This window comes from Corvus kubaryi, unplaced genomic scaffold, assembly GCF_017639235.1.
Source record: "Corvus kubaryi isolate FWS band 111438036 unplaced genomic scaffold, C.kubaryi_AGA036_p1.0 78, whole genome shotgun sequence".
Lineage (NCBI taxonomy): Eukaryota > Metazoa > Chordata > Aves > Passeriformes > Corvidae > Corvus > Corvus kubaryi.
The window spans coordinates 5,157,742-5,227,782 of record NW_024582065.1 but is presented as its reverse complement, the minus strand read 5'-3'; the positions used below and the strand labels follow the sequence as shown (position 1 = coordinate 5,227,782).

The following is a 70,041-nucleotide window of genomic DNA, read 5'->3' as shown; positions in this document are numbered from 1 at the left end:
ACCCACACATACCCACTCTTCCCTCTGAAACAGATTTTCATGCATGTGGTTTGCCCAGTCTAAGCAGTCTACGAATTTTTGTAGAAAGCTTTTTGTCAAGAGTCCCAAGGAGCTCACTTCAAAACAAACTAGAATAATTTTTTGTTGGTTTCTTTTCACTTAAAGTTCCCAGTGAATTGAATAAAGTGGGAAACTTGCAATTTAAAATGCAGAAAGATATTTTAGGATTGAAGTATTTTAGTAAACAAGATGTTCCTTTGGTCAACAAGTGCAAGACAGAAAAAGCTTTAAAAATGCAACCTAGGACAGAAAGGAAGTGTTTTGTATGCTTAGTAACAGCTCTACAAGACCCTCAGAGCTTCAAGACACTCACATAACAAGCAAGCAAACACTGAATTTACAGGGGAAGAGAAGAGGGCTCTTAAGAATATACCTTGTGGGTGGTTGACAAATGTTGTTACCCAGAAATTCGGGATTTTGGCGATCAATTCTGACCTCTTCTGGAAGAATGGTTGGCGGAGTTTGTTGTATTTCTGTTCTACTTTCAAAATTTCCTCACTGGCTTGTTCATTCAGTCTGTAATAGAAAGAGCCATGTTAACCACAGGGAGAAAACTGGGATCTAAGGACACATCAGAGCAGTTCACTAAAAGCTGAAAGGGTTTGATAAGACCAGTCTGCCATATTCTGCAGATGAAGTATCCCAAAAACCCCAGAAACTCAACACTGTAACAACTTATAAGAAAACACTCTGCCAGAAGCAATCTCACTGGTCTGAATGGAACCTTCTAAACACCTTGAAGATTTTTCAGGGATGGACCTTTATTTACGCAAAGCAAAGCAGTATTTAACCTCTTGAACATTTTGTCTGCATAAGACCTGCAGATGGGTAACACAGCCCTACCACCTGCTCCCTCTAACTTCTGGGCAGGCAACAAAGCTACAGCAAAGCAATTCTGCACCCTGTGCAAGTAAAATCTGAAGCCTTAAAATTGAATTGTTGTTGTAAAAGGCAAAGCTCTGATACTACAACAGCGTCACACGGTCACAGCCCCAACAGTCACCTGCAGTCCTTGTAGGACAGTGGGCATGGAAAGAACATGCAGGCAGGGACTGACACAGAACCCACAGCCCCAAGAGCTTTGGCATACAAAATTAACATCTCAGAGACATTTTCTGTGTATTATTGCACAAGCACATGAATATTATAATAAAAGTGTATAATAAAAGCTGACTTTTCAGCCAAGTGTTTGGTTCTACTTGCTAACAGGGAAATACTTTAGCCAAATAGCTTACACATTAACTTGAGAAGCCAGTGGAAAATACATTTCTATTATCAAAAATACCACAATTAATTAAAAATTTTTAACTCAAGTTCTACCTCTTTAATTATACACAATTAAGCAAGAAACCAGGACACTTCTTTGTTATTTTAATGCCTCTAATCAAGTCAGAACACAGGTATATCTTGGTGGAGTTCAAAGACAGTAAGTACTACTGCGTGCTCACTTTACTAAACACTTTCACTTTTGTCAGTTACATTTCAATTTCTGCTAAAATATTTTAAAAGTTAGATAGTGTTTACCTGTCTATTTCATTCTGTACTTCATCAATGTGTTCAATTGCTTCCTGTTGCTCTTTTTCTGAAAAACAAATGAGAACGCATCAATATCCCTTCATTCACAAGCCCGACAAATCACCTGGAGCTTCTCTTTAAAGCTACTGATCTACTGTAGAAGTTCTCCGGTATTTCTATTAAATGTCACAAGACTTACAAGGCCTCAAAGCTCCAGCTTTACAGGGTGTGCTGCAGTTGAAGTGCACCAAAGTTCGACAAAACAGCCCTTAAAGTGAGTTCACCCCTAGAAACCACAGCTCACATCCCGCTACACAGTTTTATAAGCCAACTTAAATCGTAAGTCAGTAACAATTTAATTAAAAAGCTGGAAGCCACACTTGCTACGACCAACACATTTGAAGGAACGTAAAGTAATTTACAGAGCACTGGAACATCAATAAAAATAGCCTATCTGGGCACATGCCACCTTCCAAAAACCGAAAAGACCGTTCGAAGGGACGATTACAGATGAACGAGACGCGAAAGCCGCCGTTTGGGAGATATTTTCTAATGGGCACTTCCCCGGACCAAGTTTGGCCGAGGCCTGGGTTACGGAGCGCTGTTTACCCACCACGCGGGAGATGAATGAGCGGCAGCGGGAAGCGGCTGGAGCGGAGCAGCGCCCGGTGCGCGTTCCGCACGGTCCGTCCCGCGCTGGGAGACAGCTCTACCTCTCCTCTCCTCTCGCGGGCGCGGGGGACGCACGTGGGGAAGGCGCTGCGGCCGGGGCCAACTCCGACCTTTAAAAGCCGAGATCACACGTGGGGCCGGCGCGGGCGGCCCTAGCACCGCGTGTCTCCGCCGCTCCATCCCCGCGCGGCCCGGCAGCACCACGCGGCCGCGGCCGGCGCGGGAGGCGGCGGCGCATCATGGCGGCGGCGGCGGAGCACAATGAGGCTCCGCGGATGCTGCTCCGGGAGGGGCGGCGGGGGGGTCCCGCTGTTCCGCCGAGCCGCAGCGCCCCCCGCCCGGCCCCGCGGGGAGGAAAGCCGGGCCGGCAGCGCAGACAAAAGGGCGCTAACATGGCCTCCTCCCGCCGCCGCCGGGCCTGCACATCCGCCCGGCCGGGCCCGCGCTCCGCCCGCCCCCGGCGCGGCCGCGGCCCGTGCGGCGGGGGAAAATGGCGGTCGGCGCGAGGCGGAGGCCGCGCCGGCTGCCGCCATTCCCGTCCCGCCCCCGGCGCGGCCTCACCTGAGGTCTCGTCGGCCCCATCGTGGTTGGAGTTCAGCTCCTTCTTACTGACTTTGGCCGCCGGCGCCGACATGTTGGTGGCTGCGGAGCGCGGAGGGCGGGAGGGAGGGGGGGCTGCAACGGGGCTGCGCGGGGGGGGGGGGGGCGGGCCGGGCACTGACTCCTCCTGCTGCTGCTGCTGCTGCCGCCGTCACTCAGGTCCCTCCGCCGCCGGGGCGCTCCCGCCTCCTCCGCGCGGTCCTGCCGGATACGGGGCGGCAGCGGCACCTCTCACTCCCCTCACGCTCTCTCACCCAGAGCCGCCACCGCCGCCTCCTCCTCTGCTGCTGGCGAGGGGCGGGCACGCGGCGCGCATGCGCGGCCCCCCCCCCCCGGCCGGGCCACGGCGGCCCCATCGCGCGTGCGCACCGAGCCCCCCGCCCCGGGCGCGCTGTGCCGCGGGCCGTGCGATGCGCAGGCGCACTGCGCTCCGCACACACTCACACGCCGGGGAGACCCCGCGTGCGCAGCCGCAGAGAGGCCGCGCCCCACGACCGCCCCAAGCCGGGCGCTCATTGGTCAGAGAGCGCCAGGGGGGGCGTGGCCGCGGCGCGGAGACACAGAGGACGGCGCGCGCGGGACGGCGGGGGCGCGCGCGGGGTGTGTGTGTGTTTGTGTGCGTTGGAGCAGGGGGCCGCGCATGCGCACCGTGCACGTGCCCGCGCGCTCTGGCTATGGCGGCCGGCGCGAGGCTCCCTGAGTTCCCCCCCATCATCCGCCCCATCCCCTCACGGCCCATGGAGGCACCGATCCCTCGATGCGGGCGGCGACAGGGCCCATCCCCTCCCCTGACCAGGGGAGATCGAGGGGCAGGAATGGATTTCGGGACCATCCATCCCCAAACGGTCCTCAGAAGGCTGCGGTCCCGCTGCCTGAGGCGTTCCTCCGGGACTAGCCTCAGAGCTTCCCGTGCTGGGGGTGAGGTCGCGTTTCCAGCCTGCCGTGCTCTGGGGATGTGGCATCCACGTCTCCCTGCACTGCCTACCTTACCTGGGACGTGGCACAAAGCAATCATGGAATCATCAAGGTTGAAAGAGACTTTTAAGAACATCACGTCCAATGTCCACCTGGTACTGCCACTGTAACCCCCAAACCATTAAAGCGCATCACCCAGTGCCAGATCCAGACACCTCTTGAACACCTCCAGGGATGGTGATTCCTCCTATTCCAATGCATGGCCACCCTAGCAGGGGAAAATCTATTTCAAATATCTTATCAGAATCTCCCGTCTGAGCTTAAGGCCATTTCCTCTTGTCCCCTCACAGCAGGCAAGGCAGAAGAGACCGGCCCCCACCTCACTGCAACCTCCTCTCAGGTGGTTGTGGAGAGCAATGAGGTGCCCCCTGAGCCTCGTCGAGGCTAAACAAACCCATATAAATAACTTGGGACATTCTGTGTTGAGGGCACAGAGCCCTGTCAGTCACATCCAGCTTGGCTACTAGGGAGCTCGACTCCAGAAGGTCACAGAGCTGCCTGCCAGCACACCTGCCACTGCACCGAGAGCAGGCAGACTTTAAATAACCCTTTTTGTCCCTTTCCTGTCCACCTGTCGTGGAAGAGCTCAGTGCAGCTCCACAGCTACAGCTCACCCACGTTTGCTCTTAAAGGAATAACCGAGTCACTCACTCTTTTCTATCACAAGCAGCAGCATATCATTCACAGATAAGTGTTAGGATACAGATCAGGCTAAGAAACAAGTACAGCTTTGATGAAGTAGGAATTTGCTGCCTGTATTTGCTTCCCAGTCATACCACATAAGCATATTCTTCCTGCTCATTTCCTGTTTTGCCTCTTCAAGTTGCCCTTCTACTGGACCTAATCCATGAGGCCTGGATTAGTTCCTGCCTCCTCAGAAGTCTTGACTATACTTTTCCGAATACTGCTCCCACCTGTTGCTTCCAAATCCCAATTGTTTTTTCTTTTGTATTCCCAGCTGTCACCTCCCATCAGCTATGTCCTCGCTTCCACTGCCACCCACAACGGCTGCCGCATATGCAGGGTTTGTACTGGGCTTCCCTGTACAAACAGCAGCAGAGAGGAGCTGCCATCCATCCCTTACTTCTCTGGTTTCACATACAGCAATTGTAACTGCCGGGCATAAAAGGTAAGCAAAGCATCACAACTTTATAAATGTGAGATTATTAAATCCTTCCCAAGGTGGGGGGGCGGAATGCCTCATGGCCTTCCTGAAGCCCATCACAGCAAGATAATTCTTCTCATATTCTGTTTGCATCTCCCAAGATTGATTAATATGGATATCTTCCAATTCTGACAAGGTAAACTCGTGTGTAGTTTGGTTTTCTTCCTTCTGTTTCGTTTGGGTCTCTTGACTATGCAGTTGTATCTGCTTGGGATTTTTTCCTCTTTTTTCACCTGTAATTTACTATATTGTCTTTCTCTAGATTAGTCTTTGAAGGTCTATAATTTGAAATATAGATAGCAAGTTTGAAAGCCAGTTCCAAGCAGGAACAAGTAGCACCTGTCAGTTCCCTACTAGAACCCCTTGTTTAGTCTATAAATTACCAGGTATTCCTGAAGTACATGATCATAGTGATACACTGATATATCTAAAACCAAGTAATCATTAATTTTAACTTCTGTACTGTTAAAAACACATTTCCACAATCTGTTTTTACTACCCTAAAACTAGCTATTGTCAACAAAAAAAGCACATATTGATTATATATAAATATTTAAAATAGTATAGATACATACATTAAAAGAATGATTTTAATATCCCTGAGACAGTAACAAAAGAACCCCCAAAAACTTAGAGGGTTTATTGATAAATATTCGGTTACCTCCCTTCACATCTTTCTAATGTTTTCATGACCTGTAACTAACCTCTAAGGTAGTTTTAGTCCTTGAATAACTGTTGAGGGTTTAAATGTCCAGTTATAACTGTACATTTTCCTCAAGAATTGACTAAACAGACTTGTTTTAAATTGACTAAACGTCTTTGTAAAGGAAATCTCATATTTGGTCCTTGAAGTTAAAGTTCAGATCTCCAGTATTTCTTTCCTTGGTTAGATACATTACTACAAGACAGAGACATAACTGGTAATCATACTTACTTTCTGGAATGTCAAGTCAGCTGTAAATTTTAAATTCAAACCCCCAATTTGGCAAATGAAATCAGAAAATGTGCTAAATCCTCTCCAATACAATGATGTGTGAAAAAAGAAGAGCACATCTTGCCCTAAGTATTTCTGCAAGGCAAAAATGGGCATATATACGATCATGCAAGTTAATGTAATTAATAGCAACTCATGGTTTCACAGCCTTCCATCCCAAAGAATCAGAAATTATTGTAGAGAAATACAAAACAAGGATCATTTTACCATTGCTGAAATGCAACCAGCTGCTTAACAATTGTACATCTATGCTGGGAGCCTGGTTTTACACAGAGAACTTGCAGGTTTGGGCTCTGTATTAAGAACAAAGATTCCCCCTTGGAGTGCAAGACAAATTTTTAGAGTATATGAAAGCTTTCAAGTTACTGAGTACACCAGTGAGTTGAAGGCACATTTTAAGAACACACAAGCTTGTACTTGATAGCAAAGCCTGACTGGCACATCAGGGCTTGCTGGGAGCAACAGGCAGAGACACGGGGCTGGTTTGCTGTGTGTGATCAGTCTGACAGCCCCCAGGAACTGCTGAGCTTCCCAAGCACTACACACACAGTTTAGCACATACATTAACCAGTCAAATACCAGCTCCAAGTGTTTATTCATCTCCACTAGTCACAGAGCTTCCCAGTCAAGAACTCATGTTAGTACTGAAAGGTGAGATAATGACAGAAGAATCTTCCACATGTCCTCACAGTTGTTGCAGTTGAAACCTTTGGATGGAAATATTTCGGGGCTGATAATTGCCTTGAAGCAGGACAGCAATTCAGTAACACAGACAACAGGCAGTGACTGACAATATGTCATTGAATAAATCCAGTAATCCTATTTGTATTAGTTTTTACTTTTATTGTTTATTAAATTTCTGTTAGACATAGCTGCTAAACCTTTTATTTTTTTATACACCAACATCTTTAACTTACCAGAGCACCTGCTTCTAATCCATGAAGAGATGTATAGTCACATAACACCTGTGCTTGTTGCCAGATACTAGAGGCAAAGAGGCAGTCAAAATACTCTTTAAAATATTAAATTAAAAGTCAATGAAACCTTAGACACTTCTGATCATGAGGCATAAGGTTTTCAGACATGGTGAGGACTAGATAAAACTATACTTTGCGCTTCTGCAAGGAGATATAGAAGATCCTCTCCATCTTCTCCACTCATAGGGAAATTAGAAGGGAGACTACATTTCTACGGAGTCAATTTATAAATGTTTGCTTTCCAGGATTTTAACTCTGGCCAATTCTTAAAACTCTTATTTATCATCTCCTCAACTGGAAAACTCTTGCTGAATCCTAGGCAAAGTTGAATATCACTTCTAGATTTGGCCCCTTAGGAATAGCACTAGAGGCAAAAATTTTACACTCTGTGTATTTCATCCGTGGTCTTGTTACCAGCTGGCAGTGGTTTTTGTGGGAATCATTAAAAACTTCCCTTGTTATCTAGAGCACTATTGATATTTGAACTCTCAGGGGGAGTAACCTCTGTCTCTATCCAAAAAGTATCAGATAAAAATAAACACACACGACATTGCTCAGCAAAGAATGAGTACATTAATTACAATTCATTAGTTTGAAGTTGGCATTACTCAAACATTTACGGTATGTATTGAATTCCGTGTAGGAGTATGGTGACAGGAAAGGTGAGACAAAAGACAGGAAAACATGTAGGAATCTGTCATATACAGTTTTTGCTATAATAATACATTGTGCACATTATTCTTTTCATCTGAGAATGTCAAAGCTCATTAAAAAAATCTGGTTAAATGTAAAAAGCTCTGTGAGGAAAGTAATTCTTTTACTGGTAGGTGAACTGAATGCCAGAATTATTCAGAGTTATTGCTCATTAGAGCCAGAGATGGAACTCAGGAATAGAACTGGTCTCCAACTTCAGCTACATAAAATGCTGCACGAGTTGCTAACAATGATCTGTGAATGGAATTTGGTTAATTGTGTCAGTGTGTAGGAACAGTTATTATTTTTTGATATTACAATAGCGCTGAGAGTCCTGCAACTGTAATCCCTGTGTATGAGGTTTTACCTGCACACACAGGAAAGAGTGGCTCTGGCTTGGAAGAATGTAAAGTCTTTCAAGACATAGTTTGACAAACTAGTTTTTGGTAAAAGTTCCTACTTATGCATTCCCCACCACGCATTCCTCCCCTCTTCCCCTTTACACTGTTCCTGCATTGTGCCAGTGATTTTTTTTTTTTGTGTGTGTGTGTGTGTGTAGCCCCATGTTAAATTGAATCTGAATCTGATTTCAATTAGAAATAGTCCCCACAACTCCTTTTTTTAAACTCAGACTAGTACTCTGATCTGGTTCCCTGGTACAGATGCAGGAACAATGTTACAAAAAAGAGAGACCCATGAAGGCAGGAATGAAAGAGTGAGGAATAGATTGCACAAGTTTCACTTAGCAGGGGTGTTTGTCAGACTGTGCCCTTAACTGAGCCCAACCACGACAAGGTTCTAATTGCAACTGGTGTGAAAAAACAACAATTTGTTTTTGTAAGTTTTTTTAAGTTAACGCAAACAAGTGGAATATATCAGTAAACAAAAGAGCAGCTCTGCTACCTCAGGTGATACTGTAAAAACTTTCAGAGGAGACTTTGAGGTCATTGACAAAACATCTTCCTTTCCCCTTTGGAGTCAAAACGAATGTCTCTCAGAAAGACACAAAGGAAATAACCTTTAGACTCCATGTTTGTTTTTGCAGTGGTATGACTGGAAAATAATTTCATCTGGCTTTGTAAAGGGGGGGGTGGGGTGGTATAAAACAAAGTAGAGACCATTTCCCTCCCACCACAGCTGTACATCTATTATCTGACTCACCACTTCTGGGACTCCTTCTGGCAGCTCTGGTTTTATTGCACTGAAAATTCAAGTCTGTGAAAATATTCCCTATTTTCAGATTACTTTGTTCACTGCTTTGTTCAGGTCAGTATTCCTTCCTTTAGGGGTCTGGAACTCAACATTCAGCAAGGGCTGGATGTTGCTGTTCTTAAGCCTTGTAAGAAGGACCAGCTCAGTGGAAGGAAGGGGGGAGGGAAAGGAAGGGGGAGGGGAGTCCATATCTGAAGAGAGACTCCAGACTAGAGAAATGTTACTGACATCCATTCAGTTTTCAGCAGGGTCTCCTTCAAGGGCTTTTACTGAGCTCCAAAGGGCCTTGCAATTCACAGCGCCATTTACATGCAACGTTTCTCTCTGGGAGCTAAGGTATAACTGTACTCCTGGATAATAATCACAAAGAACACCACCAGACTCCCATTGAAATGTCAACCAGGCACTACTGTTGTAGAGAGTAACAAAGAGATGGTAATATAATTAATTATGAAGCCTCAGTACCCTCATTAACACATCTTTAGTGCCTAGATCTTTGAAAATCAGCTGTATAAAGTGACTGTCAGAGTTAATTCCTTATAAATTGCCTCCTGTCACATCCCAGCACTGCAGCAAGTTCTCTCAGGCCTTGATGCTAAGAAATCTGGGCTTTTTTTAAAGTTCTGATGCAGTTTTATTGGTGTTATTAAAGGTGTAAGCTGTTGCATAACCAGTTTGTGAGGCTAGAGTGGAGAAAAATAAAAATGCCTTTAGTCAGCCCAGCTTACACAGTTGGTGGCATAAATAGGAAAAGTTTCAGTCAATTAAATGGAAAACTAAGGACAAAAGAAAAAACGGGAATGAAAGGTGTCACATAATTTGGCATTAAAATGTTTCCGGACCTTTTTTTAAATTTGAGGATTGCAGCCAGCTTATAGCTCTCCCTCCTACTGCTGCCTTTACGACAGCATTCCAGCTCCAGGCCTCATTCCAGAGCATCCTCCTTCCCCTCCACTCCCGCTCACAAATATATATTTCAATAGGCTTAGGCTACATGGAGTTCCAAAACCAGCATGAAAGTGCTGCAATTGTCTTTTGCACTTCTCCAGAGAGAGCCACATTCATGCTGCTTAAGCCCTGTTTTCCCTCTTCTTTTTTTTTCAAGTCGGACTGGGATCAGTACTTGTGTTGGGAACCCTACATATATACTGAAGAAAGAAGGTACAGAAATGGGCTGTATGGGTGGTTCATTCTGTTATTTCTCAGTACCAGACTGTCACTGTGCTACAAGATAAAGGGAGGCGATAAAAAGAAAGTGATCATTACAAATCACTTGGCATTTTCTGTGAGAAGTTAAAACACTCACACTGACATATCCAATTTGTCTATACAAGATACTCTGCTTCCCTTCATCTTCCATTTGCTTTTGAGAAGGTGATAATCTTTCTGCAGTGCATAATTTTGTAAAGTTTTCTCTGTGTGCTTGTAGAATACGTTCCAGGATTCTTTGTAATCCCTATTATACTTGGGATAAAAAAAAAATCAAATGAGATATTTTTATTTGCCGTTTAAGAAGTGTCTTTCACAGTAAGTGCTTTTGCTAGTCTAACCAACCTGTCAGTATGCAAACTCTCTAAATGGAGGTAAAATTTATATCCGTAAAAGGAGTCCTTGCAAATCTGTCTTTCCTGCTGCATTAGCTAACGTGGTAGAAACGTTATTTTGTTTTCCACTCTTAAATTACATACTCATACCCCAGTAAAACTAAGATGTATTTATTGAGCATTCAGTGTTCATAGAAATAATGTTTAAGAAATAAAAGTGGCATGCTTGAAATTAAATAAATACAGAGATTTCTGAAGAGCAACCCAGAACTACCATGCAAATTCTGCTTGCTTGTTTTACACAAGCACAAATCTGATGGTACCAAGTGGAATGTAACAACTTATTTCTGAATGTCCTTTTTTGAAACCACACTTTTACAAAGGAGAGCCTGTTTAGAAGATTAATATCTGTCCTCACTGCTTTCTGAGATAGCCACTGGCTTTAGACATAGCAGTTAAAATTCCAACAACTGTTTGAGATACTACAGACACAGTATGAGATGATGAAGTGATGTACAGAACAGATAACTAATTTTTAGCCATGCATGGTTACTGAATATGGGATTAATTTAAGGGATCTCTGTTTTCTTTCATGCTGTCAGCACTGCAAAGGGTCAGGTACCTGTGAGAAGTGGCACAGCAGATTGTACCTTTATTTCTGAGGTGAGATGCTGGACGTGCTGCTACGAACTCAGCAGGAACTAGAGGCTGCTGAGACCAAAAGGAGAGAGACACTGCCAATCACATTGTTGACAGCAGCAATCGCTGCCCAAGGCAGAGACTCCCAGCTGCCACCAAGTTCAGAGCACCATGGCAGCCAGGATTCAGGATACTGAGCCTTTCACAGATGCCTCTTTGGACAATCCACGGCACTCGGCCCTGTGCCAGCTCTGCTTGCCATTCCAACCCTGCCAGCAGTGCCTTTGTGCCCCTGTGGCGGTAACTTGCTGCCACCTGCCACAGAGCTTCCCCCTGCTCCTTCCTGGTCTGGTTACACTTGACTAAAGTCTTTGTCTTATTATTAATCATAAAGGAAGGAATAGGGGATAAACAATACCTGTACAGGGCAAGAAACCACACCCATATTTATAAGGAACCCCCGACTAATTCTGCAAAGCACAGCAGATCACGATTTTAATGGAGATGGATCCTTTTGATGATGTATCATGTGTTTTGGTGTAACAGGACTTCAGAAGTGAGCTGACTTTTTATGCTGAGATGGAAAAATAGGTTTTCAAAGCAAAAAGGGCACGGTATTTGCAGGGGCATTTGGGAGGGGGAACAGGGAAAAGGAGGTAACAAAGTAGAGAAAATGCATGAGCCTGTTACAGATGGCACTGGAAAAGAAATAGCTGGGGGATTCACACAGCTTGAGGTAACACACAGAGTCCACACGAGGACCTGAACCCTCATCAAGCTACTGAGCACCTGGTGGGTACATGGGCATGGGTTCAACACTGACAGTTGTAGGGACCTCACTTCCCTCAAGGTGTGGTGAATTTTAAAATCATGAATTTCGAACAAAAAAGAAACATGGGAGTAACTGGTCAGATATTGTCTATACCCAAATAACAAGCACAAAATGTCAGCATAAAGCCAGTTCAAACTCCAGATTACATCCTTTGGTTAATACAAAGGCAATAGTTCAGTACCCAGACCTCAGCCAGACCACATCTGTCACCTTGGGCTGTTCAGCAGTGCACAGGTAGGAAGGGAACAATTAGGAAACAGAATTAGGTCTTGCTGGTTATACAAGCTGGAGAAACAAGTAGGTTCTGGAGTGACAATTCTTTGAAACAAACCCTTGCTGTTGGTTAAAGAGTTTTGTTGGTTGGCTGTGGTTTGCTTTGAATAAACGAGAATATGTAAAAAGTTCTGTTCCTCTGAACAGTCATCAATCACCAAAGGCAATGTCTTCGATCCCCTGTCAAGCCACTCCCTGCCAGACTAAGTCCAAGATTCCTTCTCATGGCCGGATTGATCTGTGCATGTTATTTTGTTCATCTTTACGTGCTTCTGTTTGGGGTGGAAGGAGCGGAGGGGAAGGTGTAAAAGGAGAAGGCTCAGTTATGTCTTTCCATTTTCGGGTACAGTCTGCTGTTTCGCCTTAACAGAACTGAATAGTTGCATTTATCACAAATCGAGGGCAGCGACTGCACCCACTAGTGGGGAAATTTTTACTGAGATGCAGCTCAGAGTATTTCTCTTGCTCAGGTCACAGCGATCACACGCTAGCGTGCAGCTTCTTGTTACGGCTCAGTCTTTTTCCTGATGCTTTCCCCCTCGCTTTTATTTTTTGTTTTCTCTTTACCTCAACCCTCTCTTGTTGTTTTCTGATGCTGATTTGCTCCATTATGTGAAAGTTAAAACTTCATACACTTTGTCTCATGAAACAGAGAGGAAGAAGCACAGATGAGCACTGTAAAAGCAGCCACTTTAGAGAGACTGGGTAGCCTCAGGCAAGTAACAGCCCTCCCCCACTTATCCCCGATTTTGCCTTATTTCTGATGTGTTATGATGTGAAGACAAAAGCATCCATATTCTGATACTGCCAGGTCAGAAGAAAAGTGCAACATAACATTTCTTGAAATACCTTTGATATATTGAAACCCCAGCAAACCAGAGAAATTGGAATAAAGGATCAAAGTGCAGTTTCTTAGAACAGTCCTTGTCTGGAGCTGTTTGCTCCTTTCTCGTCCTCGGGGAAGAAAAAGTCCAGACATGCACCATGATACAGCAAACGTGTTCGACATTTGCAGTAACTTTGCATACTACTCACCAAAAAAAATGGATTTATTTTGGTCTGTTTCACATACTTAAATTCCAGTTTTCTTATCTCTTTGCCATCTCAAAAAACTCCAGACTTTTCTCCTTAAGTTCTCCGAACAAGTTATTTAAAGTTTCTAAACTGCAGTTTGTGCTTAGCATTTTTATGATGATGCAGCCTGTATATTAATTCACACTCATAATATTTACTCCTCTACTAAAGAGTAATATGCCTTGGCAGTTCTAATCATACCAATTAAAGATAATTTAATGATGACTGAAGATGATCTATTTATAGAGGATAAATCTTAAATATGAAGACCCCCTTAGGAAAACCACTCTGCTATTGGGTTCAAATATTTAGTATTAGTTTTTCAACACATGAAAAACTGCCCCATGCAGTGACGCAAAGCAAGGAGCCTGTCTGCAGGAGAAGCAGGCTGGGAAAGTCCTCAGAGTTAAATCCGGACATTGCTTGCACTTCCACATGAACCAGCTGCTGCTGGAGACGCCAAACTTGAACTTTGGAAATTCAGATTAACTCCTGTGCTAATCAGAGAGAGATGGCAGGGCTAAAAGGGCCATCAGTCCAGCCCAAGAGTGTTTATGCTTTTATGTTCTTGGCTCTTCTGTAGGGCATCGTGATGGTTCACACCAGTCAGAGGAAGAATCACAGGAAATACCCAGCCAGGATTTGAAATTCTGGAGGATTCAGTTCCACTGACACTTTTTGCTTTTGAAGGAGGTGCCACTGAACCTCTTTCTGCTCCAGTTTCACTGTCTGTAAAACGGCTATAAGAGTTCTTTACCAGGCGTTTTAGGGACTCTTACTTCACTATTAATTGTGTCGTATTTTAAATTCCTCAGAAGAGCCATTGCACTCAGCTCTGATATAAATGGACTCACATGTGCTCAAGAGGTGAAAGCACTACAACCGTTCTGCTGAGCTCCTACTCTGTATCCTGCAATCTTGATTCCTGCACACAAGCCAGACTCCTTCCCAGCAACAGCCGGAATAACTCCACTTAAGTTGGTGCATCTGTGCCTGCTTATGCCAGCACTAAATTTAGCCTGTGCATTCATCATCAAGTTGTTCCAATGAGTTAGTTAGAAAAAATCTCCAAGCAGAGTCATACCTGTTCGGAATAATCACTTAAAGAAGCTGCACCACCAGTCACTGTCCCTGCGGAAGGGAACAGCACAGGTTATCCACCTACCGGGGCTGTTACCGGGGGCCAGGGTGACTCCCGGAGAGCTGCCCCGCAGGCGTGCAGCCAGCTCGGTCACGCAGTAATTCACCCTCGGCACAAATTACCATAACTCCCCCATCAAAACCAACCAAGGCAGAGAGCAAAGCAACGAGCCAGAGCACACCCCGGGCACTAAGTGTGCACCGAGCCGGCCCCCGGCCTCATTCTCCAGGCAAGCACACGGCGATAGCCGACTAGAGCTCCCCTCACGAGGCGGCCAATCCCCCCTCTCCGCCGCGCGCGGCTTTGTCGCCCCCTCCCCGCCGCCATCTTAACTCCGGGCAGCCCCGCGCCCTTCCCCTGTGCTGCCACTCGTGGCCGCGGCGGGACCAGCCGGGCCACAGCGCAGGGAGCGACCGAAGCGGAAGAAGAAGCCTCCGCCGCACCCACGGCCCTAACAACGGTGTCGGGATAACCCGCACCCCTCTCCCGCATGGAGCCGCCGCCCACCCAGCACAGCCGCTCCCCGCCCTTCCCCAACATGGCCCCGCCCCGCTCAGTGTGCCGCTCGCAGGCCGGCGGGCTCGGCGCTCGGGTGACGCCATCGCGCAGGGCCGGTCTCCATGGGAACCGGAGGCGCGGGCGGCGGGAGCGCGGCAGGCCGCGACCGCTGGGAGTGACCCCCGATCCCCCCAGGGACCGCCGGGCCCTCTCCGGTCCCGGCATGTTCGCGGACAGGACGGAACCCGGTGCCGACGTGCAGTCGCTGTGGAGGAGCGCCCGGAGCGCGCGCTGCGAGGTGGTGAGAGACCCCCGGGAAGCCCCGCTCCGCGCTCTTGTACCACCGGGCCGGGCAGGGCGCGGCTGTCAGGGCTGCGCCTTCCCCGGCCCTCCTGGGATCGTGCCCTGACGTGCCCCCTCCATGTTCGTCCGTGACCCCTCCGCAGGTCCCGCGGCTCCAGCGCGGCCCGGGACCGAGACCTCCCTCTCAGGGAGTTGTTGGCACCGTGCAGGGGCCGGGGACACCGGCTCTGTCCCTTCAGCGTTTTGCTGATTTAGTCCCTGTGTGCGAATCGGCAAAGAACAGCCCGTGCGGCTGCCGCCCCGCAGTTTGAGAATTGATAATTCTGCGCTGTCACCGTGTGCGCTGCTCGCTCATTACTCTGGAGCTCGCTGCCTTCTTGCCTTCTCCCGTCCTTCCCATTCCGTGCTGTAAAGCACTGCCTGAATCTGACTGGCATTCGGGCATCTCTGCCTCAGATCAGATCATGAGAAAGTCACAAGCGCATCACCAACACCTGGGCAGGTACAAAGGTACCCTGTGTTTAACCATGAACCAGAGGTGTGCAGAGGGGCTGGAATGTCTCATTGAAATGGCAGGACGGGGAAGGTGCTTTGAATGCTTTGTGCAACGTTTGTTTCTCTGCTTGGTTTATAGACTGCCTGTCTTCTTTTACTAGAAAACTTGCCAGACTGGGAAAATTTCAACAGCAGAAGCTGCAGTGCAGTCTCATACAGCCCGAGACACTGCGGTGCAGACAGAACTGAGCAAAGATGCTGTCCAAGACTTCCAGCAAGAAGTCCAAGTAGATTACACTGGGCTTCTGTCATTCCTTCAGAGAGTGGAGGATGCTGTTATCAAAGAGCTAAATAAAAACTGGAAAAGTCATGCCTTTGATGGCTTTGAAGTGAACTGGACAGATCAGGATGAAACAGTAAGTGACAGAATTCAGATCATTGTCCACACGGAGTTGGTTGCAGTTACTCTGTTAGTTCTAGTCCTTACTGCTGTAATTGTTCTTGCCAGGTTCTAATAATTAAACATTACCAGCTGAGTTGCCTTGGGGGTTTTTTTTTTGTCTTTCTCCTTCTTTGGTTAAACTGTTCTTCCTGCTGGTGACTGAGCTGTAGCAGCAGTGAGAGGAGGAAGCCTGCAGTTGGTGTAGGCTTTTCTTCAGCCCCTTCAAAGCACTCCAGCCTAGCAGGGATCTAGGAACAGTTGCAGTCAGTGAGTTGGCAGCTCTTCCTGCTTAGATTATGTTTGTTTAGTGCATGGTGCTCAGGAATGGAAGCAATTTGTATCAGACAGTACATGTTGGGACTGGCATTTTCAAACTGTTACTTGTGGAGCTCAGCGAGTGCCAGACTCGCACCTGGCAGCTGCTGTAAACTCTCAGGCACAGCCTTCCAGAGTGTGTACTCTCTTGAGAGGTTGTGTTTGAGTGACCCTTGTGTTGTGGGTTTGTTTCCCAACAGGAATTCAACAACCTTTTCACATAAATTCTTCAACTGAGGAAACCCCACACTGTAATCACACAATCACATCAGCGATGGGCACAAATCTCATTTCTCTCTGTTTGGGGATTGTTGCTTCAGTGCTTGGATTTGATCTCTTCCAGGTGTTGTGTTTGCATACCTTGTCATACCCAGAGGCTCAGGATCAAAACCTGCAGGTCACCAGTGTTTCATGGAATGCCACAGGATCTGTCATTGCATGTTCCTATGGCCGGTGAGTATCCGGATGGATTTGGGAGTGCAGCTGAAGCTGATGTGATGTCTCAGGCTGACCTGAGATCTAGATATGTTTGCTTTCTCTGCAGTAATATACTGACATATATATATATATATCTATCTATATGTACACACCCCTTATGCAAGTTAAATAATTAATCTTCAAAGTAACAAAATCTCAGTCAAGTCCTGAATTATATCTTTTATTTCTTCTACCTTCCCCCCACCCTGAATATGGATACATGATCTTACTGATTTGTTTCTAGGTAGATTCTGTTTGAAAAATGTGAAGAGCAGATGCAGTTGCAAATATCTGTAGGTGAGGTTTGGGAGAATGTGCTTTATCTTCACTGCGATCGTGATGTTTAATGTGGTCTCTGAGCACCCTGGATGAACTTGGCACCTGTTCACGCATGTGCCTGGTGCCATGGACATGTAACAACACATGTTTAAGGATTTCTGAAATAAGGGTTGCACAAATCATTTGTCTAATCCATTAATGCCTGTAGCAGCCCCCTCTTTCTTGGCCCTACTGCTGCCCTTATTCTTTTTCTTTAATGCTCTCCTTTCCTTAGATTAAAAGCCTCAGCAAAAAGGGTAACCATGAGGGAATATGTAGGGAAGAGTAAAACAGGGCAAACCTGTATGTTAGTTGCTCCTTCTGCTCTCCCAGCCTACAACAGTTTGCAGATGAGGATGTGGTTTCTGTGTCTGTGGGTACCCTCAGCAGAATTCCTTCCATGAACTTTCCATATGCACCCTTTTGATTGTTCCCATTATTTGAATGGTGAGTAGGTCTTGGAATAGGGAAATTGTACCCGAAATTTACTGGCTAGCACTTTGTTGTAAGCACAGACATGTGCCCTGGCAGATCCTGGATAAACCAGCCCACAGAGAAGTTCCATCCTCTCATGATTCCTTCATGGGGGAACACAAAGCAGCACATTGAGGTGACCAGTGGGGTATCCCAGAGCTCTGCTGGACTGGGAGCCCCTGGAACACACAAGGCAAGATGTAGCTTTTTGTTTTTCAGGTTGGATGATGGGGACTGGAGCACAGAAAAATCCTATGTTTGTACCTGGAATCTGGACAGAAGAGGGTTGAATCCACAGCACCCTGACCTGGTGGTGGATGTTCCCAGTTCTGTCATGTGCCTGGCTTTCCATCCCTCCCAACCATCACTGATAGCTGGTGGGTTGTTCTTACCTCAGACCATGCATGAAACATACCCTTTTTTCCTGCAACCTGGATCCTTCGGTTTCTCTCTCCAAGTTCAGCCTCAGATTTCCTGTAAAAGGAGCAGTGTTGCAGCTCCTCAAACTGAGGAACTGACGCCCACCAACACAGATAAGTGCACTGTTGCATCTGAACTGGGACTTGCTGCCTCTTCAGTGACATCTGCTTTTTTATCATCTTCTCAGAGAGAGGTGACAGAAGGAAATCCTGTCCTGGCTGTAAGGGAATAATATACTTATTTCAGCAGGGCAATATTCTCTTACACCAGACCTGGCTGTGCCCTGCACAGAGCTGCCCAACCTTTGAAGCTGGTGGGTCTGTTTCTGCCATTGCTCCATTTGTGCATTTGTTCTGAGCTGTCAGACCTTAGATATTTTGTCCTTTCAGGTGGCCTGTTCAGTGGGGAGTTGGTGGTGTGGGACACCAGCAGGACAGAAGACCCTGTGATCTGGAGGACAGGGATGACAGATGACACCCACACTGACCCAGTCTATCAGGTAACAGAGAACACTGACAGCAGACAGGGCTGGGGCAGGTGAGAGTTGGCACTGCTCTTTGTCATCCCTTTGGTTCCCATCCACAGCCAGGCAGTTCACAGACATTGCAGCAGTTATATTCTTTTCTGGTTGGCTATTTTCCCCCAAATCTAGCTCCTGAACAGACACTTAGCCTGTAAAAAGTAACTTCTCCCAGTCCAGGATAAATGAAGAGCAGACCATTCTCAAACTGTAATCGTTTATTAAGGGAGATGCCGCCAGTGATACTTGGAGTGGTTTAAAAACACAAACGGCAAAGTGTCACTGATCCTTGGAAGCTTAAAGCCACATGCTTTAAGGGGATTTACAAGCAGGTCACGCGGTCTGGCTTCCTAAGGATTTTGCCTTCTGGGGCCTTGTGACTCTGGACATTCTGTGTATTTTTCTCATCTGATAGGAAAATGCTGTTGTTTGGAGCTGTGTGAAAGTGCCATAAATGCCCATCCCAAAACTGAGGCCAGGTGAACCATAGAAACTGCAAAGGAGATTCAGCCTAAAAACCTGGTTGCATTTCTCTCCTTGCATCTGTGTCTGTGCCAGCTCCCAGCAGAAGCTGGTTTGGTACCAGGCTGATGCCTGGCTCTGCTCCTACGTCCGGGTAGATGGAGTCACCGCAGGCTGCATGGGCTGGGCAGTTGTGACAGTCCCCGTTGTCCTGAGCTCATGGCATTTGGAACAGGTTAACTGGTTACCTGACACCAAGCACAGAAACCACTCCCGGCTGTTGAGTGTGGCAACAGATGGTAAGATCCTCGTGTGGAGGGAGGAGCGGGATGGGCGGCTGGCCTTGGCCGAAGGATTTGCCATCGTGGCTCAGCAGATCCCACGCAGCACTCGGCTGAAGAAGGTGAGTTCAGCAGCTCAAAGAGTGCTCTTTCCACAAAAACACTCTGAACCCTGGAGCCCAAGTGTCAGAACTTGCCCTGCTCCAAGAAGGGCCAGGAAGAGCCCCTTCTGAACATGCTAACCCTTGATGCACAGCTCCTTTACCATATGGAAATCATTCTTGGAAGACTGGCAACAGCTGAGGTTTTGCCATGCTCTAAAGAGAAGTTTCTGGGATGGAGAACTTCCTTGTAACGTTAATTTATGTGAACCCCGTTGTAGGAGGGATTCAGAGATTAAAGGCTGAGCAGAGCTAGAAACACAGAGCTGTCACCAGCAGTGCTGTGAACAGCCCACTGACGCCCCGGCAGGCTCTGCCCACATGTGCCTCTCTCCAGAGCCCCAGCTGACACCAGCTCTCTCTTTCCCCAGATGGCCTGGGGAGAGGCAGCCGTGGGGGTGACCTCGCTGTCCTTCTCACACTTCGATCCTGGTGTGTTTGTTGTGGGCGTGGAAGGCGGGTATTCCCTGAGGTGCTCCACTGCAGCCCAGACTCCGGCTCTCCTGCGGCCGGGTGGCTCCGTTCCCCTCAGGGCACCGGCAGAACTCGCCTTCTCCCCTCATGCTGGACCTGTGTACTCTGTGAGCTGCTCGCCCTTCCACAGGCAAGTGCTGCGTGTGGGACACTATCGTTGCCAGGCTCTAAACACAGATTTTTCAAATAGCCCCTGGGGGTGTGTACAAGTTCCAAAAAAAACCGGTCACCTGGCATTGGGAACTTCCCGTTGTAGGAGAAACAACATCCACTGGCTCTGGTGAAGCTGCCTACTGGAATATGCTGCATATGGGCACATCAGCAACATTAGCACATTCCTTAGATCATCCTGTTTGTTACAATTAAAACTCAGTTTAAAGCCAAGGAGATGAAAAAGTCCTTCACTTGGGCAGATCACTAAGTATCTTACTAAAGATTTTTCTGACATCAGAAAACTCGCCAGTAGCTGCCAGAATTTAAATGAGAAGCTCCCATCTCTGCCAGCAATTCACCCCACCATCCGTGGAGGCCCCAAGCCCTGTTTCTGTGAAACATGCTGACAGCCCAGGTTTGCATTTAATTTGCATGAGACAAGCCCAGCTCGAACAATGTCCAGCTCTAGATCAGCAGTTCTCAGGCAGCCCTGGGCCACAACTCATCAGTGGTCAGTACAAGCCCTCATTAAGCTTAATTGAGGGCAGTAACAAAGCTACATCTCTACAGCCCACAGCACAGCCTGGCAATTGCTGCTTTAGGAAACACAGACCTTTACAAAGCAGGAATATTGTCCAAGGTCATGCTCCTTGACTGATTTTTTGTTCTTTATCATTAGCAATAAAACAAGAAGAGTTGTGTCTTGCTTCCTCCCTCCCCCAGGAACCTCTTCCTGAGCTGTGGGACCGATGGCCAAGTTCACTTCCACTCCATGTTGCAGACACAGCCCCTCTTTGCTCTGCAGTTATCCAAGAAATACCTGTTCTGTGTATGCTGGTCTCCAGTTCGACCACTGGTTTTTGCAGCTGCGTCTGGGGAAGGCAAGTAACTGCAGGTGCCTCCTCTTGAGCATAAAATTAAGGGTGTGGTGGGTATTAATTAGTCAAGTCGATTGTACTGGTTAGCAGATCCCACAAGCACAGAGCAGTGGCTGTTGTCTGCACTGTGTAATTAGTACAAAGGAGTAATTTCTAACTTTAGCAAGGTGACCCAGCACAGTTATTTTTCACTTCTGATGGTACCTTTAAATCTGTTGCCACAGTCATGCACAGAAATACAGTACAGCAAGATCACTGTGGCTCAATCTATTTCCAGCTTGTTTTTGACATCTACTTCCAGAACTAATGGTTTAAAATGAGAACTTTTTCCTTAGAAAATTGCCCAAGCATTTTTGAGTTAAAGAATGGAGATTTCACGGAATTTGGCAAGCTGGTTTCAGGTTTCTGACAGCAGAACAAATCTGTGCTGCCTGCAGTGATGTCAGCTGTCTGTCACAGCCTAGACACCCATCAGCAGGGGAAACAGCTTAAAAATAACTCTCAGTCCCAGACTAAGCAGATACTCACCTGCTGTTAGATACGATGTCTGTTGCCATGAAGCTGCAATGAGTGTCTGTGTCTGCAGGAGAGGTGCACCTGTTTGACCTGGCGAGGAGCATTCAGAAGCCCACTGTGTCCCTGAAGCAGTCCATGAGCGACTGCCCCGTGTATTGTTTGGAATTTAACACCAAGCACACGCGGCTCCTGGCAGCAGGGGATGCTGCTGGGACAGTCAAAGTCTGGCAGCTGAGCTCTGACTTCACTGAGCAGGGACCAAAGGAAATGAGTTACCTGGAGCAGCTGGCAAGTGAGATCATGGACTAAGGCAGCAGCACAACAGCTATGTGAAGCTTGTAACTGCAATGACTCCAGGAACAGTTCCTCACTCACCTGTTCCAGCATTGGCCTGGAAAACTCAGGTAACCAACACCTGGAGTTGCCTCCATGTAACAGTTAAATTTGCATTTAGCCATTAAACACAAGATGATGTGGTTCAACCAGTAACTTTTATTGAAGCACACTGCAACATGTTTCTTTTCCCTAAGAGTTTTAAGCTAAGCACTTTAAGGTTACATCATAAAGTAACATTGATTATTGTAGAGCACAAAGAGAGAGAGACACATGCAGAGCTACAGTCAGCAAACGTGAGCATGTCCTTTGCATCTTTTGGTACTAGTGTTTCAGATCAATTCACAAAGAGTGAACGTGTAAATTCTATGTAGTCATAGGCAGAAGGCAGTTCCCTGCCCTTGCCATCCATGTAGGGTTTCATGTGAGAGATGCAATAATCGGCCTGTTCCCGGGTCAGGTTCTGAAAGAGAGAACAGCGAGGGGGTGAGAGGGCTCTGGGGCTGCCAAGGGGCATTGACAGGCAGCCCTCCCATTCCCCAGGGCAGAAACCAGAGCAGCACAACTACGCCCAGGATGGAAATGCTCTCGCTGTTGGTACTATTTGGTTACAGGTTGGAAGACCTGACCAGAGTCTTCCCACCGAATAGAAGACAGAACAGGTAACTGGCACAAGGAAGCACTGCAAACTCTTATTTCCCTGCCAGCTGGTGGTATTCAGACAGGAAAAACTTGCTGTCTTGGCAGGGCAGCAAGAGGGAGGAGATGTTCATACTGTATAAGCTTAGGCTCAAGCTTTTCCTTTGAATCACTGTCTGGAAAAACATCCCCCTCTAGTTTCCCAAATGATGGAGGGGAAGCTCCAAGTTCTGAGGACAGTGCATTCCCTTCCAGGCCTTGGAGTAGGTCTTGTTTTACTGAACCTGATCAGTTCTTTGATATGTAAAGCTTTTCCTCTTCCTCTATAGAGCCAAGAAAGCAACTGAGTAAGGCTGTCACAGGAATTTCTGTGTTTGCTGCAGGGGATCTCCTGGCAGGGTCAGAACTGAGCCCCAGTGACATAAGCCTCCAAGCCACTAGTGCTGGGCTTCATCTATGAACAAAAGTCTTGTGTGTTCCTCCCTGGGGGTTGACAACCAGCACTTACCTGGTAGAGCTCCTCCTTGGTCACGTAGGGCTTCCCCTCGGAGCTGAGGGCACGGAAAGCGCTCTCGATCTCCTCGCTGGATTTCACGTTCTCCGTTTCCCGGCTAATCATGAAGGCCATGTACTCCTGCAGCGAGACGTGTCCATCCCTGCCAGCGAAACACAGTGTGAGCACCCAGAGCACAGCACTACCAGGCCCTCCAGAGAGGGCCTGGAACTGTTCTGGAAGGAGTGGAGGTCTTAACGCAGGAGACTCAACACCAGATCATTCTCTGAATTTCTTCTTTACAAATGACAGTCTTGCCTTCCTAAAAGCTTTCACGTGAGTCATTGTAAAAATAACCACAGCTCTCAGCCTGTGAAGGACCTTCCAGCCAACACCTCTGTGTATTTTACAGTACAAGAAAGATCCAACCCACGTACCTGTTGGGATCTACAGTGTCAAGAATAGACTCAAACTCAGGGTCTGGCTCTCCTTCCTCAACCATGGGCAGATCGTAGCCGAGAGAGCGCAAGCAAGACTTAAACTCCTGGTGATTAAGTCGTCCAGATTTGTCCTTGTCAAAGTGCCTAAAAACATAAAAACAGAACCCACATGTGTCAGTTATTGAATCCTGAGAGCTGTAAATGGGGCTGAAAACTACATCAAGGTTATAACCAACCCCTAGTCTGGACAAATGAGTTTGTATCAATAAAAAATTCTATCTAGCATACATGAAAAATACACACAAATTCTTAACTTTGCTTGAAAATCACCCCTCCCCCACAAAAAAACCCCCAGCTGTATTCCCAGCTGGAATGCATTGGCACTGCCAGCTGCAGGGGCTGGAGGCTGTTGCCCTCTGGCAGAGAATGGAACAGCTCGGCACAAAGTGGGGCAGACAACAAAGGAGCCACAAATGGGTCCTGTATACAGGAGCCATCCATGTGCCAGGAATATCTCCCAAGGCTTCCTCTCTCATGTGTTCCCTGCAACTCACTTGAACATCATGCTGAATTCCTTCAGGGCCTCCTCGGTGACTCCAGTGGTGTTCCTGAAAAGGAAGCAGCAAAGCTGATTAACAGTTCCTGAGCTGTGGTACTCCGAGTCCAGCAGCTGCACCACATGGTGAGGACACAGGAACAACCAACCATTCAGTGTGGGAACACTTGTACACACTTATTCCACAGAATAAAACTGTTCCACTAAGATCCCACCACTGCTCATGGCCAATGGGAGCTATTCCAAAACTGCCCACTTCATCCCTCTGAAGGGAACTGGGAGGTGGTGGGGATGTGGAAGCCCACTGCATCCATTGGTCTGAGCACAGGAGACTCCTTGGCACAGACCATGCAAGGCTGGCTGCAGGCACGAGCAGCTGTGGCTCCTGTCTTTCCCCCCGCCCCCGCCACTCAGACACTTCAAACCACATGTGGGCCAGGCAGTACCGGGCTTGGATCTGCTGTTCCAGGTTGTGTTGCATCCTCATCCCCAGCTGGTCCAGCTGGTCCCACTGCTGTGCCAGCCCCACAGTGCTGTGTTCTGTGTATTTGTTGTCCAAGATAAGTGCCTCTTCCATGGCTGCTCCAAGGTCCTCAATCTTCTTCAGCTGGCTCCTCATAGCTCGGATCTCTTGGTGCTTGCACTGTGAGAAGGGAGCAAAGAGGAGAGAAGTCATGGAGCACCAAAAAAAAAAAAAACCAACTACCTTAAAAAGTTAGAACAGAGGCTGGCAGGGGAGGAAGGGTTGTACTTTTCTCTTTCTCCTAGGACTTTATGTACATAATACCGGGATTTGTGAAATAAGACTCAGAGCAATGTTCACCTTCATGCTCGCTATTGGAAACCAGGGCTTGCAAACCAGTTCTGGAGACTAAAAAACCTCTTAGGTTCATGGGAAATATGCTGAAAATACTGTATCCTCTCTCCCCTAGCCCACCTCCTTTAGGAAAAAGGAAAACTTCATCAGTGTTGTTTAATGGCCTGTGATGTAAGTAGACATCAGATACGTAAATAGATAATCCCAGAGGTCTCTTCAGTATTCCAAATGTCTAAAATCAATTAAGATTTTCCCATATAATTGCATGCATTTCCCTTTCCCACCCTGTGTTCCCAAGCCAGCTGAAAATGCTGTTTTAGCCATAGGTGCACATCACTTACTTTAGTAGCTTCCAGCTGTGACTCCAACGTTCCCGATTCCTCCACCATACATGATCTAAACACAGAACAACAGTGAGAGAAGGCACTTATCTCGAAAAAAAAGGCATGTGGGGCTTGAAATTAACAGTCCTTCCTTGAAATGAAAAATCCTTTCAGGTATTTAAACACTGGTTTTGTGTTTTGTTTATTCTGACTCATCCTATTTCAGACTGACACTGTACATTTTTTCTGATTATTTCTGTATATAGTTAATTTCTAGCCCCATTTGAAAGGCAACGTGATCAGCAGCCACACTTCATGCCAGACTGAAAGCACCCGCTTTACTGGACCTCATGGAATTAGAATTTAGTGCAGTTCCACCCCCCTGCCCCGTGCCCAGCACACACCACACACACCAGCTGCAGGTGAGTCACTGGGGATGGGCTGTATTTGCAGTCAGGTACAGGAGCTCTACAAAGATGTGTTACAAAGGGGAAAATGAGGGTAAAAAAAGATGGTGAGAACTACTGGTTTGGTTGAAAAGTAATCTTAATGAGGCATAATCCTTGCAGAGAGCTACAGACCTCTGCTGCTCAGCAGTGCCTGGTGGAAAAGTGCCTTTCCCACCCCACCTCTCCATGCTGCACCCAGAGCAGCCGAGGCTCAGCCACTCTGCCCAGTGATTTCCACCCTGACCTTTACATGCAGGTCACCACTGTGGCCAGGGGCTCCAAGATCTCCTTCACACAGACTAGCTATGGACAGTCTCTGGATGCTGCTTTTCCCCCACCCCAAGATCCCAAGCAATTTCTAAGCAGCCGTGTTTGGGAATCTCTGTCCTTCCAACACGTACGGTGAGAGCTCGCACTGGATGACCCACACATGGACAGTGAGTCTGGGTGCTGTGCAGGTAGGGTGTCCTCTGACTCAGGTATTTAAGTTCCTAAAACCTGAATATCTGTTATTTCAGTCACTAAAACCAGTTTTTCATCCCCACTGGACTCTGTACTCCCACATGCTTTTGAGCTTCTTGAGAATGGGGATTTCAAGTGCTGAATTATTCTGTAGCAATGAAAATGCACCAAACATCTGGGTGTTTCTCACCACAGGGTTAAGGCTCAGACTCAATGCCCGCCTAGAGATGAAGCGCGCACCCAGAGCCTTGAGCAGGAAGCTGGGAACCAACCGTGGAAAGAACCAACAGGGAAACAAACCTCCAAGCATCTCTAAGCCGTGAAAGTTAGTTGGAAGGAAAGCGAGCCTTGGAATTAAAGAGTGCGTTTGAAAACCAAAGTGAGGTAAGAAAATAAGAGGAAAAAACCTTCCAGATAGATCATCCCCAACTTCATACTGATAGACACGAATGACACGACGATATGCTATGCTAGTCAAAGGAAAGAAACCAAGTAAATTCCAAAAAGGAAGAAAGAAAGAACAGAGGAAAGAACACACTAAAACACGACCACTGCAGTGGAGCCACACTCCAAGCCAGCACTGCCTTGCAGCAAACACAAGCAAGTTCTTAATGAGAGAAAATTATTTAAATGCTGATTGCACATACACAAAAATAAACTGTTATTATTTTAGTGTAAGTCACAAAAAAGTGAGTCTCGCTAAGAGACAAACTGAAGTTTTGCAGTTAACTCATCTACAGATTGTTTAAAAGCATTTTTCTTCCTAAACTCCAAATTGTTCTTACTCCCTTTCCCCAAAGAACATCCTTCCCAGGCAGTGCTGGGCACACACAAGCTGCAAAGCAAGGAGTGTGCACGGCAGCTCTTCTGACACTTCCCTGAAGCTCTGCCTTCCCTCTTGCCAAGCCAGGCTAAGCACAGCCAGTGCCTCTTGGAACTAAATCCATGTTTTTAATCTATTCACACAGAATTAGGGACAAATTCTGCCTGGCGTATCAGCAGCCCTCTGGTAATTTGTTCAACAAAAGAGCCTGGCATGAGGATCTCTAACTCTGACCCTGCATCTTTCAGTGAATGGCTCCTTTCTGTTCACTCGTTCTTGGATACCAGAATTAATCTACAACACTACTTGACAAAGGAGCAGGGAATTCAGCATCCATTCCAGGAAAATCTGCTCCGTTCCATTAAACTGTACAACAAAAACAGGGCAAACTATTTTTATCTGGCAGAACACAAGAGACTGTGATCATTACAGAGCAAATAAGCAGCAGAATTATCTGCTAAGATTCCATTCTTTTATTAAGAAAAGCTTTCTCTTTAGGAGCAAGGCCCTGGCCTCCTCCAGCCCTGTGCACAGGCTCACACACAGCCTCTACCCTGGTCCAGACACCGTTTGTTGGCATTTGACATCACATCACAAAGCTTCCACTGTGCTCAGACTCGTCCTGCTGAAGAAATTTAAACTGGACAGACACATTTGCAGAAGCTTTGGTAGTCTGAAAACATTTCAAGATCTTATTATTTCCTTTCCACTTCCAGAAAAATGGCCAGCATACATTCTCATCAGGAACTATTCCTGTGGACACAGAGCGGGCTTAAAACTGCTGGCAAACTCCAACGGCTCCATGGATTCATGTTGGAAGGTTGGTTTTCTCCTGTCAAGGATGAAATCTGTGTGGGCCATGTTCTGCAGAAGATTAAAAATGGACAGTTCATATTTGCAGACTACGGAGTTTTAAGATACGTAATTTCAGCAAAATATTGTTGTAAGAATCTTCCCTTCTCCTTATCAAAACCAGTCAATACTTTGGGGATTTCATTGTTCTCAGAACAGCTATGGTCAAATGGTTTATTTCACTAAGCCAGTCTCTTAAGCTGAAAAACTACAAATGTCAGAATAGCCTGCCTTTGGAAAGCAGCTACATTCTCACATATCTTCTCACATATCTTCTCAAATTAGGGGCCTTTTCCTGTGCAAGCCCTCAGAGAAAGCAAGAGCAAAAGTCAGGACTTCCATGGTGTGCCAGTGGCTGCCCATTTTAATTCCGCTTTTGACTAGGAAATTATGTTTCTACTGGTTTATAGTTCACTACTCCATAATCTTGTTTCCTGTGTCTGTGCACCTCAGCAAAAGGTTGCTCTTTTCAAATAAAAGGGGTTTGAGCGCAGCTTTCACAAGCGATGTAACAACAGGAGAAAACACACAGAGCAGAACACATGACCAAAATCTGAAAGATATAAAATTCAATACTAACCCATCTAGTAGGTAAGTCCTGTAGAATGTGAAGATCCAAACATCAGGCAGCAGGACAGAGACAAGACAGTAAGAGAGGGACAGAGATTCGGGTGGGAAGCAAACATCAAAAAGTTAAAAAATCATATTTATATTTCATTATTTCATGAAGACACATACAGAACTATTTGTAAACACACAGACAGAATCACAGGGTTACAGGGAACAGAAGTCACCTCCTCTGACCCCCAACCTAAGCCTGTCAGAGCTGCTGACAGCACTGAGTGAGCACGGAGACCTGCAATGCTCAACCTTGAGAGTTTTTATTTCTAACACAGTTGTTAAATCTTTACTCCCTCGCCTTTGAGAGGGTTATTATTAGACAGCAGCCCAGAGAAATGATTACGAAGTTCTAAGCTTTTTTGACATCTTCTTTCTCTAGTTGAACTCCAGTAAGATTCCAAATACACTACTCAATACAAAAGGGGCATTAACAGAAATGCCTCTGGCACTTCAGAGTCTGCTTGGAGCTATTAGTGCTCTATCTCCCCAGCTGTGCTGCAGCCTAGTTCAGGAATAACTGGAGAAAAATGAAGTCCTGGATAACTGGAATTACTGCAGAAAAATGAATTCAGAAACAGGAACGTTTTTGAAGTCTGGTGTTTCAGGGCTTTCCTGTCCCCTGTAGCTAATGGGGCCTCCCTCAAATCCCAGCTGCATGGAATGGACAAGTCCTGATGAGCTGTTTTTCAGGAGGAAACATTTACAGCTTTGACAGTCCAAAGAGATGGAGGATGCACACAAATACTACCTAAGGAATTCTCTAAAGGCAAGTTCTGGAAAGACAAACTATACCTGGTCTCCTGAATCCACTGATGGAAGGCATTGGCATGCTGAGCAAATTCCTGACGCAGTTTGTCATTTTCTTCCTGCCTTCGCTGTTCCTTCTGCAGCTCCAGTTCACGTTCCTGAGAAATGAACAACAGTAATTTCAGAGAAATAAAGGGACTGGTCTCATCCTGTAGCAGAAAGAAAAAGCTAAAAGCTGCATCCAAGCACAGGTGTAAGCCTCAAAACAAGATTGAGTACTCAGTGTCCTGGACATCTATAGAAAAGCATCTCAAGTGGTAATTCAGAACTGAAGCCCTGAGAACTGGAATTGAACCAGCAGTTGCTTCACTGCACAGCAGAGAAGTTAAATTTCTATTCCAGTTAGGATGTGAGACACAAGTGCTTTGCCTTTGGAAGAACCACAAACAGAAAACCATGAGAACAACTGACAACAGCACAAGTTTATAGTTAATGGCAATTTTTCTTTGCTCACAAATTTTGAGATACTTTGACCTGTATTATGGTGACAAGCTCTTGTACCCATTAACTCAAGAGAACAACTTCCAGGGACAACTGAAAGGTCATGAACTTTGAAGAGAATCTTTCTCTTACTGACTTGCCTTGATAATTTTCTGCAGATTCCTCCAGGTTTCTTCAAGAGCCTCCATAGTGAACCAAGTGTAGGGGTTGGAGGCCACACGGAAACTCTTGATCTGGCGATCGAGCTCTGCCAGCTGGTTGAAATCAGCTTGGGCAGAACTTAGGGAGGAACGGAAAGCGTCGTGAGCTTCTCTCAGGGCTTTGATTTCTTCCAGTGAGTTGCAGCGCACAGGATCCGTCAGGTCCTCCTCAGCATTCTCGAACCAACTGTTGAAGGCAGAGGCCTTCTTCGCAAAGGTCAGGAACAGATCCTCAACCTTGAAAAGAGAAAAGATCCAGTTGTTCAGTAATGCAAATACTCTGTATGAGCTCATCTGGAATTAACATGCATCAGTAAGAGTTTGCCTTGCAAGCGTCTCGGAAATGCTTACGTTAAGTCTCCATAATCATTAGTTGCAAAAGCATGAACAAAGTACAGAAGTTGCAAGTCTGTACATTTTATCAAGTGCACAATTAGATTTTTGTGGCCCCATGGCTGGCCACTCACTTTTCTGAAGTGCTCCTGAGCCTCCAAGAGTTTCTTTTTCCTGGTAGCAGAATTAGCCAGTAGCTGATTCCAGCGTTTCATCAAGGAAGCATGCCGGGCCTCAATGGCCTTGGACTGGATGTGCTTGGCTGCGAGCAGCTGGTCTTTCAGAGCAGTGATGTTTGCAATTCCCTCCTGCTGGAAAGCCTGAAGTCCAGCATCAAACGTTTCCTGAAGCATTAGAAGAACAAAAGATATTTTAGATTGTATTTTTCTTTAACCTTTCCCATACCCTGCGTATATTTCAAACATGGATTCTTGTGTAGAAGAGTTCAGCTGTTCCCTCCCTCACGGGGTGGCAGCAGCATCACCACTGACCTGTTTGGTGAGCAAGGTTTGCACTGAAGAGAGGTCACGTCCATAATCATCTGTCTTCAGACTGTTTTCCTTCTCCCCTGAAAAATGAAACAAATTTTGCAAAAATGTCATTTCTCCATTTTAAAATTCCCTCTATTCCAGATCAGGCTACTACAAAAATATAAAGCAGTGACAGCACTGCTGATTACTCTGGCTTTAGGTCTGCTTGTTACAACAGCACATGAGGAGCTACTGGAGACCTTTGGAAATGAAGGAGTTTAAGGTTTGTTTGTGACCAAATATTGTACTCCAGTACAGAACATACCTATCCATGACTCCACCACATCTGCTTTCCAGTTGAACTGGAGGAAGGCTGAGTTCTCATCCAGTTTGGCTTTCCTCTGAGCTGCTGCTTTCTCCAGATCTGACACCTTGCCTCTGAGCCCCTTCATCTTGGCAGTGATGTTCGCCTCGTGGTGATTGTTCTATGTGACAGGGAGGAAAAAAAAATATAGGCATCCTGTATGATGTTAAAGTCATCTGAGGCATTCAGGACATTGGTGACAGAGCAAGGACTTCAGCTGAAAGATACTGTCTCAGAAACAGCTTTGAAAGCAAAACACCAACAGCTTATTCAGCCACAAAAAATGAGTAAGAGCTCTTTTCAAAGACATGACAGAGAAGAGCAAGTCTACTGTAACATGAAGATGTCCTGGGGAGCCTTTGAAGGTTTCTCTTTAGTAGTTCATGCTCACCTTTTTAATGAGATCCTCTCCATTAGCACAGACATCGTTCACTCTGTCCTTGTGGACAGTAAAATCAGTCTCGAATGCCTCGTGCTTCTTCAGCAAGCCCTGCAAATATGAGACACAGGCATTTCTAAAAATAATTTCTCACCATTTATTAAAAAGTAATTCATTTTATAAATCAGTTAGCATAAACTTTTTCTGACAAAAATTAATCTTAGCTGGTTAGCACAACTTACTGATTTTCTGTGGACAAAAGGAAACTGAGACTGACTTCCAATGAGGGGTCAAGAGATACAAAGCTACACCAAACTGCAAGTCATTTCTACAGGAAATAACAAACTTTGGATGCTTTTATAAAGTGAATTTATGTTTTTTACAATGTAGGCCTTCAAAAGGAACCAACAATAACCTCTGAATTGTAAAGACAGTTAAAGAAAAGGTTCGTTATGCTCTAACCAACACAATAACAAAGTGCTGACAACTTCCTCCATACCTGGATAGCAGCAAGTGTGTCCCCATAATCCTCGCTGGCTACCAGTGTCATTTTCTCATTGATCCAGGCTTCTTCTTCCTCAACATTTGCTACAAATTGCTGATACTCCAGAGACTCCTCCAGACGCTGACCCCTGTGTGGGAAAGGTAAAACTCGTCAGCGTTGCTTTATGGCATTAAGCTGTAAGATATAAAAGCAATGTGCAGAGCCTGAACCCTGTCATTCACACTTCACTCCTCTGGCAGCAGCCATGGCTGCAGCTCTAGGAATTCCTTGGACTACAAAGCTTGCAGCTGCCAAAGGACTGAAGCAAATTCTCTCCCAACAGCTTCTAATCAGGAAAAATCTCCCAGTAGTGGATTAAAGCCAGCTGATTACAAGTCCGTGGTTTCCAACTGGTGCAAGAAAAGGCTAAACACGACATACACCTCAAAGAGAGGCTCATGTTTCTACTGAGGAACACTGTCAATAGTCTTGTAGAGTCTGTGATCAGTGATAGGTGCTATTACATCATATTACTAATAATCCATACCCTGAAATTCTGTAAATCTGATCATTATGAGTCCATGTAGCTTTGAATTAATACTGAATTTTACACAAGTTCATACCTAGCAGCTGCCAACTGTTTTAACTCCTTCCAGTGATCCACAAACTGAGCCAGTCTCTGCTGTATCTCCTCCTTTCCAATTGTGTTGTCATCTGAAAGCTTCTTCCCCGTGTCCAGAACACCCTGCAGAGAAACACAGTTATTGGAACGTCACCTGCCTTCCTCATGTGCATTGTTTGGGGTCCAGCAAAACTACTGCTGGCTTTTATCTCCTGCACAAGCAAGAAGGGTGCTGCTGATAGAGAAATATGTCATGGGGAGAGGCATTTACCTGGATAGCAGGTTCGTGGGCAGCCAATTCTGCTTCTAAGCGCTTGTGTTTTTTCCTCAGATTCTGCACACCAGTCAGGTCTCTGCCATAGTCCTCTGAGCTAACCAACAGTTTCTTCTCTCTAAATTCAAAAGAGAAGAGAGAAAGGTAAAATACGAAAATTACTTCTAAAGGTCCAACCTGATAAAGAAAACAAAAACCCCCTCAGATACACAACTGCTCTACATTGCACAAAGGTCTCGGATGTAAAACCTTGTGTACAACAGCAAATGGCTCTTGGCAGCACATTCCTGTGTGGGGGAAAGAAGGTGACAGAGGGCCCATCACTTATCTTTGAAGGACAGAATTGCTCTGTACTGTTTTCTTTTTAAAAATACAGATGCCTTTCGTAAAGTTGTCCAATTTTTGTTTGTTTTAAAAGCATGACAAAAGAAGTGCTCTAATTGGAATGATTTCTATCAGCCTCACTTCTTTCCCTCCTCCTGAGGTACTAACACCAATGTGTAAAGACCATTTGATTAATTGCAACAACTGGCTAGCATCAAAAAAGCACTTGAAACTGAAAAAGGTTTGAATTTTTGGTAGGAGTTTTCCCAAAAAGACTAGAATGAAATTTTAGTTATTTGGTCCGAGTCTAAACTGTGTTATTCTTCTTACTGGGATTTGACCAAAGAAAACTAAAGATAAGAAACCACACCCAAAACAGTTTTTCCGTAATGGCAGCAAAGGTGATTTCCTATAGACACACAGTTGTGGGAAGGCAGCTGTAAAGCCACACTAAAGGATATGAGTGTCGTTGGCAAGCCCAGAACTTCCCAAACACCCACTTGATCCAGGACTCCTCGTCGTCCATGTCACGGAAGAACTGGTGCAGGCGGTGGCTCTCGTTGAGCTTGGCACGGCGGGCGCCGGCCATGCCCTTGATGCGCTGGAAGCGCCCATTGATGGTCTCACGTTTGTCTTTCACTTGGGATGTGTCAAAGGCACTGCTGGTCATCAGACTGTCAGCCTGGCTGTTCAGGTCCTTCAGGCGGTCCTGGATATGTGGGAGAGAGTGAGCAGGGATTGCTCAGGTCTTGTTTCTCTGCTCATTATGTCAGGATGAAAATCAGAATCTGACTCGCAGTTACAGGTTTTGTTAAAACCACATTCTGACAAGTCTGTGACTGCAGCAGGTATCAGGAGTTGTACCTAGAGAATTTGCTTATGACTATGATTTATCTTCCAAAACTGAAAGAGAAAGCAATACCTCATGAGCAGATATATCAGCTTCCAGTAACTGGTGTTTCTTCAAAAGGTTGTTAACAGATGCCAAGTCCTTCCCATAGTCTTCAGATGCCAACAAAGCCTCCACCTGGGGATGGAGAAGGAAACGTGGAACGAAGAACAAATTGTGTTTCACAAACTCCTTGAAACTATAATGCTGTAAAACCATGCAAATTACTTCTCAATTTTCTACTAAGCCTTCACCTTGTCACCTGTTTAATACCTAAAAAGTTCCATGCAAATTTGCTTCTTCTCACCTTATTGTTTATAACTAATAACATGAACACATCCACAAGAATTTTACTAGTAATAAAGTTTTTTTTTAAATAAACCTAGACTTGCTCAAAGGTAAACAGTGCTCCACAAAATCTAACATCAGCAAAAGTAATACAAACTTAAAAAAAGAAGTCTCACAAGTAATTAATTCCCATCTTATTACCTCTGAAAGCCAAAAGTCAAAGTCCTTGATTCCAGTATTGAAATTCTGTTGCTTATTAGCTTCTTTCAGTTTCTGACTCTTCTCTGCTGATTTCTGTACCAGGAATTGCCACTGGTCAGCCAGGGCAGCCAGGCGTGCCTATCGGAAAGTGGGAAAGATAAGTAAACGTCACAAAAGAAAAATGAAAAAAGTTCTGATAAACACAAAACCAGACCATGGTGGAGGTTTTGCTGTTGATTCCAGATACGCAAGTTAGAGTCAGCATTTTGTACTGCCCAGCTATAATTTACATGTCAGTCACAGGATCAGAAAATTTATCCTCCTTGAGACTGAAGCAGAATAATTCACATGATTTACACTGTGTAGTTGAAGTACAAAAGCTTCTATAAAGCAAGATTTGTTCTAGAGGGACACTGTCTGGACTCAATTACCCAAACACTGCTCAAAGCAAAGCCAAGCAAGACTTGAAGGTGCCCACCTTGACGGCGTCCTCGCTGCCAGCACAGGCGCCCCTCTCGATGAGGGAGTTGCCCATGTCAATGACGCCACGGATGCGGTCAGCGTTGGCGTGGAGCTCGGCTTCAAAGGCCTGGTGCTTCTGGTGTTTGCTCTGCAAGGACAGACCCAACACCATCAGACACTGCACAAAGGGCTCCTCCATTGTTCTCATGGGCTGGGTTGTCATAAGCTTCATGTGCAGGCTGAGCTGAGGAAGTCCTCTCTGGGTAGGGTATTTACTGCTCACTCCAATGTTACTCTCATTACCTGAGTAACCACCAAGTTTTGACCTGGCAAAACTGTGGGTGAGCTGAGACACAGAACTCTGGCAGTGTATTCTGTATTTCACATGAACACGATGTTCTGCATTTTCACGGGTGCCAATGCAAAATTCCCTGCACTGAGCTGAGCTGTTACTGCAGTAAAGATTGCTCATTTTCAATGCACCCCTTTGAAAAGCAGCAATTACACATACCCTGAGTAGAGTAGATCATCCTTTCTACTCCTACAGTAACTGCACAAATTCCTACTTCCCTTCCTAATCCATAGGTAATTAACAGAAATCACTGCTCCAGCTTATCTGCTTTCTGCACAGTTGTGATATTAGCCATACACAGCCCCATTATATATATATAAAAATAGTGAATTAACAGCCAAAAACTTCTATAAAAACATAACTAAATTATTTGGTAAGAATTTTTCTCTGCCAAGTTGAGAGCACCATGAGAACAACAGGAGCCTCGGTGTGGGAAGGAGTGTGCAGCTCTCATGTATCCACGATCCATCCACCCACCAGGAATATGACAATAGCACAAAAGTGACAAGACAGAATTTGCAAGTATAAACTGGAAATGCTAGTGACATTGGACATGGGTAGAGAATGGAATGAAAGGAAATGTTAGATTAAAAATAAAAAAGGAAAAATACTATGGCGCTGGTATGAGAAATTCTGCATGAACTGCTTCATTTTGGGAACTGTAAACCCAAATCCTGAGATTATAAAAGCATGTCCCTCAAAGCTAGATCCACCAACTTGGAAAATTCAATTTAAAAGTTGCCAGTTGCGTATCTCCATATAATTACCATGACAACAAATTGCAGACAAGCCTTTACAGTTTAATATAAAATTCTATTTTTTTTTCAACTAAAAAAATAGTAATTTAATGTACCATACTCTGAAGTGACAAATGATTATTTCATTTCTTACTCTTGTTAGCTTCCTCTTTCTTTGTTCTGTCTTCTCCTTCCACACATTCTCATTTTACTGCACTTCTTGGATTCTTTCAAGTGCTGTCAGCTTTCCATCTGGTACATCTCTTTTTCTGGAGTGTTCTTTCTGTATTATTCCCTTCTATTCTATTGCAAGAACTAAGCCAATCAAGATCTATCATTTATTGAATCCTTCATCTTCAGCATTTGATTCTACAAACAGAAGCTCATGGATTTGGCATTACGTCCTGTGTTAAATCATCACAAATGATGACCAAACAGCCTTTTCTTCTGAAAAAGGAGGATAGAACCCCATTTTCCTATAGGCTAACTCCTAAAAAAGCCCAAACTACATCACTAATGCAGCATAGATTAAACAGATCATGCAGAACACCTGCAAAACGAATACATAAATAAATGATGCTGAATAGGCATTAACAAAAAAGCCACACCCATAGGACAAGGATCAACAGCTGCACCTGGATGGAGGTCAAGAACTAACAGAAAACAAAGAGATTGCATGAACTGATGGATGGAGCAGCAACCAGAGCTTGGGCTCACACAGAAGCTTATACAGAGAAAATAAATTCACATACCAGGGCTAGTCCAAACTACTTACCAGCAGTTTGGAAAGCTATAAAACAGATTGAGAGAAGTAGTTCAGTGCATTCATACTACTTCATAAACCAGAATTAAAACATAAGAGGTAACGTTATTCCTTAATACTGAAAAATAAATGAGGTTTCGCATTCTATAATGTAAAAGAGTTGAGACTCAAGAATTCAGTTTTCTTATGTTTTTGTCTAGATGCTGGGAGAGAGACAGAACAGCCACTTGGGTTTCTTTAGGAAACTTTCTGCTGCGGATACCGTATATCTTATTAATTATATGCATGAATAATTAATCATATGCATGAATAATTACTAACCAAGTCCTATTTTGGGTCTCCTTTCATGCATAATGTAACTTCCATTTTCTCGTTGTTAAAAGGAGAACATGTCCAACATGATGCACTATTCTGTCATCTCTGAACAAGAATTCCTGAGCATGGATTTTCAAAGCAGAGGAGGCCTTGCAAAGTTAACAATGATATTCTGATTTTTAAGCCAAGAACCACATTCACCTGGATATTTGTGGGATCCTTATATGACTCATCACTTGCAGTCTGGAGCTTTTCACTGATCCAGGCTTCTATTTCATCCACATCACGACTGAACTGCTGGAGGGTCTGAGACTCTCCCAGCTTTGATCTCTTCTCAATCATTTGGGCTTTCAGACGAAGCCACCTGCAGTAATTTGACACATACAATGAAGAACACTAGAGCCACATGAGGCATCGCCTTCAACAGCTACAGAACGTCCCTAAAGAGGATTTCCAGTCATCTGCATTCTCCTCCCAGGGCAGCACTGACCTGTCCAGGACCTCGTTGCGTCTGTTGGCGATGACTCCCTTGGCGTAATGATCTGCAGCAATCAGCTGGTCAGCAAAGGATTGCAGGACAGCAATTTTCTCTTCCTATTCAAACCAGAAACCATGAATTAGAACTGTGGTTCCCTAAAGTCAAATGATGAGCAGTGTCTGGAACAGAACAAGCCTTTTTATCTTCTTTAAATTTACATTACTGTGACTCTGTGAAGGAAGTCTCTGTTCCCTAGGACTGTAGAGTTCAACTTAGAACACCTTTCACCTGTGGCATTTAGGAAAAAAGGATCTTTTGGGCTTAAAACTTCAGCAGTATGATCTCCCAATAAATCTAGGCAGCTTTCTGCTACAAGAAACTGGAAATACACCCTTTTCTGCCACAAATAAAGGGAAAAAGTAATTTCAAATCAGTAAATTCACACAAATACTTGCCACTATTTCTACACTGTCTGTAGGCAATGAAATACATCCTGATCTGCATAAACTGCTTCTAAACTTCTGCAACAAATTCCACATGGCTGAATATTCAGAACTGGACTTCAGAAGCCATACATGGCAGGAACTCCTTTTGCTAATAATTCCTATGAGAAAAAGGAAACTATTTTCCCCTTACTTCAGCTACACTCCTCACCTGGACATTGATTGCTTTATCAAAATCTTCATGTTTCTTGATGAGTGCCTCCACACTGTCTAAGGAGTCTCCTTTATCCTCTGTATTTAGGAAAGCCTCCCGGGCAGCCATCCAGTTTTCAGCTTGTTCACAGTCCCGATGAAACAGCTGGGGAGAAAAAACTCCAAAGCATGAGCAAGACAGACCAAGAGCACTCTTATCACCAAAAAATAATAAACTTTTTAATGAAAAGAGGAATTATTATTCAAACTGCAGCAGAGTACCTGTAGTTCCAGGCACTGGTCCAGCATCATTCTGCGCTGGACCCAGGCCTTCTCCAGGTCTGTCCGTTCTTGGTCCAGAATATCCAGTTTCTCCTTGATCTCTGGGCTAGCATAGTGTCCATGGGCTAGAAGTTGTTGTCCAAACTGTTCAAATGCCTGGAAAGTGCCAGCCCTTGCATCTATTTCCGTGCGGTGTTCCTGCAAGGGGCAGAGATGTGCTGCTCAATGACCAGAGCTGAACTGATCTGGTTTTGGAACTCTGATTGGAAAGTGTCAGAAAAAAGAAACATTTGTTGATGTTTATGATAACACTTATCTTTCACATACCTGGTGCCTTTCCAATAAAGCCTCAGCTCCAGTCACATCCTTTGCGAGTTCATCTGAGGAGACCAGACCCCGGATTCCATTGATCCAAGACATGAGGTCCCTGTGGACACACAGTAATAGGGTATTTTTCCCTCCCTCCACTGAAGTAAGTCAAAACAGGGAAAACAGTCCTTTTCTGAACCCTTCACAGAAATATTCCTGTGGAACAATAAGCCATATATACTTCACTAATAATAAACAAATTGAGAGGGGGAATAGCATCACTACCTGAAATCACTGAGGAAACGCTGCAGGTCATGAGAATCTCCAAGCTTCTCTTTGCGCTGGTCAGCACGTTTTCCCAGACTATTCCAAGCCTGATTCAACTCAGTGCATTTTTCTTGGAGATCTTCAGCAGATTCTGGATGTGACTGGATCAGACGCTGGGCAGTTTCACCAAGAGAATTCACCTAGGATTAGAGAAGGGGAAATAAACACAATGAAGACAGAGAGAAGAACTGCTATAGTTCAATCATTTCTGGTAGATAAAAAGAAAGCTTTTGGGTTCTCTTCCTCAGAATCTCACCTTGTCTCCCAGAGCTGCCAAGTCTCTCTCAAAGCCTTCATGTTTGCGCTGCAGAGCCTGAACACTGGCCAGGTCATGCCCATAGTTGTCTGTATTTAATGCTTGATTCTTCTCCTCTATCCATTCTTTGGTTTCATCAGCATCTCTGATTTGAAGGAAGGAAAGGCAAAAAGAGAATTAAAACCAAGACCACCCTCTCCACTGAACAAGCTGGGGGTTGAATATGATTTGTTTAGAACAGGTCCCACTATATTTTAGAATTCTTGACAGACAAAGCATTTGAGTCAAGACCAAACAAACCCCTCACCTGTGGAATCTCTGGACCTCGTGGGCACTGCCCAGCAACTGGCTCCTCTCTTCTGCCAGCTGCTGCAGAGATCTCCAGCGCTCATTCAGCTCCTGGATGAGGGAAATGAAAAGTCAAGATTGGTCTTTCACTACAGGTGAAGGTTACTAAATTCTGCTTAATTCCAGAAGAATGCACAAATTCCGACAGCTTAGTTAAATATTAAGGGTTTCTCCTGAGCTGTAAAACCAAATGATTTTATGTATACAATGAGATAGTGATGTAACTTGAGAAGCAAATGCTGTATATACTAATATATACATTCCTTCAATACATTGATTCAAAAGAATTTATAAAGCTTAATGAAAGACAAAGACTGTGGAAAAGGAGGGCAAAAAATGTTCACAACTTCTAAATCAGGTCAGAGAAAATTGTGTAATTACCTTGATTGAGTTGAAGGTTGCCACAGTGTGTACCATCAAACGTGCAGACTGTGTGAAAAGGCAGAAATAAAAAATATAGCATTGAAGTCAACTCTAACCAAAAGCAAAACCAGACTGAAAGAAAAGTCCTTAAAAAAACCAAATAGAAACCACCAAGAAAGACAATCTAAGTAAATAACAAAAGCAATTGAGAATAATTGGCTGTAATACCTAAGGTATTATAGAGCAAAATAAGAATAGTCAGAATTCACAAGCGAGCACTGTCTTATTAGTGTAAACTGAAGCAAACAAATCTTAATGAGGGCAAAGAAGAGGAAAATTTAAAGGTAACATTCAATACATGAATTTAAAAAACCCCAAAATCTTAGTCATAGTTTGCCAAGTTACTATGGGACTCTTAGAATTCGATGTACATGTTTATAATCTGCAAAAAAAAAACTTTAAAAGTCACCAGTTCCTGGTGACATGGCTGCATTTTTTGCCAAAATATTGCATACTAACCTGGTTTCCCCACATTCACACAACTTAAAAGATGTACAAGCAGCTTTAAGTCTAACAGAGTAGGTGCAAGACATAAAACACGAGAATGAAATGCTAGGGAAAACACAATGTTAGATAATTTTAAAAATATTTAAGATATTATTGTGCTTTAGTAGGTGACAGCTCTTCCATTGTAGGCCTCTAATGAATGGAGAAAGGCTTCTTCTATTGTAGAAAATGAGCTGGTGGTGACTAATGGAATACAGCATATCCCTTACTAAAGGAATATTGACATAAATGGTTTTGACTTTGAGGAATAAAAACATTTTGTTGTAGCAAGCAGAAAGCAAAGAACTCATGCAAAGTGAACAAGGGATTATTCAGTATCTACTGGCCAGAAACTGGAATCACCCTCATAGTACAAACTCAAAACTAAACAGAGTTTTGTAGCAGAGAGGTAAAAATAAGGCTGTTGACAATTTCTATGGCACAGGAAAAGTAAATGGTCTAAAAAAGATGATGTGCTGTAGTTTTTTTTTTATTTTCTTGTTGTGTGCTACTAAGCAATGACACCTACCTTCCAAGGAGACGCTGTCTTAGAATCAGTTTCATCCTGTTTGAAAATGTGAAGAAACAGCTTTAAATACAAAACAGAATCTAAAACTATCAGAATACAGTAAAAAAAATCTTGAAAATATCTCCATGTTCAATCCTTAACAGAGTAAATACATTTTTTCATGCAAGTATTTGTATCAATTTGGGTTATGCTGCTTGCTTAGATCTGTGATGTGGGGCAAGACACTCAGGAAACAAAGGAATCAAAGATTATCTTATCTTTGAATGTCCATTCAAAGTCATTAGTGAGTTCCATCATGGAAACGAACTACAGTTATGGCTGAACTTCTCTTTGTACATCCCAAACCTGTTACAATTGCCACTCCATCCACCTCAGAAATTAACACTTACCCTGGGCATCATCCCATAGACTTCCTGCAAAGAAGACAGGACAAACAACTTGTTATTTTCTAACAGAAAGAATGTTTTTCCCAACATGCTTCATACTTAGTTGGCACAGGATAAAATTATTTACAGCACAAGTATGTAAAAAGCTGGCAAAAAAGCCCTAAAAAATCCAAACCAAAACAGAAAACCCACAAATCCCCTCCGCTCTGAATTGCACTCTGTTTTATTTCTCTTTTTCCCTAGCATTCCTCACCCATTTTCCTGCACATAAATAAAGGCTAAATTTCAAATTTATATGAAGTTAATGTGTGGATTCTCCATGACTTTTGATATTATTGTAAAGACTTTCCATTCCTAAAAAAAGAAAGGAAAAAGCTCTAGATGCTGCAATTTGCTCTAGCATTATTAAAAAATACAATTCTAAAGGTCTTCTTGGGATGGCCACACTAGAGAACAGCCTGAATCTCGCAATGTCAGGCAAAGACAACAGACAAAAGAAAGGAGGAAAATCTTTTGCTTCTTAGATTAGATTAAGGCAGAGAAAAAGAGCACCTGTTGCTGTACTGCTTGTACTTCATCTGCCATCAGCCCTTCTGACTCCAGGTCCTTTGCAACCTTGTTTATGTCCTTCAGGCGTGACTCGTTGGCTTTCAGATCCTACACAGAACAGGGAAATATCCCAGCATTAACATTCACCCATGCAAAACATGTGGAACAAGGTGGCTCACCAGGAGTGCCCAGTGTGTGAACAGCAGGAATTGAGCACAATGGCCCTGAGTTCCCAGAGAGCCTACGCCAGGGAATCCCAGCTGCCAGTTTCCCCCCCCCCCCCCCATCTCAGGGAAATTACAGATGGAAACCAAAATGCATCTTTCCTTTCAACAGGAATAGCTTAACTGAAGGCTATGCTTTACACAAACTGAAATTCCTCCAAAGCTTGGCAGATTCTATACTGCAAAGTGCTGAAAGAGGGTTTTAGCTCTCTGGGAGCTGGGAAGCACGGAGCAACCTGGGCAATGTAATCAAACTGAAGACACTTGAATGTGGGATTCTCTCTAGCCTCACAAAATGAAAGAAAAAATTCATATATACCTTTTATGGACCTTTTATGTCCAATCAAAGCCATATTTCATACTCAGCTATAAAGAATTGTCATGGACACATGATCAGAAAGCCTGAAGGGAAAGGCCAAAATTAACACACACATTATGCAGCATCACAACATACCTTCTGAAAATCATCGAATTTCTTCTGCAGCACCTCCACCTGCTCCAGGTCAGCACCCACTTCCTCACTGGTGAGTGCTGCTTCCTTCTCATTGATCCACTGCTGGAGCTCGTTGGCTTCACGGAAAAGCATGAACTTCTTGCAGCTTTTTTCCAACATGCCTTTACGTTTTTCTCCCAGTTCCAGGAGAGAGTGATACCTGGGACAAGCAGGAAAGGAAAGCAGGAAACAGTCAGATGGAACTGAGTCCAATCACAGGAATTTCCCAAGTACTGGAGTCCCCAAAAATGGAGAAACTCTGAACTTATGCCCTGTTCTGCTACAGGATGAGCTACTCATGTGTAGTTGGGAATGAAGACTGTCCATGCCTCTCCTCCACATGGATTGCACACCAAAATGGGAACTCCCACATGCAACGCCTCACTGGGCAAATGCAAACCCAAATCACAGCCTAGGCTGGGGTAGGTTCTTAAACCTCAGTATCACTGCAGGGCAGGAATGACTCCATAGGCTCTTACTTGCCAAGAGATAATTTTCCTAGAGTACATCAAGTCTGTCATCAGATTACTAAAATCCACTGGCCTCCCAGCTTTAGAACATAAACATCCTCACTAGCCATTTTCCAGTGCAAAATCTGCTGAATGTTTAAGGGGTAATCTATATGATAACACACCTATATTCAACCGAAAAACCCATGAAACTCATTTCACATGCACTTTTTATATCTGTGGAATTCTCAATATCAATGATATTACTCCTCATTTACATTAGAATAGACAAAAAGTGAAACCTCAAAAATGTTTAAATTGGTCTGCACAGGGGCAAATAAACCTCTTAAGACCAGCCAGTTATTTAAAACCACCTTGTAATCAACTAGACACAGATGATCCTACAAGACCCTTCCCAAGCTATTGCTGAAAAAAGCCAAGAGCAGTTTTGCAGTCACTGAGTTACAAATCTCTCTAGCAATGCATAATAATGCCTGGATTTTAAAAACCTGCTTTCAGAAAAGCCACACTCTTAATACTCATGTTCCTTTATTTTAAGTCTTCCAGAAGATGAGACTTTTTTTCTGCATCTGGAAGGGTTTTTTATGTCCTGAATCAGTTTGAACATTGGTCTACCGCAGTGATCAACAGCAGCAATAGATTCTCATTATTAAGCTATATTCCTTCTGATGTTGTTAAGTCAAACAATACCAGACACTGCTGAGGTACCTCCAGGGGCCTCAAATGGGGATGTTTTCATTTCCCACCCTGAAGCACAAGGGCACATACTGAGCAGTTACAACCCCCCAGCTTGAGGAGTTCAATCCTGGAGCATTTTCCTAACCAACAGCTCAGAGATGACAAAGTCTCCTTAAAATAATCCTCAGTATCCTGGGCTGTAATGTCTGTATACCAAACTGATAAACCAGCTCTCCTTCCATGGAAGCTGAGACTTTGTGGCTTCCTGTTTATTGTAGTTTAAGGCTGGGCAGAAAGGAACTAAGAATCTTTCATATTAGGCTTAAATAGAAACTTTCTACCCTGACTTCAGGAAAACACTGATTTGAAGCCAGCCCTAACTGTGGCTGTTTGCCTCAGCAAACAATGTCAGCTATTAAATACTTGTAAAGCTCATAGAGGATCTGGGGCAAAACTCCTTTAGAAGCAGACCTTACCTCAGAGTTGCTTTGCAACACTTGAGAGATTTACATAAAAGTTTCACTTTTAATTCTCAAGAAACACATTTGCTATGAAAAGACAAGCACAGCCAATAAACACTGTGGCTTTGGATTTCCCAGTAACTTCCACCTGTATAATGCAAACTTGGTATCTTTTCCAGGAGACACGAACACAAGTTTCAAAATCTAGTTGATGTTAAAATTAAGAAATAATCACCCTATATAAATAATGTTTTTTGACTATCCAGCATAAATGTTACTTTCTGTGATAAACCATGATAGCCCCACCCTTCCCAAACTCTTAAGACGTTTAGATGTGATGCAATACTTGGTAGATGTATTTTGTATATATTTATATAAACAAACTAATATTTCTATCTGCACCTCACAAAATGCAGGAGATGCTTTTTAAGGAAAACAGTCTAGATAGACCTAAAGCCTCTTTGGTAAGCAAAATCAGCGTGATGGAATAAACATGAACCAATTTAGCAGCACAGAGGTGCCCAGCAAGATAAGCAGCTGGAAACACAGACCACCACATTCATCTAAACTAATCCTCATTGCAGAAATTGCCTCCTTCATGTCTCTTTGGAGCAGCTTTCCCAAAGAAAGAAACAAAGGGAGGATGAACAGTGACAGTGTGGAGACAGCATGATTTAGGAAAGGGCTAATCCTACTCACAGTTCTTCGACCTGTTTCATACGCAGAGATACACTGCCGACCTCCTTAGTTATGAGAGTCCTGCACAGACAGGGAGCACAGCAAATGCATGCGAAAAATTAGTCAGATTAACAAAAATAATGAAAGCAGCAGCTCCATCCATGGCTGGTCTGTGGTAGGAGATGAGTAAGAGTTCACATTTAAATGGAAAAAATTAGGTGTTGTTCAGAAGCAAACAAAGCAAATCAGACCAGGAGTACAATTCACGTAAGGAAAGCTCAGCAGTACAGTTGAGCTCTCTCTATAAGGTCTCCTCACTTCTTGATTATTGTGCCATGGGATTGGAAACTAGAAAGTGGTCCCCACTCCTTGGCTCTAAAATAAGGCACCCTGTTCTAGTTACTAAAAGCCACATGCAAACCCATGGAGGGAATTATTTTATTAAAATCCTGACCAATGTGCCACAATTTTCCAGCATCTTTTTGTCGTGCCGATAAAAAGGGGTTTTGTTATGGGTTGGTGGGGTTTTTTGTGTGATTTTATTTTAGTTTTTTAATTCTAGAGCTAAGGCTAGTAATTATTGCATGTCACTGTAATAACTGATGACTCAACACAACTGAGTGGGAGCAAATTCTCACACAGAACGACAATGTAGCTGCACAAACAGATGGGAGAAAAATTTCAGCTTTGGCTTCCAAGTGGCTTGATAAGATGAGCCAGCATTCACAGCTATCACCCACAGCCCTTGCTTGAATTAATCTTCAGCCACCATGTGCTTTAAGAAGGTCATTACCAAGTAGCCTTGCAGTTTTCTGTTTGCCAACGATATGTTGCACTTTCAAAACAGATGATAAAAATTGAAAAAAAAAAGAAGGGGGGACATGTTTTAGCTCCTATAATGGTAACAAATACTGGCACCACATTTCAGAAAAAAAAGTGATGATCTAGCAAGCAAAGTAGCCCCAGCTTGTAAGGAGGGCACCTCCAGAGGCAGCCCTGTATAGGGAGAGCACTGTACTTTATGGAATCAAATTTAAGAAAGCTTTTCAAAATAGATCACACATTAAGAAGTGACAACTACATATACAAGAGCTGCTTAGGACATATATATCTCACAAACAAGTTTAAGTAGTTAGGTACAACAACAAAAGGAACACATAAAATACTCAAGTCAGACAGTAAGTTGAGCTCTAGTGTCATGAGTTTAACAGTTAAAAATGGGAAAAGCAACAAGAAAATCTAGAGTAAGAATAAAATAACTGAATCTGGGCCTCTGGTAAAGGAGCCCTTTGTTTTGCTCCAGTTAATTACTCCCTCGTGTAAGAAGCATTAACCTAAGCAGGTGGCATCTGTGAAGCAAAGGCCAAGCCAGCTAATGCTGGCGGTGTCATATCTCATCAGTTAGATCTTACTGGTTGTCGATTTGCTCCTGTCGCAGTGCTATGCTGCCTTGCTCCTCCAGGAGGTTCTCTCGAGATGCAGACTGGGCAGGATCCAGTTTTTTCACATAGGCAGCTGGTACAAATCCCTGACGGTCATTGACTTCCACTTTCCACCAGTCCTGGAAGGAAGAAAACCACAAAGCAACCACTGTGAGGCCATCATCAAGCATAAAGAATGCTGGGCAACTGAATGCTGCAGATCAGAGACTTCTATTAACACAAGGAAAGCAGTGATGCTCTCAACAGCTTGCTCTTGTTATGGAGATAATTTCAAACAAACTGCCTCTTGAAGATAGAGATCTTACTCCCATGTCTCCCCTTATATTTGGCCAAAAATTCCTCCACATCAGGGAATTAAAGTTCTCACAGACATGTGCCCTGTCTTGGAAAAGCTGGCAGCTGTAGAGGAGTGATGGAAATGAAGTGAAGAGGTTCAGCTGAAGTGCTGAATGGGAACATGGGCTAAATGTGCCAAAACCAAACAAAGCACAGCACTGAGGGAGCCAAGCAAAGCAGCAAAGCAAGAGGCTGGAGCCCACCTTGTTGGTGCTGTTGAGTAAGGTGAGGATATCTCCCTTCTTCATTGTCACCTCCCGGGGACTCTTCTCCTGGTAATCATAGAGAGCCAGAACGAGCTCTTTTCCAGTTTCATCATCTGTGGGAGCAACTTGTTGCTAAAAAAATAGAGCACAAGAAAAAATGAGCTGTTCCATGTTTATTATAATCAATGTAGTTGTCCTAGAATAGACTTCAGCTGTAGTTAAAGCTACTGTAGAGTCAGTTTAGGTGCTGTCTGGGCTCAAACCCTGAAAACCACCACATTAAATTGTTTTATTTCAAAACAATGCAGCTGTCTTACGATTATAAAAACAGACTGCCAATTTTTTTTGAGAAAATCAGGCACAGTCTTCAATAACCTCTCGAAACCAACAACTGTTACTGAGCTTTGTTTTCACCTTTTGCTGATCCATGAATTTTAGGTACATGATTAGCATCTTTCCTTACCCTGCACGATTGGGCCTGTTCCCTTAATGCCTGGATGCTGCTGCCATAAGCGGAGAGATCAGACATCAAAGCTTCATGTTTCTTCAGAAGAGCCTGAAAGTGGATGATAGCAACAACATGCACACCTTGACATTTTACAAATATGCCTCTGCTTAAAATATATACTTTGACTCCACACACAGGGAATGTGGGTTTTTCAGAGCTGCCAGCCTTGTGACTCTCATGGGAATAATCACTTCTATTTATTCACAGGCTAGATAGTGGTCCTAATGCTCCTGGTGCTTTGCCTCTGCCTTATCTCAGCAACATTCCATTCTTTTGTTCTGACCAGAAATAACTATTTCCAGAGTGATATGGGTAAGTTTAAAGTGTGCCTTTAAACTGCACTTCACGTTGATAAACTGTCAGTCAGCACTGCCTGGGACGTGGTGTTTGACTGCAGAATGATACCAATAAAACAACTCCAGACAAAAAAAATTACTTCCAGACTAATGAACTGCTGAAAACCAGGCTCATGCTGAAATGCTCATCCCATGAGGAATTTGCTGATATTATTTTCAATATACTTAAAAAAACAAAACCCTGTAAAAGAGTGAATACAGAGGTAAAGCTTCCTCATAGTTGGTTTAATATACTGAGCAGCAGAATTTCATGTGCAATAACAACTAAGACACAGGAAAAATTGTCATCTTTTGACTAAGAGCCAAAATCTTTCTTGATGCAAGAATCTGCCCTCTTCAATAAGAATCCTGAAATTATCAGAGCTCATTTTTTTACCACCGGATAAATCCTCACTGTACTTAGGCAGAACTGGTTTAAACAAGAACCTCAAGTACCTCAGCAGAGTCTTCATCTTTCCCATAGTCTGTACTGCCTACAATGGGCTCCTTTTCCCTCATCCAGGATTCGGCCTCATTAGCATCAGCAAAGTACTGCTGAGCCTGCAGGGAATCCTCCAGATCCTGTCGACGCTGAGATGCTTTGGCTTTCAGAGAGTCCCACTTCTGGTTTAGCTCGTTCAGTTTGATTTTCACATCTTCAGCTGCAAAGTGTCCTATGGAACAGGAGCACAGGGAACTGAAGGACTTCAGCAGACAAAACCAATACACATTAAAAGGTTACTTGTAGTTCTTCAAAGTGACAGAAATTAGACCAATTTAAAGCCTATTCAGACTAGAATAATAAAAACACAACTCAGCTGGTCCTTTTGCCTCAGACTGGAAAACACTGAACCTGTCAATCAAGTTGTACTAGCATATCTTAATCATTAGGAATAAAACAAGACATATCATAACATTTCTCAATGATGAAACAGGAAAGGTCATCTCCTTCCAGAGTTCTGGCAGCAGACAGATATTATTGCAGACCTACAGGATTTTTTTGTTTGTTTTTTCATGTTAAAAACACCCAGTCGGAAATAAACATGCCTATTTATTTAAAAGCAATTTGTCTTTGTAGAGAATTTTCTCTCGCATCATGGTTATGTACCTCTGATAGAACCCTTTAACAGATGTAATTACAGAGACTAAATACAATAGGTAGAAAATTGCTAAATAAGTGTTCATCAAGAGTAGATGGAGATCTATGAAAATTATGACAGGTTCCCACCAAGGAACCTATTTTTATTTTCAGGTGAAAGGATGACCAGGAGTTCATCCTGCTAGTAGGTACCTGTCTATTGTCAGGATAAAAACAGGCAGTAATTCTTAACTGTGCTGGGCCAGAGAACAAAGGACTGTGCCAGAGTTAAAAAATATTGAGACATACCTTCTTCCACCATAGCATTCCCCTTCTGTGTGACTGCTTTAATGCGAGGCTCATGGCCTGCAATTTCTGCCTGCAAAGCCTGGTGCTTCTTTAGCAGATTCTGGACACCAATTAAGTCCTTGCCTGAAAGATACAAAATAATTAATCAGCCAAATCAGAGTCAGTAGATGAAACAAAAATTTCAAGGCAGCTGTAGCCAGCGCTACACAAACTTGCAGAGGGAAAACTCTTAACAATGAAGACAGAGCACTATGGAAACTAAGTTACCACTGGAATTATATAAGCAACACAACAGAGACCCGGGGGCAACGGCAAATATGTAACTCTGTACAATGTTAATTAGAGCAAACAGTTCTGAAATTTTCAGGGAATGTTCTATAAAGACACAATTTATAACACAGCAATTCTGACATCCAAATCCTAGAGATACCAGGATGGACCAACCTCGGTTTGTTGAAGCTGCAATAGGTTCTTTTTCCCTAATCCAGGTCTCTTCATCCTCAATGTCACGGAAAAGCTGCTGCAGGCGAAGCGAATCTGCGAGTTTCTGCTTGCGAGCTACCATGGGCTCCTTCAGAGCTTCATAGCGAGCCACTAAAGCTTCTTGTTTCTTCTTGATATTGTCAGCATCAAAGTGCCCAGCCTCTTGGAACTGGCGTGCCTGGATGGTAATGCCATCTATCCGATCCTAAAATTGATCCAGCAACAGCATTAGTTCAGAAGTTCTGTGAGGTGGCTGTAGTGACTGAGAAGCTCATGTCTATTAAAGTCATAAAGATATTATTCTTAGAGACATACAAGTATGTTTCAGTTCAAAATTATTTTTGATAAGCAAACTGTAAAACCCAAAGCTAAAAAAATTATAAAAAACCAGACCTGCTAAGGTCTCTGACTGAGCATATCTGGAAAGGCAGGAATAAAAATTTTTTCCCTTACCTGATGGGCAGCAACATCTGCCTCTAGCAGGGCATGTTTCTTCTGGAGATTCTGAACATTAGTAAGATCTTTTCCATAATCATCAGAAGCTAAGTGTCCTTCTACTTCATACAACCAGAGCTCAATGTCCTCCACATTGCGATTAAACTGCTGCTGCTGATTGGCTTCTCGCAGTTTTATACCTGACGGAGACAGGGGCAAGAGGAGAACAGGACAAGGTAAGTGAAGTGGAAACTGAAGTTAACTCATTTCCGGTCTTCTCCCAGCTAAACTCTCTAGAAATTTGTCCATATTCTTCTGAGCGAGTCGTACCTTTGAGCTCAGTGGCCTCCAGAAGCTTCTTCCACAAGCTGATGACTTCATTCATGCGAGATGCCACCTCATCTGACGCATAGTGCTTGACATCAATCAGCTTCTGGCCAGCTTTCTCCAGGGCATCAATACGACTCTGGTTAGCAGACAGCTCTGCTTCAAAAGCCTGGTGTTTCTGAACTTTACCTTGCAAGTTTGATGGATCCTACAGATGAAGAAAGAAATAGAACATTTCAATGCAAAATCAGTACCCAAAGGTCTCAAGAATTTTTGAAATTGGACTACTTTCAGAGACATGTCATGATGTCACCAGAGGATTTGGTGCCAAAAATATGCCTTAAATCAGAATTCTTAAGCTATTGGATAGGCATGATTACAGCATGATGGAAAAATGCCCCTTGGGGTCAGGAAGAAATTACAGTTCCTCCTGTTGCTATTAATACCACCGACTATCAGCAACATTTTGGCTGATGTTGCTTTGTATCATTAGACTGATTACATTAATTCCAGTACCGCCTTAAAAGCATTCTACCATTCATCTTTGTGCTTACCTTGTAGGCCTCATCAGTTGCAGTTTTCATCTTTTCATTAACCCAACTCTTGAGCTCATCAGAATCTCGGAAAAACTGCTGCAGATGGAAAGAATCTGCCAGCTGAGCACGGCGGTACATGGCTCTTTCATGAAGGGCATTTCGGCGGCTTAGCAGCTGAAAAAAAAAGAAAGTAAAAGGTTTTTAAATTCCTCAAGCTTGTAAGTACCACCACTGTACCCCTCTTGGGACAACTCCACTGACTTATTCTATATTGAAGTCATACCATGTAAAATAATAAAGCAGAACAAGATTTAAAGTCCACAGTCCAAATATATTTAGGATACTTACAGCATCTCTGCGTGTAGCAACATCGTCCATGGCATAGTGGTTATTCTGAATCAACTTAGTAGCAAACTCATCTAATGCCTACAGGGAAAACAAGTTTCCATTTATTTGGTGTAATAGAAATTGCTTATGCAAATTTGCTTAGTACATCAATTCCCCAAAGTTTATCACAGTAAAACTGGCAGAAAGCCATTAGCAGATCTATCCTTACACCCTTTTCTCTCTGTACCCTCATCCTCTCCATGTGGAAAAGCGCAGGTTTTTGACAAATCTTCATCCATCTGTGTGCTGGTCTGATAAGGAAGCACCAGGTTACCTGGCTCTGAGACAAAAGCCAAGCCCTATCCCATACTTTCTCCACTATTTTCTGTTTTAGAGACAATACCTGTTACATCCCACAGAACATTTCGGCAGATCATTCTGCAAAGCAAACCCCATCCTTTACTATCCTCCAGCAATGTCTCCTCCCCAGTCAACAAATGCCCTTGTTTCACTTCCTGCCCATTTAGTGATGACCAATGCCAATGTCTTACTGTGATTTTCTCCTCTTGGGCACTTAGGGATTTCTCAAAGTCTTCATGCTTCTTCAGAAGAGCCTCCACACTGTCCAGAGAATCACCAAGGTCTTCATTCAGCAGAAATGCCTGAAGTAAGGACACAAACACATTTTTATGTTTCCATACTCAGCTGCTCTAAGTGAGCTCAAGCACAGCCAGGGATATTTCTTGCCATATGTTATTACTGAAATGTAAAAGATGACATCTGGGATGGTGTTTGCTTTATGCTTCTAACAGCCAATAATTTTTTCCATCTTCTTATTCAACCAGCATTTTACAAGAGTTAACACACACAAAAGCCACATCAAGCCCACTTGCCACAGTTCATAGTTTCAGCATTAGATGGAAACAGCCATTGCACCATTTCAGGCAGACAGATAAATAACTCTGCACAGCACCCACTCACTAGTGGGTGCTTATGGCACTGTCAGTAGGCAATACCAACTACTTAAGCCTACAGAAGACTACCCAGAAATTAAAGTCCACTGTATCTGGAGCATTCAAAGCTTTGCACTCACCTCTTGTTTGCTCATCCAGTTGTCAACTTGTTCAGTATCTCTGTAGAAAAGCTGCAGGTCCATGCACTGCTCATACTGCTGTCTGCGGAGCTCCCACAGTTCCAGCAAGGCAGACCTTTCATCTGAGAGGATGGTCAGCTGATCGATTGGGAAGAGGAATATATAATAATTTTATTTAACACTCTAGTTCACTTCCATCTTGATGTAAAATCAAATTGTCACTCTAAAAAAGTGGTTAGCACTGAACTGAAAATGACTTCCTGTGTAAAGAATGAAATCTCCAGTTCCTGATGTGATCATCCTTTTAAATTAAGAGAGACAGAAGAAAGAGACAAAATTCTTCTAGGAGCTTGTGCTCTCAGCTTACCTTTTCTTTAACTTCATCAGAAGCGTAGTGCCCAGCAGAGAGCAAAGCCTGGCCTGACTCATCAGCAGATTTGAAGCTGTCTTCATGGGCATCAATTTCTCCCTAAGGAAGGAGATGTGAAAAAGCAAAATTTATCTTAGCATAGAGAGTCAGAATTACCTTACAATGCACATAAGGTAGGGTGCCCACCCTGGGCAGCCAGGGGACCTTTTTTTAAGGGTTAGGGTTAAATTCCTACATTAAAATGAAACTAGAAGTTGATTTGAGCTGTATTTTTTCTGCTTAATTACAGGAATTCCTCATGATGGAGAACTAAAACAGTCCTTAGTCCAACTGGCTGCTATCAGGCCTACCTTTTATAGAATATTATCATAAGCATTCTTAAATACTTAGTAATTAGTATATATCTACCATCTAGAAACAATTTAAAAATATTAAATCAGGACAGCAACCTAGTACTGTGTTAGTTGGATGATCAAAGCATTCCAGTGCTGCAACATTGACTCAGAGACCGTGTTAGACATACAAATCAGAGGGCTGTTGACTGGATTTGGCTGTATAACCACTCTACCTTATGTTCCTGATGTCTGTCTAGAAGAGCTTCTGCCCCAGCCACATCATTGGCAAGTTCATCAGCATTTATCAGAGCCTTCATCTCAGTCACCCAGCTGGTGAGGTCTCGGAAGTCTGCGAGAAAGCGCTGCAGCCTTAGGTAAGCAAAGGAAAAAATGGTTGGGAATAATTAATTCGCAGAGTTTCTCTCCCGTTTCTCCAAAGAAAGGGTTACAAACATAAAAGCTGTTCCTCAGATCAAATAAAACAACATAAAAGTGTGCTCAGAATATTGAATAACTAAATATGCTTTCAATCAAACAAGAAGCCTTTTAAAGTTATGAAAATGTTGGGTTCTAAATCAATGCCTCAAAGACACGTTTTGCATATAACTTATATTGTAAGTAAAATTAATATTCCTAACTACACACTGAGGACAACAGAAATCAAAGTATAGTTCTCAAGATAATCCACAGGGCTGCTTCTGTCACAACCATTATGGTGTGTGGGGAGGAGAGAACCGTCAGAAAATTTCAACTGCACGACTCAGCCTTAAAACAAGCAAACAAATCCTCAAATTCCTTCCAGAATACCTTTAGTTGTTGCCTTTGGCATATGCTTAACACTTATCAGCAAAATTGATCAGTTTGTTTCCCTTTTACATTTGCTGTCAATTGCTCTGAAGATACTAAGACAGGGAAGGTAAAGAAAAAGATTATTTGTGTGGGTCTCCACTGCCAAAAATCCCACATCGTGGGAGGGAACAAAGGGCAGAAAAACAAAACCAGAAAGGATGTAAACTAACCACCACATCAGGATTAGTTTGTTTTTAGTATGGCTTCTCAACAGTGATCTAACAGGTTATGTTTCAGAGACCAGATCAGTATAGGCACAAGACTGGATGAAGACAAAACCCACAGCAACAAAGAACTACCACAGAAACAGGGAAGTCATTTATTTGGTCTGTGACAATGCATCAAACAATATATCATACTTCAGTCTTCACAGAGACTCTTAAAGACTCCACAGTGAACAGATTTGTAATAAAAGTATTAAAAAAGCTTTTTTTTTTTTCAGCAAAGCTGAAACATAGTCAGATAATGTACTTCAAAATGCACATTTCAACTCAGGTAGAGAAAATAGCAAATGCCCTAAAGCATCACTGTGTCTATTTTCATAATTGATCTATAGCCAGAGAATGACAAAAAGCTGCAATAATTTTTCAATCATGTAAATATTCTTTTACTATGAGAAGTTAGTGTAAAATAGAATTTGGTGAACAAGACTGCTCCAAAAACAACAGAATCATCCCAAAATTTTGGAAGCAGCACCCCTTTCTTCTCCTTCCAAGAGCCCTCTGTCAAATGTGAACAAGGAGGGAAGCACCACTGCCCTGCTGCAGTGACCCACCTGTAGGAGTCGTTGAGACGAGCATGCCTCTCCGCTGCCAGCGTCCGGATCTGTTCCCAGTTGGCAATGAGTTCCTCCCGTTTCACTTGAATTTGGGAAGCATTTATTGGGTGAGACTGCTGCAAACGGTCAGCTTCTGCACACAGGGCCTTCACCTAAACCCAGGGATAAACTGAGTGAGCTTCCAGCCTTTTACAAGCAGGTGACTTCGTTTAAACTAAAGGTAAAATACACCTTGCAGGGGTACCTTATCTTCCAGAGCTGCCAGGTCTCTTTCCAGGCCTTCGTGCTTGCGCAGTAATGCCTGCACACTGGCTAAGTCTCTGCCAAAATCATCTGAGGCCATCAACTGCCCTTTCTCCTTAATCCAGCTGATTGTTTCATCCACATCCCTTCAGAACAAAGCACAAATTGAAAACAGTTTGTCTAGTATGGAAAAAGGAAGAAAGCAGGATGTGTTTCCATACATGTGCCAGACGTACTGGCATACAAACCCATATATATAAACACTGCAGCAAACTACAAACATCCTTTAGAAAACAAACAAATAGACTTTCTTTGCATCTCATGAAACTTTGAAGTATATTAACAGGCCGCTGTGACCAGATGCAAACCAGGAATTACAGCACCACTCAGCACTGTCACGGAGTGGATCCATTTCCCCCTCTGGACCCGTCTCCAACTTAATTACAGCAAATCTCAAAATGCTGTAGATGGAGATGAGAATAGAAAGGCATTGCTCAAAGCCTCCAAAACAATTGGGCTGACATCCAATAAAAAAAAGCACACCCCATTTAAGGCTCATCTAGGACAGAACTGGGGGAAAAAGCCCTCAGAGGAAAGAAGAGCAAAACTGCCATTAGCAGGAATGAATAAAACTGCCAAGTGCTGAAAAGCTCCATCAGAATGACCATTCTAAAGTAACTGTAGAACAACAAGGCCTTCATTGAACAAGTCATGCAGAAGAGCAAAGCAAAGCCATAGGAGACAGTAGCTCTTCTCATACTACTGTGTGCAGCTGAATGCATCATTAAACACCCACACAATGGTTAAATCATTCAGCAGATCCAGCCAAGTTCATACCTGTTGAAACGCTGCACTTCAGCTGCCCCAAAGAGCTTTCCTTGCCTCTGAAGGGCAAGTCCCTTAAGACGCTGCCAGCTTGCATTTACTTCATCCTGTTTGGACTTTATCAGTTCCTCTTCAGGGTGTTGTTCCTGGCAAGCAAAGGAAAAATGCTATTTTCCTATGTTCTTTGGCTTTATGTCCATTGACAAAACGCTGCTGGTCTTCAAGAGATCAATTTATAATTACTGTCCTTTCCAGATGATCACTTAATTCAATAGTTTCCCTGAAATTTCACTGTGCAAACACTCAATACTCTAGTAGTGGTTTCCCTATATACTAATTAGTCCATAGGAAGAGGGCTGTAAACAGCATCTTCTTTTTCCCTGGAATGAAACACTTCCTGCCCTGTCTCCATCCTTGTTCACGCCCCAGATGTCAAAACAGAATAGATATTAAACCTCCCTGTCCAAGAGAAATATATTTAACCCCAGTATGACAGTTTCTCTTACTAATCACTACTCTCCACAATTTCAGAAACATTCCCAGCTGGGGCAGTTATTCAGGCTGTTTGGCAGAAGAACAAGTGAATCAAATGGTGACCATTTAAGGTGAAGATAGCCAAGTACCCATGTGGAGCAAAGCTTAAAGATCTGCCCCAAACCAGGGAGAAAAGAGGGGAAGTTACAGACAAACGTTTGCTGTGATAACTGACTTGCCAAAAGAGATCTTCAACAGACATAAATGCTTACCTGAATAAGTTTGCCAGCAAATTGGTTCACTTCATTTACTCTTTCTTCATGAGCTGCAAGGTCTGTCTGGAACTCTTCAAACTTCTTTTGCAAAACTTCAACATGCTCTAAGTCCTGTCCAAGCTCTTCTGAGGTCACTATTGCTTCCTAGCACAGTGAAAAAAAAAAAAGTTAATTTCAGTATATCCTATGGGAAAACACTATTAAAAATTAGGAAGCAAACTGTCCTAATTTTCAATAGGTCAAAGACAATCACAGTGTTTAAGGTCAGATTTAAAAAAGTTTTATCCACTGAACTCCATTCCCTGCCCCAACACCTACCCATTACTGCAGAAAATATGCAAGATCACTAAGAGAATTTTTTTTTCATCTTCCTTGATCGTATTAATTTTTCAAGTACTAATTCTTAGCACACAGAGTGACTAGAATTTGTTCCTTTTTACACTGTTTATGGGCATTTGCTGTAGGCTTCTGATGCAAGATTTTTGCACAAAAAGTGCAATGTTGTATTCAGTAACAGTTATACAGGGTCTACAGTTTGAACCTACAGTGACACAAAATAGCAAACTATCATTTAAGGAAACCACTGAGATTATTTTGTGGCTGTTTTTCTTTTGATAGTGTGGTTTGTGGTCTGCTTCCTTAGAGTCCAAAGAATCAAGAGCCAACCGTCCCCTCCTGCAGTTCATGTCCTTACAATGTATATCTAAAGATATTCCAATCATTTAGTAACGATGTACACTGCTTGCTGCTTAGGCTGGCTCTTTTCTGAAACAAGTAATTTAGAATATTTACTTAAAAAACATTTCCTTTTCATGTTGAAGATTTCCCTTAGAGGAAACTTGAATTTTATTTGTCTTCTCAAAGCAAAGAAGGAATTGTTTATGCTAAGTGCTGCCCAACACACAGGCTTCCTCTCAGACTAGTAACTTTTTTTGGGGCTGCAAAAGAGCAATAGTAGTTTGCACACCTACTGCTGATGCAATGTGAAGAACTAAATAAAATATACAGGTGCCTTTACAAGCTTTCTGTGATTACCTGACCTCCAGCAACTCTATGCTGACAGAAATTTTCCACACAAGCACATCAAATTTCCCATCAAGGAGACAGTAAAGGGAGGTAATTATGCACCTTATCATTGATCCAGTCCAAGACATCTTCACATTCCCGTAAATATTGCACCAACTTCTGTGCTTGCAATAATTTGACTCCCTTCTCTCTCATCTTTTCCATCAGTAATTCCCATAGTCGGTGCAGCTCCTGCAGTCGAGTCTGAAAAAAAAGGATATTGTTATTAAAATCCCCTGTCAAAGAAGATGAGATTTATTCCCTTCCTGTCCTTAACAGTAGATTTATTTATTTTTCTGAAGTTGTACATCCTAAACCTTACCTTAGACAAAGGGTTAGGGACAAACCTCACGATTTTATCTCCAGTAAATAGTTTTCAAATTATATAAAGTGGTGTAACACAAAAATAGGAATTACTGAACTGAGTATTTAGACAGTTGTTATAAATTAATGAAGCTATCAAATATCTTTACATAACTATGAGCTAAACATCCTGAGATAAAATTTGATTTAAATTCTATACTAATGTGAAGTCAGACCAAAAATTTGCTGCTCTCCCCTTCAAATGTTCAGTCTTTTATATGAAAGTCAACTCACAATAAGTGAATTGCATCTTCCTTTGGGAATTTATTTTTATTTAAGACAACACATTTGTTTCAAGTCAAACTTATGCCATTTCACTGTATTTTAACCACTTCTCTTAACACTAAACAGTTTATATATTTAGTTAACATTGTGAAGTGACATGATATGGACACACTAGGAACAATTACTAGTTTTAATATTGAGTTTCTCTGGCTGCACTTGGCCTTTCAAAACTGTTGGGAGCTACTATAAACTTTATAGACAACAAAAAGTAAAACTGCACTCCCACACATGCACACAACTTGCAAAACAGGAAAGTAACTGCTCCACCCATTGTTTATAACACTTTGCTCATCGAGACCTGAAACTTGAAAGTCATTCAAGAGAAGCTTTTGAACATCATGGGCGGATACCACTTAATCCACTCAGAAAGTTCAATTAAAGAGATTTCAAGGGAGGAAAGAGCTCTGAGCAGTGCCCAGAAGGATGGTGCAAACTGTCAGCCAAGGAAGAAAGGAGACATTGCAAAAGGAAGTTGCACTGCAGAGCCACAAGCTTCACCTACTCGTATGTGGGACCCCACTTGGGTGGCCGTGACTATCGGGCGCTGGGCAGTCCGGTACGGCGTGAAGGACTGAACCAGTGAAGGCAAGTTAGAATGAAATGCTAAACTTATCAATCAAGTTTGATAATCACTACGAAAACATCTCATCTTTAAACAATTCTCCTCAGAACCACATCTAAAAGAAGGTATGAGCTGGGTGCTCATGAAAGAGAAAAACACCTCGGAGCTTAAAAATACAAATTCTCTCATTATTTGACTAATCAAATACCCATAGAATTTTAAAGAGTGGTTTTGAATATAGAGCTATCTGTGCAATCTGAACAAAGTGCTTAAGGAATGGCCTGTAAGAGGGGGGGAGGGGTAAAAAGCTTTAAAACTCACTCTTATGGTTTCAGATGCAAAATGGCCTTCATTTATCATCTGATTTCCAGTCTCATCCAATTTAATGATGGCTCCTGAATTGGCCTGCACCTCAGCTTCAAAGGCTTGGTGCTTCTGCAGCTTCCCCTGAAAGGAAAACATCAAAGAATGTGACTGAGATTTGGTGCACGGACTCCTCCACATTCCCCAGCATCAAGATTTAAAGGGTATTTTATGCATATTCAGGACTGACAAACAAATAATAAAACTGCAAAGTTGAAATCAGTTGTATCATGTGTTTGACAGGTGGATTCAAACATCCCAGTTTTAGTTACTTCTTTCTTGTGTTTGCTCTTGCACATGACAGTGTTCAAACCTCTGAGAACCTGTCAGCTAATTCCGCCCACACAAACTTATTTTCTACAAATATCTTTTTTTTTGTGGAAACAATAAGTGATAATTCACATTTATTCACAGAGTTAAGGCATCCAACAAATTCTAGGATTAAACAAAGTTGGTTTTACACTACATTACACTGAGTAACTTTTTCTATGCTGATGTAGCATCTAATCCATTATTAGAAATATTCCAATTACATCAGCAAAAAAGCCAAGCTTTTGAAGAGCACTTTCCAAGGTCATGGGTATTTGCATCTTTCTTCACTCTCAGATCAAGTTTCATTTCTGTGTTTTTTCTATCCCAGCTGACCTGTAACGCCCCAAAATTAATAGTGCAGGAAACATAAAGTGGCAGGAAGACTTGCCTGCAAATTGCTTGGGTCTTTGTAATTTTCATCAGATGCAATCTGCAGTTTCTCTTGGATCCATTTTTCAAGCTCATCTGCATCACGCTGGAAAAACTGGAATCGATAGGAATCTTCAAGTTTTTGGCGCCTCAGAGAAGAGAGTTCCTTGAACCTGTGGTAACGGTCCAAAACTTGCTGACGCCTTTCTTGGATATCTTCTGCTGTTTCCAACACTTTTACACCACTTGGATCCATTTTCTGAAAGCAAAAATAAAACTCCATTATGTTTGTCTTATAAAACACTGGTAGATCAGGAAGAAATCCATGCAAAAAAAAAAAGCTGTTTTTTTAAAATCACACATTGTTTACTTACGATCTTCCTCTGTGTGGGCAGGTATGTGTATAAAATATAAACATCTTACATATAAATAAAACCTCACTTCTAGCAGAAAATAGTGGTAAAGAAAAATTTACAAAGACATTTAACACCTATTTGGTTTGGACAAATATGGCTGCAGTCATGTAATGTCCGTGTCATCTCAAACTGTAGCATGCAAGTGTCCAATAAAAGAGCTAAAAATGTGAGTTTGTGCACAAATATGTGTAGATACCAACACAAAACATTTCTTGTACAACATACAATATCTCAAAACATTTTATTTAAAATATTCAATACTAAACTAAAGAATATTACTCTTCTTTGAACAACAGTTAAGTGGCCCAGATGTATCTATATACACTTACATACATATATAGACCCACATCTCTTTCTGATGCATCTCTTCTTTGTTCTCTAAAAAAAGTTACAAACCCATCCTGCCACTCTCTATATAACCTTTCAAAAGCAAGTAAGAGGCTTCACAGATCTGGCCTTAGACAAGTAATTCAAAGAGCATTTTATTTAACCAGTGATCTTGCTCCAACTGAAAATCCTTCTATATTACTTCATGAACTAAAACCTAATATTGTTGCCACAGGCAGCAAAGACTTGACTACTGTCTTTTCTATTAAAATTGGGACAATCTTTAATTTTCGGTTCCTAAACTTTCAAAAAGCAATTTGATTTTCAGTAAGATATCTGGGCATTAGAACAGAACTGTAACACAAATTTTAGAAGTGGAACTATTATTATCATTGAAGTTTGGATATTTAACCACTTATTTAACAACTAACTCTGTATATCAAGAGGTTGCTGCAACAAACACTTCTGTGCTTGAACAATATTGCAATTAATGTCTTTGTGTACAAGTGTTTACACAAGTCACTCAGTGCTTTTCTACCATCAATTCTGCACACTCCAAGCTAAAGGTACTTCTCATCAATCCTGCCAGAGACAGGGAAGAAACCCAGACTAGAACTGCATACTAAAGGACATAGGCAATCAGTTAAAATACATCATTAAATATTAAATTGTTATTTAGTCATTAGTTAGCTTCATGCTTTAATTAGACATGTATCTTGCATAATTGTATGGAAAACTCCACAGGCTGGAAAGTGTTCTACAGGGCCGTGTTTTCCAAGCACTTGCAAAAGGACAATCTGATAGAAAGGAACATATGGGGACGAATCCACACATTCCTGAGCTCCCTTCCAAGGTCCCCACCCTCCAGAGGACAGCTGTGCCAGCAGCACTCCTTGCTCCCATGAACTCTGAGCCCCAGCTGCACTGCGGCAGTTGCAGGAAGGAAAGAAAAATCAGCTTTTCTTTTTCTTCCACTCATTACTGTCAAAAGAAGGCAAGGAGAAAAACCAACCCAGAGTGCGTTACATAAACAAAGCCCAGGTTTCGTCTTGCAGCGCTACCAAAATCTCCACTTGATTAGTGTATCTGAGTATTAAAAGCTCAAACCCTGAACATAACTTGAGCTCAAGCACAGATATGGTTCCCTGAGAAAGCAGCTGTTTTTTCCAGCACTCTTTCAAACAGCCTTTTTCCTCCAGGAAAGGAAGTTACTGCTAAAAACTTCCTTTCCTGCCCTGTCATGCTGTGTTTGAATCCCAACAATACTTCTTTTAAACTGCACTGTGTTCAGGAATGACACAGTGGCAGCTGGTCAAATGTACTGCATGGCTGGAGCCCCTCTCTGCTTGTTCTGGTTTTGGGCAGTACTGGGAGAAAATTAAATCCTGGTCAGTCTCTGGAACACTCTACACTCATTCACTGTACAATACAATTCAACTTGTATTTCAATATTAAAAATAACCTTTGCAAAGTCATTTGAAAACATTTTAAATTATTTAATTATTTACATTATTAATCTAGGGAAACATTAAAATCATTTAAATTATCATTTCAAACATTGTTACAATTTTGAAAGCCCAATGGGAGACCTCCTGTGATTTACCCTGGGAGCTGGTTTGCCTCTCACCACAGAAGCCAGGCAATCTGGCTCCTCTTTTTGCTGGAATTGGTTAAAAGAAAGGCTCCTTTTGTAACTACAGTGGAGCCAGTCAATTGTAAAAGAAGTGCTTTAGTGTAGCAATAATGGACTGTTCTTCCTGCAGCCCCAGCGACGTCAGCAGTGTCTGTGCTGCCAGAGCCACCAGGGAGCTCAAAACTCAAAAGTCATGGATGCTGCAGAACAATGCAGTCTCCCTCCCTCCCTGGATGTTATCACCTCCAACTGCAGCACTCCCTGGAATACCAAGCACCCCTCCAAGATGTTCCCAAACCTTCCTGGTTCAACTACATCGTTTGAAGACACCTAGGATACACCTCGGCACTTCTTGCACGAATCCCATCAACTAGAAGTTGTGCTTTATGTTTTTAAGGTGAGAAGTGCTAGGATGTAACTGTGCCAGGCTCTCCCCAGATAACCGGCGTCATCCCTCCAGCCCCGCCCGGCACAGCCGGTGCTGGGCGATAAGGATGGGGCCTGAGGGAACTTTCCAAGCCCTAGAGAGCAGATCTGGACTGTCCTGAGGACATTTCATTCCTCCTTTCATGCTGTAAGATTGACATTAGGTCAGCTTATGTCTAACTCAAAAAATCAGAAATGCTTCTTCACACTGCACCATTTTGGTGATGTTATTTAAAAAGAAAAAAAAAAATAGCCAACAAAAAGAAGTAGGAAAATTAAGGAAAAAAACCCTGAAACAACAAAACAAACTTATTACTCTCAACCTTCCATCTATGCCTTCCCCAGTCAATAGAAATTATACATAATAGCACACAAAAATATACAACTGCAGGTATTTACAGACACCACAGTGCAACAACGATGATGTCAGCAACACCATTCAAGTTCGGGAACAGCGGAATTGAGGTGGGTTCAACAGGAATTACAGTGGTGCCACACAGCAGAGCTGTCAGCATTTCCCTTACCAAAACATGTTTTCAGGGATTTAAAAGCACAAATGTGAAATACATTCATTGCTAGGCAGAAGATTTTAGTGTATTTTTAAAAACAGTTACATGAAGCTTAAAAAAATTAAACTCCTTTGCCTGAAAAACAATCAGATATCAGTACATCATCAAGATCTAAAGAAGCAGTAAAATAATTACTTTCTCTTAAGAAAAGTCCTGATGTGTTACATATATTCAGCATACATGACCTCAGTAGTAGCCTGTAACAGAAATATTTTCCCTATCACAGCATTCCTGCTTCCCAAGTATGCACACATGAACAGCTCGATGCACTTTTTTTATGTTCCTCAACATCACACATCGTCAATCTTGTCTAAAGAAGATTTAACTGATCTCAGCTACTCCCTCCTGGGGAACAGGAACAGATTGCTGATCTTTCTTCTTTGAGCAAAAAATGGATGCGAAAATAACCTTCAAAAGGACGGAGAAAAAAAAAATAACATTTTTCCCAGCTTTCATTTCTCCCATTCACAGCTCCCTCAAAACATCGGGGAAGAAACAAACCACCATGACTGCCTGGTTTATGGAAGTCCATAAATACTTGTACTGCTGGAAAATCAAAGAGAATCCTTCTGAAAACGTGCACAGCACTGGCTCCTGCAAAGGGAGCCTGAGCATGTTGTGTTACAGAGAAGGAGCTAAAGGATGCCATATCCTATCCTGGAGATTTAAACACTATTGGGACAAAATTGATGCCTGGCCTTTTGGTTTGTTGAATTTAACTTTACAAAATAAAGACATTTTAAGGTTAGACTATGTGCAGCAGAACACTGTGTCCAAATATGCTATTAAGGAAGGTCACAGCCCCAAACCTCCCCCAAATTCCAAGCCAGAAAAATCAGTCAAGCACTGCAGTACAAAAAAAAAGTCAAGACGTGCTGAAGTTGCTGCTTGATGCTGTAGACTCCTACAGACTAACCCCAGTGCAGGTAAAATTCAAACCAGTCCCAAAATTTAAGCAGGTATTGCAGGGACACAGAAACTGTCACATTAGAAGAGAAAATAAATGTAAATTGGTTAAACCAAAGTGGTTGCAAAGCTGATGATTTAGGCTGACAAGAGGGTTTGAGCACAGCCTCAACTATGCACTTTTGAAATACGAAGACAGATAAAGACCTGTTCATTTTTAGGCATTTAATCTTAAAATCCCAATTCCACTATTTAAATAAGAGTAGTTGAATTGCCCATCTGAATTTGGTGTCTTTACATACAACGGGGCTTTTTTGGATATGTTTCTGCTTTAACATCACAGACCTTTGATAAAACTATCCAGGACTGGCAAGGACTGCACTCTGCTGAGACTCCTGAGAAAGCAAATTATCTTGACTGCATTGCAGAAATGCAGAGTTTACAGGTAATGCAAGATTATATAATTAACCCCAGCGTTTTCCATCCCCATTTGTTATCTTTTCATTGTCATTTTAATTGCAGTATAAACATTTGCATCACTACCATTTCCAAATAAAATCTAGTTGCTTGTGTTCCCCAGCTGAACTCTGATCCATACATCCTATTTATTTTATCACCACTGAAACAAAAGCATCACTGTGTAGAAACAGTTACACCACAACAACTCAAGGATTATAAATTTGTGCAATTGGGTGAACAGGAAACAAAGCCAACTTTGAATGCACAATGTTCTACACTGTAAATCTCTTCACAGTTGATTTGCAGATGCTATTAAGAAAAAGATTCTGCTCAGGTATGTTTTAAAACAAAAACCTCTTGGAAAATTAGTCAGTATAAAAACCTGATTATATTGAGCTGTAACTCCTATAAAACATTCACACATCATGCATCACAGACAGAAATTAAGCAACTCAAAAGTATTAAAGGAAAGGCAGATCACACACACACTAAATGCAAATAAAGCACCTGCTGTATAGAACAAATTCAAACCAGTGGCTAGAAACAGGTCACTGCAATAAAGGCAGGCAAGTGTGACAAGGGCACTGCATGCATTACAGAAGAATACCTGGACTTTGACTTTACGAAACGATGACAACATGATGGAAGAATGTAGAGTCTAAAAGGGAGGGGGAAATCAAGATAACATTCAACTAATGACCAGCATAAGGATACAGCTGAATTTTTTTCTGTCACAGTACCTGTTAATTACTTTCCTTTTGCTTCCTTGTCACATAAAATAATGTGGTGTGTTACCCAAGCTACTGAAAATGACGAACCTCCTCATGCAAAAACGTTACAACATCAACAAGAAAACTTAAGTTAATTCAGTATGTACTAACCTTTGCAGTTAGTTAAAAACAAACCAAAAAACTACCATAATCTGAAGGTCAAAACAGAACGTAAAGCAAGTTATCTGGACTTGGCAAATGATGGTTCTTGCTGCAGCATAAGCAAGTGTGACAGGTTAATTTGAAGACACAAATTCAATCAGAAGTTTTGGAATGTAAGTATCTACAAAAATGTTGACTTTCAATTGCCACAACAAAAAAATGGACAAGTAGCAGTTGCAACAGAAGGTATTTTTTGAGATGTAGCTGTTCAGAGTGTCCAATCCACCGAATTTTCCCACCCCATGGACACGCTGCAATCCCTCAGTGGAAAACTGCAGCAGTGTGTGTGTGCCTTTGTGCCTGCTGGAGATGTGGAGGTCTCTCTGGCATTTGCACAGCTTCACCTGTGTCCGCTGCAGCAGGGAGCTGGCACATTCCCACTCTGCTGGACCCACGGGCAGCCCTGGGAGCACAGCCCGGGCTGTGCTCCCAGTCTCAGTCTCCATCCACTATCCACGGCATCTGCAGTCTGCTCCACCCCATTCTTCTGCTGCCTATACTCACTCTAGGGACAAATGTGAAAAACAAACTCCCACACTATGCTAACAAGCAGAGGAGGAAAGGGAGGAATTAGTATTATTTCTTCCGATACAGGGGAAGTGATCAATTGCCCCCAAAAAGCAATGTATTTCTGATTAAAAAAGTTGCAACCCCACAAATACATTAAATGGACCAAAAAAAGGCAGCAAAGATACCAAGTTATTTGTGTTAAATTACTGAGTTTAGTTGTAAATGTCATAGTTGAGAAATACAAATTTCTCACCAAGAGGTACCACCCTCCATCAAGAGAATTAAGGCCTCTCTTATCCTACTGCTATGCAGGAGAAAAATGTGCAAAACCGCTTAAAATGTGTAAATGTAACCATCTTTTTTGTTATTGTTGCTACCTCTGTAATTAAAAAATCAACCAGAATTATGTTTAGCTTCCTGAACTACAGATCTCATATAAGCATTACGTCTAAGTCTGTTTTTTAAATAAAATTTCTATTTCAGTCTGACCAATACAGATATTGTGGCTTTTTATTTCAACAAGAATGGAAATAAATTACTTCTTGTGAACAATGTAACCTGTTATCTTGGTTCAAGTATTTTCTGCCATTATTATAGTTACAGATTCTGCACACAATGCAGCAGAAAGCATCCCATTTTCAACCTTTTGTCCATCATTTTCTCTGCACAATCTATAAATAAGGACAACTGAAGATTTCAAAGAAGAACTCACTGCTAGTTGTATATAAATGCATGAAAATTCCACAGTAGAATTTAAAATTTATTTTGAACATATCTGAATCCCTGACTAAGGCCTTTTGGTGAACATAGTCATTGGAATCTTCTGGCACTTTGCTGAAAACAAAAATGCCAAAAGAAAATGGATTACTTGTTTTCCAGAAAGATACCATTTCAGGCCGAGTTGGCTTTTTTTGGGTTGTTTTTTCTTCTTTTTTCCCTGATGTGTTCATTCGCCATCTCCAGACAACTGCTCTTCAAAACCTATTTAAATATGTATGAAAGACTGCTCAAGAGTCACGTACATTTTCGACTGGAGCACGAAGCTGGTTTATAATAAAACAGCTACAAAAAAATCCTGAACAGCCAATATGAACCTGCTGAAAAAAGATACAGCGATAATTGCTTGGTTTTCCGTCAATATCAGGGACAATGGTTGCCCTATTGGCACATATTTATGACCAGCAATGCAGATTTATATCGTTATAACCAGGTAAGGTGCATGCAGGCAACAAATTGAGAAACACTTGACTTGGGTTTATTTTAAATTAAAAAAAAAAAAAACTAATCAGGGCAGGGACAAATCCTGATTCTTTTACAAAGGAAGCAGTAGACCTTGCTCTACATACAAAGTGACACATGTATGAAAGGAAGAGAGATCGGGAGATTCCTTTGAAATGCCTCCCTGCTTGTCAGCGCTGCTAAGCCACCACCCTGCCCGGAGACCCCCGGGCCCTGCGGAGCGGGCTCTCCTCCATGCCCCGGCCCCTCCATCGCTTCTTCCTTCTCCTCGCCGCATCTCCTGACCTTGGACAGGGCTGGGCAGCCGCGGGAGCCATTGCTGTGCAATGATTCCCGGCGCCGCGGAGCGCCGGGGGCTGCATCCCCCGGGAATTCTCCCCGGGAAATGCTGGGTGGCACCCCTGAAGGGACGGGCGGGCACGGCGGGGGCTGTTAGCGGCAGGGGATGTTATTTTCCGCCTGTTTGTGCCTCCTCGGGGCGCTGAATGGGATTCCAGCCGCGGGTCGCGCTGGCCAGGGCGGCTGCGACCGCTCCCTGTCCGCCCGCCCTTCACCCGCGCCGCGCCCCCGCCCTTCGCTCCGCTCCGCTCGCCCGAGGGCCGCGGGGAGACCCTGGGCCCGGCTCTGCGGCTCCCCGCGATAAAGAACCGTCCGGCGGAGCCGCGGAAGGCGAGAGCGAGCGGCGGCCGGAACGCCCGCGGAGGCAGGGCCGGCCTCAGCCTCCCCCGGCGCACCCGCACACCTGTGCCCGGCCGTGCGTGCGGGGCTGGGTGAGCCCGAGCCGGGCGCGGTGAAGGCCGCGCCTCGCCCCCCGCCCGCCCTTCGCCCCATCCCCTCACCGGGTCTGTGGGTGCGCAGGCACCTCCCGCCAGCTCCGCGCCCTCCACCACGGACCGCGCGCACCGCCCGCGCCCGCCCTTTTATAGCGCGGCCGGAGGTGACGTCAGCGCCGCAGAGCGGCCCTGCTCGGTCGGCAGAAAGCGCCGAAGGACTTCGGAAAGAATCGGGAAAGGGGTGAGGGGAGGCCACGCCCACCCGAGCTCCACCGGTGAACAGCGGGGAGCCGGAGAGAGCCGAGTGATTCCGGAAAAAGGCGAGCAGTTCCGGAAAGACAGAGGTGTTCGGAGAAACCGAGGGAGAGGGTCCGGAAAGGAACGAGGGGTTTCGGAAGCAACCGAGAGGTTCCGGAAAGAGCCGAGCGGCGGAGCAGGGTGCGGAAGGCGTTTGTGCCCTGCAGGGACCGGCCTCGGGCACCACAAAAATACACGATTTGAGGGGGAATCGGTTAAAATGTCCGCGCAGGGGGGCGACAGAGGGGTCTCTGCCCCCTTCTCCGGAGTCAGGGTCAGTTTGGGTCTTAGAGAGTCGAGGCTCTCTGGCTCAGTTATGGGGACAGGTCACCTGTGCAGCATCCAGCCATGCTCAAAGCAGCAGCTTCGTTAGTTTTACATTATATAGAAATGTATTTTTATATATATATATAAAGTACACACACATATATATATATATAAATTATATACAGAGGTATAGATGTATAGGTAAGAGTGGCTGCTTGAAGCACCGTGTCACCCAGAAGCCTGGCAAGGACACAGCATCAAAAGGCTCCGAATGCCTGTCAAGGGAAAGCTATTTCTGAAAACCCGATGCATAAATTCAAAAGCAAATGAGCCTTTAGCATGAAATCAATGTTTAAAATAGACACATTCTACTCTAAAAAAAATTAAATAATTAGAGATTAGAGGGCTGGAATGCAGCAAGAATGTTATTGGCTCAAAGTGGTGAGTGGGTTTGATGGCTGTGTGAATTAATAACACTTTATTTGAGTGAAGTACTTAACTGGAAGCACAGGCACTTATGGTGACATTGCATCCCTGGGACTGCCTGGAACTCCTCTCCAAGCAGAAGTCTGACTCACAGCAACTTCGATGCAATCTCATCCTGAAGGCACAGTATTTTCACATCTGTGATGCTCTCCTTGGTCATATTTCATATAAATATACATGTAAAAACACCATGAATATATGCATATGACCTTATTTGCACTGCATCTTCACAACACCAACTGGCTAACATCTAAACCTGCTAAAATGACAAAAACAAGTAAAACATTCAGCTCAAGCAGCAGATATTACCTCAAACTACATCTAAAAATAAATATTGATTCTCATGAAGCACATACATTATTCATTTAGAAAATCTTATTAGTATTTTTAAAATAGTAGGTATATGGATGGTCTTTACTGAGGCAGAAAAGGATACCTTGTTTTTTATAAAAATATATACTTTTATTTATGCCACAAATGTTAAAAACCCTTAGTAGCTGTCAGCAAAAAAAGAAGAAAAGGATTGTATTTCACAAGTACATCATCAAATTCCTCCTTGAGTTTGGCACAGACAGACAATTGTTTCTAACAGACAGGACCAATTACTGTCTTGCCAAAGTGAATCTCCACCGTAATTATGGATATGCAATATATAATTAAAACATCTCCACTCAGTATTAAAAAACCTTGTAACTTTCAAGTATACTAATGGAAGTTGCATTGCTTCAGAGTTATCTGGCAAAAAGGATACCGGGAGGATATTTCCAATTTCCCAGAACAATCACAAGGTAACAGTAGTCTAAAAAATTCCAGAATCAGTTTACAAAATACATAAACCAA

At 43.3% G+C, this 70,041-nt stretch overlaps 4 protein-coding genes across 18 annotated transcripts in view; 1 reads left to right on the top strand and 3 right to left on the bottom strand.

The window, feature by feature from the left end:
• SET (SET nuclear proto-oncogene) overlaps window positions 1-3,167 on the bottom strand; it is a 9,827-nt gene extending 6,660 nt beyond the window's left edge. The window contains exons 1-3 of the mRNA XM_042052571.1: window positions 2,809-3,167; window positions 1,585-1,642; window positions 434-576 (exon numbers count right to left, since the gene is read on the bottom strand). Coding sequence (XP_041908505.1) covers window positions 434-576; window positions 1,585-1,642; window positions 2,809-2,881 — 274 coding nt within the window. The 5' untranslated portion in view covers window positions 2,882-3,167. The remainder of the gene's footprint in view (window positions 1-433; window positions 577-1,584; window positions 1,643-2,808) is intronic.
• An 11,613-nt stretch (window positions 3,168-14,780) lies between these two features.
• On the top strand, window positions 14,781-26,449 carry DYNC2I2 (dynein 2 intermediate chain 2). 7 transcript variants are annotated; one of them, XR_006020414.1, is made up of 11 exons: window positions 14,795-15,165; window positions 15,824-16,078; window positions 16,763-16,872; window positions 17,908-18,065; window positions 18,498-18,607; window positions 19,326-19,493; window positions 19,904-20,136; window positions 20,883-21,040; window positions 21,624-21,957; window positions 22,909-25,576; window positions 26,261-26,449. XR_006020414.1 is itself a non-coding variant. In XM_042052628.1 (9 exons), the coding sequence occupies exons 1-8, from the start codon at window positions 14,857-14,859 to the stop codon at window positions 21,046-21,048; spliced, it is 1,509 nt and encodes a 502-aa protein (XP_041908562.1). In that variant the 5' UTR covers window positions 14,785-14,856; the 3' UTR covers window positions 21,049-21,054; window positions 21,624-21,706. The 7 variants fall into 7 exon arrangements, 2 of the variants coding, with proteins under 2 accessions (XP_041908562.1, XP_041908561.1); XR_006020415.1 differs by having other exon boundaries at window positions 14,792-15,162; window positions 22,909-26,449; XR_006020413.1 differs by having other exon boundaries at window positions 25,421-26,449.
• Window positions 22,026-68,322, bottom strand: SPTAN1 (spectrin alpha, non-erythrocytic 1). Of its 9 annotated transcripts, none has more exons than XM_042052618.1 (58): window positions 68,218-68,322; window positions 59,981-60,220; window positions 59,239-59,364; window positions 57,771-57,911; window positions 56,640-56,786; window positions 55,906-56,039; window positions 55,070-55,214; window positions 54,823-54,977; window positions 53,432-53,567; window positions 52,861-52,962; window positions 52,494-52,631; window positions 51,952-52,062; window positions 51,422-51,499; window positions 51,092-51,247; window positions 50,541-50,745; window positions 50,229-50,410; window positions 49,737-49,980; window positions 49,293-49,415; window positions 48,362-48,579; window positions 47,526-47,618; window positions 47,060-47,194; window positions 46,491-46,639; window positions 45,100-45,159; window positions 42,753-42,951; window positions 42,078-42,182; window positions 41,529-41,552; window positions 41,140-41,175; window positions 40,083-40,130; window positions 39,661-39,752; window positions 39,354-39,498; window positions 39,056-39,237; window positions 38,789-38,888; window positions 38,462-38,659; window positions 38,199-38,345; window positions 37,557-37,660; window positions 37,268-37,430; window positions 36,764-36,778; window positions 34,916-35,047; window positions 34,438-34,575; window positions 33,982-34,086; window positions 33,560-33,768; window positions 32,733-32,853; window positions 32,463-32,584; window positions 31,855-31,987; window positions 31,368-31,466; window positions 30,938-31,097; window positions 30,634-30,710; window positions 30,277-30,486; window positions 29,750-30,046; window positions 29,154-29,266; window positions 28,321-28,338; window positions 26,473-26,535; window positions 25,173-25,227; window positions 24,461-24,657; window positions 24,013-24,066; window positions 23,456-23,602; window positions 23,034-23,181; window positions 22,026-22,349 (listed from the first exon to the last, which is right to left on the bottom strand). In XM_042052618.1, exons 2-58 carry the CDS (start codon window positions 60,215-60,217, stop codon window positions 22,224-22,226), a joined length of 7,497 nt encoding a protein of 2,498 aa, XP_041908552.1. In that variant the 5' UTR covers window positions 60,218-60,220; window positions 68,218-68,322; the 3' UTR covers window positions 22,026-22,223. The 9 variants fall into 9 exon arrangements, with proteins under 9 accessions (XP_041908552.1, XP_041908550.1, XP_041908554.1 ...); XM_042052616.1 differs by lacking the exon at window positions 68,218-68,322 and adding an exon at window positions 65,305-65,352; XM_042052620.1 differs by lacking the exons at window positions 26,473-26,535; window positions 68,218-68,322 and adding an exon at window positions 65,305-65,352.
• A 1,319-nt stretch (window positions 68,323-69,641) lies between these two features.
• Window positions 69,642-70,041, bottom strand: part of GLE1 (GLE1 RNA export mediator) — an 11,093-nt gene continuing 10,693 nt past the window's right edge. The window contains exon 17 of the mRNA XM_042052318.1: window positions 69,642-70,041. This exon is cut by the window's right edge and continues 1,000 nt beyond it. The gene's annotated coding sequence lies outside the window, so the exon portion shown is untranslated.

What these genes read in the sequence shown, in the direction of transcription:
- DYNC2I2 (XM_042052627.1), top strand. Translation starts at nt 14,857, where the DNA reads ATGGAGCCGCCGCCCACCCAGCACAGCCGCTCCCCGCCCTTCCCCAAC. An exon ending in AGCTGCTCGCCCTTCCACAG is followed by an intron (nt 20,137 to 20,882) that starts GCAAGTGCTGCG and finishes TCCCTCCCCCAG; the next exon opens with GAACCTCTTCCTGAGCTGTG. An exon ending in TGCAGCTGCGTCTGGGGAAG is followed by an intron (nt 21,041 to 21,623) that starts GCAAGTAACTGC and finishes CTGTGTCTGCAG; the next exon opens with GAGAGGTGCACCTGTTTGAC.
- SPTAN1 (XM_042052616.1), bottom strand. Translation starts at nt 65,337, where the DNA reads ATGTTGTCATCGTTTCGTAAAGTCAAAGTCCAG. An exon ending in TTGCATCTGAAACCATAAGA is followed by an intron (nt 57,912 to 59,238) that starts GTGAGTTTTAAA and finishes CTTTTTTTTCAG; the next exon opens with ACTCGACTGCAGGAGCTGCA. An exon ending in AATTCGATGATTTTCAGAAG is followed by an intron (nt 42,183 to 42,752) that starts GTATGTTGTGAT and finishes TGTTCTGTGTAG; the next exon opens with GATCTGAAAGCCAACGAGTC.